The 63604-nt window shown below is 39.5% G+C and overlaps 1 protein-coding gene and 1 long non-coding RNA gene across 3 annotated transcripts; one reads left to right on the top strand and one right to left on the bottom strand.

Annotated features, from left to right (window-relative positions):
• Positions 1 to 5419: 5419 nt before the first annotated feature.
• LOC310914320 lies at positions 5420 to 11167 on the bottom strand. The gene is made up of 3 exons (XR_014591001.1): positions 10954 to 11167; positions 7022 to 7194; positions 5420 to 5732 (listed from the first exon to the last, which is right to left on the bottom strand). It is a non-coding gene; the product is annotated as an uncharacterized lncRNA (long non-coding RNA).
• A 2375-nt stretch (positions 11168 to 13542) lies between these two features.
• SLC7A9 (solute carrier family 7 member 9) lies at positions 13543 to 28506 on the top strand. 2 transcript variants are annotated; one of them, XM_083870379.1, is made up of 12 exons: positions 13543 to 13669; positions 14999 to 15070; positions 16021 to 16263; positions 16809 to 16934; positions 17275 to 17374; positions 18747 to 18791; positions 19142 to 19265; positions 20993 to 21096; positions 21889 to 21985; positions 26496 to 26645; positions 27183 to 27357; positions 28285 to 28506. In XM_083870379.1, the coding sequence occupies exons 3-12, from the start codon at positions 16050 to 16052 to the stop codon at positions 28347 to 28349; spliced, it is 1200 nt and encodes a 399-aa protein (XP_083726505.1). In that variant the 5' UTR covers positions 13543 to 13669; positions 14999 to 15070; positions 16021 to 16049; the 3' UTR covers positions 28350 to 28506. The 2 variants fall into 2 exon arrangements, with proteins under 2 accessions (XP_083726505.1, XP_083726504.1); XM_083870378.1 differs by having other exon boundaries at positions 14923 to 15070.
• The last annotated feature ends 35098 nt before the right edge of the window (positions 28507 to 63604 follow it).

The following is a 63604-nucleotide window of genomic DNA, read 5'->3' as shown; positions in this document are numbered from 1 at the left end:
GTCCTATTTTTGGGTCACAAAGCCATGCAGTGCTACAGCCTGGGGGAAGAGTGGCTGGATGCTGTGACTGAACCTGAGCCCAGGAGTGCCCAGGCTGCCAATGGCACCTGGCTTGTATCCAAAATAGTGTAGTTGGGACAGGGCAATGATTGCCCCTCTGTGCTGGGCACTGGTGAGGCCACACCTCGAGTGCTGTGTCCAGTTCTGGCCCTTTCACAGCAAGAGAGACATTTTGGTGCTGGAAGGGAAGGGCAGCAGAACAGGGGAAGGGTCTAGAGAGTAAGTTCTGTGAGAGGCAGCTGAGGGAGCTGGAAAGAGGCTGAGCCTGGAGAAAAGGAGGCTCAGGGGGGACCTTGTGGCTCTGCACAAGCCCCTGAGGTGGGGGGACAGCCGGGGGGGTCGGGCTCTGCTCCCAGGGAACAGGGACAGGAGCAGAGGGAACGGCCTCAGGCTGGGCCAGGGGAGGTTCAGGGGGGAGATCAAGAGGAATTTCTTCACTGAAAGGACTGTCAGATATTGGAAAGGGCTGCCCAGGTAGATGGTGGAGTTCCCATCCCTGGAGGTGCTGAAGGAACTGGACATGGCACTCAGTGCTCTGGGCTGGTTGACAACATAGTGCTTGGTCAGAGGTTGGATCTTGGAGACTTTTCCAACCTTAATGATTCTGGGATTCTATACCCTCTGTTCACATGCATCACAGCCTGCATGAGGTTGACTCCTCTAGAAAAGAAAACTTTATATATGCAGTTTGAGGAAGAACTGAATTCCTACTACTGAAAATGTTTGTGGTTTCAATTAATGTATCTTAAAGCAAGGTGACAGCAGTCCCTAAGAGTAGAGTTCTGTTGTTTATGCACTGTACAGCTACACTGAAGACATCAAATACAGTTTTCTCCTCATTTGATACCTTATCATACAAAGAGCTCAATACCATAAAAATACTTGCTTCCACATGCAGGTTTAGTTTGAATGGAGTTTCTGTAGAGTTTCAATGGCTGTTTTTCATGGATTTTCTATCAAAAAAAGAGTATTTGCCATAATGGTAAAAATGCTGCATCTTTTTTCCTAGAAAATATGTGGTATAATTTTTTTTTTTCTGAAGCTTTCTCTGGCAAATGTGCTTTTTAACTTGGTCTTTTGAAATGTTCTGTAACCAGAACATTTGGATGTGCTAACACAGAATTGTTTATGCTGGCAAATGACAAGGAAGCTCTGGTTTGTGCCTCTGTACTATCTTTAGTACATTGCTAAAATGCAGGGTTCAAGAATTAATTTTCAATTACTCTTTGTACTGTTATGATTCCACATCTTTTTGCATGCATTATGTTAGATTTTGTAGCTTAAGATTATTTTCCTCCCAAAATCTGACAAGTGTTTGGGTTTCTGCTTGAAATTGCAGGGTGATTAAAATCATATGAGCATTGGGGAGGAGAACTAATGGGTATTGAATCGTGTCCAGAACTCTTGAACATGTGTGTATGCAAAATGCTTATCACAGTGAATGGTGAAAGGGAAAACTTCACAGATCCATCTTTGTATCGAAAGGGCTTTTTTTTTTCACTTTTGGTCTTTAGATCACAATTAATCCTTAATTAAACATTAGATCGGCTTAGATTAGACAAGTCCTATCCTAATGCATCCACTTTGCTTCTAACTTCTGTAAGTATCTCTTTCCTGCCTTCCTGCTGAGTCCTGTACCACAGCAAGAGTATGACAGTGGAGAGGAATCACAAGGCAGCAGCGTGTTTGCATTGGGATTTTAATACAGTACAAAAGGAGAAGGAAAAGAAAGCAGTTGTGTCTAGCAGCTTGTTGTGGTTTGACACTGGCCAAATGCCAGGCACTCATGGCAGCCACTCAGTCATGTTCCCCTGCTACAGCTGGGCAGAGGAAAGAAAAAAATTCAAATTAAAGGGTCATGTGTTAAGGACCAGGAGAAAACACTTTGAGAGCAAAACAGGCTCAACTTAGAGGTACAAAGTGAATTTATCACTAACTGAGTCAGAGGATGATAATGAGAAGTAAAATAAGCCCTTAAAAAAACCTTTTTCCCCCAACCCCTCCCTCCTTCCCACCAACAGCTCAGGGAGCCAGGGCAGGGGTTTGGTCAGTTCATCACCAGAGATCATCTTCCACTGCTCTGGGAGAGGAGTCCTTCCCCTGTGAGACTGTGGGGTCCCTCCCACGGGAGACAGCTCTGAGAACTTCTCCAGCTTGGCTCCATCTCAGGAGCAGCAGCTGCACTGCCCCTCCCAGGGGCACACAGCCCTCCCAAAGTGATGCTCTGTGGGTCACTGTGCCTTGGAGTGCAGCCCTGCAAGGGGCCCCCTCTCTCCACTGGGTCTCCCACTGGATCACAGACCCCTCCAGGGATCACCTGCTCCAGCCTGGGCACCTGCCCAGGGGCTGTGGGTGGATCTCTGTATCCCTGTGGATCCCCATGGGCTGTGGGTGGATCTCTGCATTGTCTGTGGGTCCCCAGGGGCTGCAGGGGCACAGCTGCCTCACCATGATCATCACCACAGTCTGCAGAGGAATTGGCTCTGGTGCCTGAAGCATCTCCTGCCCCTCCTTCTCCACTGACCTTGGTGTCTCCATGTTGTTTCCCTCAAATGTTTTCACCTCCTGCTCTTCTCTAGAAGGAATTCAAACTGTGCGCCCACTTTGTTGTGATTTTCTTCTTAACTCTGTTATCACAGAGGGGTTACCAGCCTCTCTCATTGGCCCTACCTTGGCCATGTCCATCCCCAGAGTCATCAGGGTTTGGCTCTGCTGGGCATGGTGGAAGCTTCCAGCAGCTTCTCACAGAAGTCACTTCTGTGGCCCTCCCACCACCAAAACTCAGGCCATGCAAAACCAAGTGTAATACTGTCTTGCCTCATCACTTCTCACAAATCCTTGGTGGCTGTACCCAAGAACTGCTGATCACTCTATTCTTTAGTGTTTCACACTATGATGAAGTGCATCTTGTCTTCAGACCTGTCTGCCTGATACCCCTTTATTTAAGCTATTTTTCCTGTTGCTCTGATAAAATAAAATGAGTTTCAGAAATACTGTTCCTTGTGACATTTGGTTATAGTAATAATAATAATGCTGTTAAACTCTCCTTAACTGCACCTCCTGGAATTATCCTCAGTTTCTGATATTCTGAAGCCAAAAAGATTAGCTGCCAAAACATACAAAATGTCTTTAACTGGATTGGTTTCTAGTGGCTCTTCTTGCTCTTTTAATGCCAAAAATTATTTTCTTCTTATTTTAAACTATTTCTTAAGTTCAGAAGTGATGGAGATACAATCCTACCCTGTGCCTGAGAGCATTGTCCAAATGGTCCTTGAGCTCTGCCAGCCTTGGGGCCATGAGCCCTGCCCTGGGAAGCCTGTTCCAGTGCCTGACCACCTTCTGGGGAAGAGAACATTTTTCCTAATACATCCCTAAACATCCCTTGCTACAATGTCATGCTGTTCTCTTGGGTCCTATCACTGGTCACAGAGAGCAGAGATTGCTGTCTGCCCCTCGACTGCCCTTTGTGAGGATGTTGAGGTTTTCAGTGAAGTTCCCTCTTGATCTCCTCCAGGCTGAACAAACCATACAACTTCCCCTCCAGACCCTTCACCACCTCCGCAGCCTCCTTTGCACAGTCTTTCATAGCTTTATATCTTATATTGGGGTGTAGCACCCCAAAGTGCCCCCAGCACCCCAAGTGAGGCTTCCCCAATGCAGAGCAGAGCAGGACAATCCCTCCCTGGCCTGGCTGGCAGTGCTGGGCTGGTGCCCCAGGGCAGGGATGCCCCTCCTGGCTGCCAGGGCACTGCTGGCTCAAACTCCACTTGCCACTGAAAGGGACCCCCAGGACCCATTTTGTGGTTCTGCTTTCCAGCCTAATTCCCTAGTCAATTCATACATGCAGGTTTGCCCCATCCCGCATGGAGAACACAGCACTTACTCATGTTAAACTTCATTCAGCTGGTGATTGCTCAGCTCTCTAATTTGTCCAGGGTCTTCCTTCAAGGGATTCAACAGCTCTTCCCAATTTAGTGTCAATCACAAACTTGCTTAATATCCCTTTGAGTCCTGCATCCAAATTGTCTATGAAGATGTTGAAGAGTCCCTGCTGAACTCCCACTAGTGACTGGACTTCCTCTGCTACTACTGTTTTTTAGATCCCTGTCCTAGGTTGCAGTGTAGGATGTACACAAAGTATTTATTCTATCACCATCTTCATGAACTGTTAAACCAGCTGGGACAGTGTTCTTCCCAGGCCCCTTCCTTTGGGCTCTTCTGCTAATGGCCCATCAACACCTTGCCCGTGACTCACAGGTAACTCCCTCCAGGAGTTATCTCTGTTTAATGGGCCATAAAGGACCCACTGCACGACTCATCATCCCATTGGGAGATGCTCCACACAGGGGGAGGAGCCAAGCATTCCCACCTGGATATAAGCTGGGATTTGGGACAGGACAAGCAGCCCTTTCCCACTGGATTCCCAGAGGAGCAGACCTTTCTACAGGATCACTGCTTCAGGAAGAGCACCTCATCTGGACTGCTTCCACCACCCTGCTCAGGTTGTATTCTGACTCTGTCAGTGGTCCTTTGTGCTATTGCATTTATTTTATTTTATTTTTACCTTTCTTCTTATTAAATTGTATTTCTGACTTGGAGCCTCTCACTTGTTTTGCTTTCAAACCACGACAATCCCCTAGCTCTAGTACTGCCCAGTACTAGCCATTGACCAGCTTAATTTTCTCCACTCCTTGCTACTACACACAAAACTGACATATTGCTAACAGATAAGCAGGCTAATAATTTGATAACATTGACTGTAGTGTCATCTTTGGAGGCAACCTCTGGGAAACACAAAGTTATAGATTTCAAACTAGTGTGGTGTCTTGCTTCAAAAGACAGGTCTTTGCCAAGGAAGGTAGGAACCTTCCTGGAATGGGGAATATGACCCCCTTCTCTCCAAATTATTATAAATTTGAAAATACGGGGTTTCAGACAAAGATATGGGGAAAAGGAATAATAGTTCTTTATTAATATATGTATACACATACATATACACATATATACATATATACATAGATACATATATACACAAATGTACACATATATACATATATATAGGTATAAACAACAAGACAAATGAACAACACCACCAGCAGCCACAAGCAAAGATCAGACAACCCACTGCAGTCTGTCCCTGCTCTCTCAGCACTCTCCTGCAGTGCAGTTCCAGGCACGGCCAGCAGTGGCGCTGGTGGCTCCCGGCCGGTGGGTGGGTGCGGTGACTGCCGCGGGCTGCAGGGGGCGCCGTGGGCGGCCTGGCGGGGACGGGCGGTCGTGGGACGTCACGGTAGGTCACGGGGGCAGCTGGTGGCCATTGCCGGGCTACCAGCAATGGGACCCCCCAAACACCCGGGAAATAAAACCATTAAGCAGACTGGCAGTGCAGGAGAAGCGCAGCAGGCCGGGGGCGCAGCACACAGGAGTGGCCGCGGGCTGTGCCGTGGGCAGAGGGCCCGGCAGGAGCCGGTCCTGGCGTTTGGGCACCTCACGCTCAGTCCTGAGCTCTGAGCGGCCGGGAGACAGGGAAAGAGCTCCTTCCTCCCCTGAACCAGCACACACAGCCAAGCAATGTGGGAATACAGTGGGAAGCAGCACCCCAAGTACTGCTGAGCTCATGGCAGAAGTGGATGTGCTGGAGGGCACCAGCCCTGGCTGGTCGAGGCAGGACCCTGCAGGAGGAAGAGATCAGGGTATATTTGTATTTGTGGGCAAGACACTACAGGCCTGTGCAGATCTGTGCTGGCCCAGAGTCAAGCAGTGTTGCTAAGAGACACAGATATGGTTGTTATGGCTGTTATCACTTAAGCAAGTAGTTATTTTTAGCTCCTGCTTGAAAGGTAACCAGCAGTGTGTGTTCAATAAAATCGGCTTCCTTGATGCAAACCATGGAGACACCCCGTCTCTTCAGTCACCCCAAAAAGCAAAACCCAGCCAAACCTACAGGGTAGTCCGTCCACATTTTTTCTCTCAGTCTCACTCTTAATCCAGCCTGTTTCAGTGGAATGTCAGGACACCCAGCTGCAGCTTTTGTTTCCTGACTGCCCCATTTGCCTCTCAGGCAATGCCCTCCCCAAGCATAGTCCTTCCTTCCTTTCTAGTAGATGGGAGAAAACTGCACTGAAAAAACCAAATCCGGAATATGTGGGAAAAGTAAGGAAGAAAAAAAAAAACACCAACAAACTTGTAATCATTCTTCATTTTACTTTCAACATCCAGAATGGAAATAAATTACTTTTGGTAACCTTTGAACCACACTAAGTAATGAGATCAAGTTCATGGAAGACAATAACATCAAAAGCACAATCTGAACTGTATAACTGCATTAAGGAACTCAAAAATGCTGAAATAGGCAGAGGGTGCAGAACTTCTGTCACGCACGTTCAGATCTCATTACCTGACCTCCCGTGTACTCTGTGGACATTTATATGGATATTGTAAACCTTTAAAGCTTGTACCTGCTGCAGCAATCAGCCAAACACAAAGGTCTGCTATCTTCTCTCCAGCTGGCATGGTTTGTATAGAAATCACTCCACACACACCAAGGCACATATTGGAATCCTACTTGGTGTTTACAAGCCTGAATTCAGAGTTTTCAGCATGTCTTCTATACACGATAACTGAAGAGCCACAAAAGCTTTTTGTTATTCCAACTATTGTGTCTCATGAAGGTGGCACACTTGTTCTCATTTCTTTCCCATGCTTGGCATAGTTTTAAGCACACTGCAGAAAATTGAGGGTGACTAAAAATGCCTTTATAGGAGGATTTACTGGGCTGCTGCTGCCAGCTGACGTTTCATCAAAGGTGTGTAACTTATGAGAATTTTAAAATCATAGATTTGCCTTGTTTCATAGATACTATGCTAAATTTAGATGATGCAACACTGAGGAAATGATTTGACTGTTTTGTTCTAGTACAATTTCTCTACCCATGCCAATTTATCCTGTTTCTGTTACCCACCTGACAACAGCAGCTTGCTGTTTTCCTTTGACCACGGCTGACAGAGCATCCTGACTCTGTTATAGTGCACCTGCCTTCCAGTTACAGTATCCTCCACATCTTCCAGTCGGTAAATTGAAACCACGTAGTTTCAGCTTCCTTTCACAAGACAACATAAAAACATTCTTCCATTCCTACCAAGAAAAAGAGAAAACAATTCAGGATTTGTGGAACTGTAGTCACATGCAAGTTTCATTGATGAATTTACAGAGCATATTCTGTCCATAATAACTGAACATAATTTTGCTGTAATTTGTAGTAAATAATGTGATTACATATTCAAAAAGCGAACATTGCTATCAGCTTTTCAAAACAAAAACCACAGGAGAATTTGGAGTGAAAGGAATGAGGGACTTGTCTTTACAAACAAACTGTGGGTCTGCTGGTAAATAAAGCTAGATACTGAGAGATAAAAGAAACAATGGGAAGGATTCCACTGATTGTTAAATGGAATGAGAAATTTACAAACAAACTATAGGTCTGCTGATAAATAAAAGTGGATACTGAGAGATGAAAGAAACAATGGGAAGAACCATAAATTCCGTAAAGAATTCCACTAATTGACACAAGGAAAAGAAAAAGGTGTGAGGGGGTGTTATACATTAGAAGGGAGTCAGGCGTTTTGGGAAGTCTGTACCTCTCAAATACCTCAGCCAACTGGTAGAGAGAGGGAAATGCAGCCAGGAAATTAGGATAAAAAGGAGGCTGCTTCCTCCAAAAATTTGAGAGACCAGAGGGGAAATGCCCCATGGCCTCTTCCTTTATTCAAATAAAGTTACAGGACTCCTCTGTCTCCTTCTTGGACATTAACCTCTGGTGTTTGTGAATTAATTTTCCCAACAGGAGTAAATCTCAGTAGTTCCAATGCATTTGCCAACTACAGCTAAAATAGTAGCATTACTTCTTACCCCATTGTCAGAACAGAGCACTTCATCCTCTGTGTTTTGGTTGTGTCAGTAGCAGGGGGAGTCTGACACTCAGCAGTCACATTCAGGTCAGTATGTACCAATGTTATGTGAACTGACAGAGCATTGACGTATTCTTACCTTGTCTTTTTTTCCAGTTTCTAGAAAATTTCTCCTGACCATTAAGAAGTCATTTAAAGTTGCTGTATTTCAGGCCAGGAGATTGCCTTTCACCAGCTCAGAAGAGAGAACCTCCCAAGACATTTTTCACCATAAAAAACTCATGCAACTATCCTGGCACATTGCATCAACAGTTCAAAGAGCTTTTCCCCTGGGACTGCAAATCCTTCCTTGGGCAGGCATGGCTCTTCCATTTAGGAGAGTTCTAAGCACTGATCCTACTCTGCAAATCTAGTGTAAATAAGTATGGTAAAAACTCTATGGTGTCAATCAGCTTGAATCTAGAAAAGCAGATGCACTTTGAAGGCTTCTTTATGTTTAAAAATGTGATTTCTCAGGGCATGAGCTCTCTAGACTTTTTTAGTCCTGAACTATTTTCTTTTGTACTAAATTTATTTCAACATACCTATATAAACACATATTCAAATATGAAATACAGAAAGAAACATATTTTTCTATTAGAATTGTTTTATACCTGAAGCATTTGGTTTTGGTAAAATTAAAATGAGACTTCAAAAGTGGCACAGAACATCATAACCTCAGTGGAGTTCTTCAACTTTCAGTGCTTCCTTCCTCAGCTGGAGATGGGCACAAGACAGATAATGTCTTTCAAAACCAATGTTAACTGGTAACCCTTCCTTGGTGGAAGGCCAGTGGAATGCAACCTGAGTTTTGGACTCAAAAAGGAGATCAAAGTCAGGCTTTGTTTTTAAAAGAGAAATACATGAGGGGTTGGTTGTTTATTTGTAAAACCATTGATTCTGATCAGACTTTGAAGCACTGTTAAAAACTTGGCAATCTTTGAAAAAAACCCAAAACCTAGTGTGACATACTAAAGCTAATTTTCTCTAGAGGCCATCAAAATTCCTTTAGAACATCCTGAGGAAGAGACTTCTTGATTTTTTGGTGGCCTTTTGGATAGAATGACATACCCAGCATTTACAGGTTTATTAAGAGTCTCTGAACAGCTCTGCTTAAAAAATACATGATACAAAATGAAATCTCTCATTGGACTAAACACTCTGCACTATTCAGGCAGGTCTAGTACAAAACTTTAGCAGACCTGAATATCCTTTCAGAAGCCTTACTTGTCACAGAAGAAGAACCAATTGCACTGTCACCAAGAACTAAGTAGGGAACATTGCAGGTATTTAAACCCCATATATTCTGTTAAGAGCTATAGTCTACTAAGTACTATTACGAACTACAGTCACCTAATATTTCTTATTGCCTTCCACAAGATCTTGCAAACCCGTAGAACGTCCCAGAATCACCACAGCTATTAAATAATACCATTTCTTTTTATTCCACTTGCAGCATTCCAACCTCAAATTACTTAGCAAAAAAAAAATTTAAAGGATGACAGTACTGAGATCAAATCTTAGAAAATATCTATTAATGGTCGAATTCAAAGAAGACCAAATGTAAGGAAACACACTGGCCCTCTCATTAAAATGAAATAACCTGTGAGCAGGAAGGTTAGAATGGAAAGTATCCACTCTGAGATACTGCTAAGCTGTCCTTATCATAAGATCCTTATCATTTGCTTTAGTATTGGTAAAAGCAGAACATGCATTACTGCAAGCAATAAATACCAACCCTAACAAACATAAACATTTATTATTAGTAACTAAGGAAAATAAAAGTTGTATTTATATACTGTGCCCTTGCTACTGTGCCCTTTCCTGAATTAAAGTTGAAAATTACTTTTTACAATTTAATTGGTAAATAGCCTTTGAAAAGGATCAAACTACAGTGTTTAAAGAGGGCCAGCCCTCAAAGTGTTTGCCTCTTAGTCCCTTGGAATTTGAACTCATTCATGTCTTCAGCTGTGTACGTATTTCAGAGGGAAGGATTCTTCTCCCATGGCTGTAAAATGTCATTTCTCTAGTCTATTAAGAAAATAATATTAGAATTCTTGAAATCAATGTTTATTTTTTACTTCAGTGGCTGAGGAAAAAAAGGATTGCTGGTAAAATTAAACATCTTTATTAGGTTTATAGCATCTCTACAGGAGTAACCCCTAAAACAAAACTAGACAAAGATACTTTTCTATTTTTATAAAGAAACACAGACTAGTTAAGGCCAAATCACTGCAGAGATTAAGACACCTGTTGAACAGGTGGGAACTGTCCAGATAGACATTCCAGGCTGACCAAAGAAACCAGCTGCTTAGGCAAAAACTCAAACAACATATTTGCAATGTTGCTTTTATGGGATCTGAAGAAACAAAGTGGAGTGCAGATCTGAAGGAGAAAGAAAAGACAACTGACACAAAAAAATCAAAGATTACCTATACTAAATCTAAGAAAAATTCCTCAGCAAAACTTTGCTTAACAGAACATTAAAGATTACACACCGCATTATCTTTTCATCAAAATTACTTTTTAAATTTTTTTTGTTGGTCTGTAAGTTCTACGGTAGAGATGATTTTTTTTTCTTTTCACATGAGCTTGAAATAATCTCTGTGGCATTTCAGGCACAACACAGGTATGATAAGATTATAAACCTTCATTTCAAAATTATCAGAATAAGGAACACAGAAGTACATTACATAATATCTGACCCCAAATTAGGCGTGTGAAATTGAAATTTATGAAAACATTAGTTAATTCAGTCATACATCACAATTACATCACAATGAAAAATATTTTAAAAGTCCTTGTAAAACTTGCTGAAAAAAGAATAAATTGTTCCTACCTGCCTTTTTATGTGGTTTTAGCAAGACTGTAATTTCAACGTTTTATTTTCTTTATCTGTAGGCAAAAAAAAACCCCAAAAAGCCCCCTTTTGTCTGGCCATACTTACTGCAGAAATTTTTCAATAGGAAGTTATTTAAGATGGAAGAGCTTCTCTTGTATCTTAATCCTATTTCTGTGAGAATGAAACAAGAATAACAAAGAGAGGAAAAAGACAGTGACTAAAAAAGTTCAGTTTTAATTTTGTTTTCTGTACCAACATTACTTTGCAAGCTCAGTCTTGGAGAAAAACATTCCCAGCACAGTCTGGCTAAGTCATCAGAAAACATAAACTAACAAGTGTTTCACATGTACTTAAGAGCCCGTTTTTAGTCACAGATTTACATCATCATTGCAGAGGGAATTCCTGTTGATCAATCCTGCATGCTTAAAAAGTGGTGGTTTTTTTTTTTTTTTTTAAGTGAGGAAAACAACTGTCAAATCGTGCTTAGGATAGTTTTGTTGATACTCAGGCCCAACAATTTGGTCTTATTTCCAGCCCTGTACTCCCTGTTTATGAACGATTTTCTCAACAAGGCAACAACTATTAAATGCTAATATCAGGAACCAGTACCTGAACATCTTTTAGCTTTTAACAGTAGATATTTATTGAAAAACTCAGCTGCATTTAGAGGGGTTTGCTCAGGACTTACTGATTTGAAAGCCATACAGCAAAGGAGTTGTACAACTGCATTGCTAAAAATAATTAAGTGATTAACATGATTAAGGGTCTTTTTGCAAGTGTTTTAGGGATGCTTAGCTCAAATGAAAGCAGTTACCTTATTACAGAATCCAGGATAATACTTTTTTTCCTGGATATACAACTGCATAGAAACAGAGAATGGCATTTTTCAGTGAAGCAATATCTTTAAGTATTTACAAAAATGGGAAATATTTGTAACTGCAAGCAAAGGGAACACAAGCTGTGCACTCAGCTGCCTCAGGTTAATGAAAAACAAAGGAAATATTTTTGCTCATGGTTCTCTACAGTCTCAAGATAAAAAAGACAACTATTTTTAATAGGATTCAAATAACATGTGGACACGTGTTTTCAATGCACTCATAATATGACAATCACTTCAATGTTATCTTCCCAAAGAATTTCTAAATTAGCAATGCTTGCTATAAAGATCATCCAAATAGAGTCTCCAAATTATGGTTCACTCTCACTATGTAATACACTACTTAGGCACTGGACAAACATTCTCACAAATGGAACAAAGATGGATTTGCTTGTTTTTAAAGATAAACTAACTGGACTATGGATTTCCCAGTGGTTCCTAACTCAAAACTTCTTGGCAGAGAATGGGTTTAATGATTACCTTTTATAACCTCTGTACTTAAGCCGCTGCTTCTGCATATTCTGTTTTTAGACGTGGACATGCCTTGCTTGTAACTGGCTGGGACATCTAAGAGGAGAAATACACTTGACAAGGATTCCTGGACCCGATTAACACCGAGCAAATATAAATAAATAAGGTAAGTGAAAGCAAGAATTGCTGACGATAACGATGGAAACAGTCGAAATACAGGACTTTAAAAGAGAGACACAGAGTTGGGCACAAAGCTACAATGAAGTTCAGTCACTCAAGCCCTGCATTCTTCATGAGTGCAGTTTTCTATCATAGGTTTAATCTTAAAAGTTGGATTCATTATGATTCTTTAAAAAAATCTTTAATTCAAAAGATAAGGTTGATGTCTTTGTAGCCTAAATGTTTCTGAAGACCAACAGTACTGAGATAGGTGTTCTGTCAATGTAAAATGCTGCAGTCTCTGCAGCCAGTTACTACTTAATTTACGAAAGAACCCAAACTTATCTTGCGGCTTCCAGAGTTGCCATCTGTATAAAAGCATAAAGATCTTCAGCATTCAAATTCAAGTACTTATATTTGTAGAATCTTAGGAGAGAAGAGACTTTTCACTAAATCTGCTTTAGAGACGCAGGACCTAACCCGATCAATTTCCTTCACTGTCTCAGGTTGAATTTTAGACCAATACTAGGGGAAACAAGCAAAATCCTCACCGAAAAAAAAAAATCTTAAATCTTAGTTTAAATTTGAAAACAAACTCTTTACATTCCAGTTCGAAAAAGGACAAAACATTGAGTGGAAGACACTCACGCTGAATCAACACAGAGAAGATTGGTGACTCTTTCTGAGGCAAAGAGCTGCTAAATAGATAATTACAGCAGCCCACACTCTGTTCAGCACGTCTCCAAGGAACTAAGGCAAGGCCTAATTTAATGAAGAATGGAAAGAAAGTCTCCTAGATAAGAAGAAAACAGACTAGCTTTTGGGAAGAAGATAAAATCTGTCTGGACTCCTGGAGGAATTCAAAGGAAGGACTGGCTGTAAAAGCTTGATTGTTCCAGTAAGGATCCTCGAAACTGAACACACAAGACAGACATTCACTGGCCAGGTGGGTGTAATCAAAATCCACAGCGAGGCAGACGGATGAGTTGAGGTTGACACAACTTCTCTTTATTTTCTTCTCTGAGTAAGTAATTCGATGGAAGTCCTTTGCCTATGAGCGAGTGTGTCCGTGTGTCTGTTTTGTGGTAATATTTACCTATACTGTTGTGTACCCGCATATTAATGTTGCCGAATTCAAGCAACATTAATATACTAGAGTAAGATTTTGGTTTTATTTCCTTAGAAACTTCAACAAGAAAAACAAATGGCTGAAGAAAGCTTGAGGAGAAGAAAAGGAGAGGACAAAGGAGAGGACAGACAATCCATTCAGAGTCATGAACCCCAAACGATGAAACGATGAACCTACAAAAGCAGGCAAACCTTTTTTTTTTTTTTTTTTTTTTTTTTTTTTTTTTTTTTTTTTTTTTTTTTTTTTTTCTTCCCCTCTTTGGTCCGTGTGTGAGGGGTTGGCAGAGGGAGGCAGAAGGGGATATTTGTGCATATGCATCAGCGTACAAAACCCACTCCTGTGTCCCCGTTTAGCAAAAATATGCTAATATCTCAACAATGAGGTTGGTTTATATTTTCAGAAACTGCTAATTGCTAAAGTTAATTAGCTTTGATAGAAAGAGATTAAAACCCCAAGAATATGTCGTTGGAGTTATCAGATACAAAAAAATTCAAATACTTAATCTAAGTTGATCAGCTGAGGCATTTCATAAACGTTTGTTCCACATGTACTTTTCAAAAGGTGTAGTGGGTTGTCCAGCTCATTTTTTCTGAAAGTTTGTTAGTGTTTGTAGCCAGGAAACAGGCACTGGTACTTGAAGACAAGTGAAAATCTGTCTCTAGAAAATTGCAGACGTTTAGAAAACAGTTGTGTCACTTCCTCTCAGGAGGGGGTGGCATTTCTCTTAAAATTAATTTAAATAGCTTGGAAAAAAGATTGTCTATGTGGTTTTAGTTTGGTGCCAAGACTGCAAAAATACTGATGTTATTAGAGGAGCCATAGCTATCAGAAAATAGTAGCCCATTCCACTTGTTTTAGTAATACATGCCTCAATTTCCATTGTCTCAGGTAATATTGTAGGTCACTACGAATTTAGGAGAACATGATCTTATCACCACCCAGTGGTATCAACACAATTCCCAGGCACAACTATTTAAAGGAAGGAAAAGAAAGCAGCTGCTCAAAAACAACAACAAAACCCCATAAAGCAACCCTCATCCATGAAAGACAATTTCTGAATCTTGGAAAATTCAGAATTCATCAAGTGCTTGTAAAAGCATGTCCTTGCTTAATCAGAGAGGAAAGGGCAAATTCACCTATTCAAGGTTATATGTGAGACTCATATATTCCAAGGGACAGTTTAAAAAAGGAAATAGGCAGGCAAAACACAAATAGATGCACTTTTGGAAACAGCAGGAGTACACCACAGAGTACATACAGATCTTGGAAAGAAGAGTGAAACTTTGCAAAATTGTTTAATATATTTCTTTATGGAACTTGTATATTGAAAGCCAATAAAAATAAGTTAGTAATGACAATTACTGTAGTCCTATGATTTTGAGAAGTAATTGGTGAATTACTAGAAATTGCTTACAAAAGCATCTCATTTTATTTCAAGGTGGGCCTCATTAGTGGAATCTGTATGATTGTTGGTACAATTATTGGCTCAGGTATCTTCATTTCTCCAAAATCAGTGCTTGGCAATGTTGGAGCTGTGGGTCCTTGTTTAACCATCTGGGCAGCCTGTGGAGTTCTGGCAACTTTAGGTAAAGGACTCAACAAAGAATCTGAATCTTCGCATTAAGTCTTTGTATCTGCTGTTTCTGCATACTACTCTTGTTTCACAAATTAGCTAATAGCTAATTTTTAACCTAAACCAAAATCAACTAAATCCTGCTGTTTCTATGCATACCAGTATTAAATCATAAATTTAAAATTGGGTGTTTATGGAAGGCAAATTAAGTTTTAAAATTGTAAATCACACTCAGTTTATTTTGGAAGAAAGTTTTAGTTTTTCCTGCTTCATCCATTGACTCTTATAAAGAGAACACTCTTCTACTTAAATAGCTGGCAATATGTGAAATTTACTGGTAGTGAGTTAGGTACTTTCTGCCAGCTTTCTATTTCAGTAATTCTAATTCTATTATCTGAAATTTTAGCACTAAGCACCTCAAAATATTTCAAGAAGTAAAACAAATTTTTGAGCATGGTGTCAAGTGGGGCAACATACAAGCAAAACCTTAGTTTGAGATGCCACATACAGAAATAGAAAAGGAAGTATCACTGTACTTTAATGTTGAGCTTAGCAGCCATTTTATTTCAAAATTGTGCAAAAAGTCTGTTTTTTCAAGGTTCCAAAAGGTATATCAGCCAGTGCAGTTCTCACTTAAATGCTTCTTATAGTGTTCATTTCTTAATCAGAAATGGAATGAAATCAAATTGTGTGTTTATATTGGTTTTGGTGAAGTCTTAGATATCAATGGTAGTAATTTTTAGACTGCATCTGAATAATTTCAAGGCATTTTTTCAATTGATCACAAGTAGCTAAAATTTTTATTTTGCATATACAGTAAAATATACAGAAACATGAAGAGGGTAATGATGCACTGTATTGATCAATTTACTTAACCTTTCTACCTATTAAAAGGTGATCATCTGTTCAAGCAGTCCCAGGTTCAAAAGTGTATGAACTAAACCTGCTTTTCTTGTTATTCAGGTGCGCTTTGTTTTGCTGAGCTTGGTACAATGATCACAAAGTCTGGGGGAGAATATCCTTACCTTATGGAGGCATTTGGCCCAATTCCAGCATTTTTGTTTTCTTGGACAAGCTTATTGGTCACAAAACCCAGCTCATTTGCAATCATCTGTCTCAGCTTTGCAAAATACGCATCAGCCCCTTTTTATCCAGGTTGTGATCCCCCCCCAGCTGTCATCAAGTGTCTTGCAGCAGCTGCTATTGGTAAGAGTCACACTTTTTAAGGCAGAAAAGATCCAAAATTGCATGCTGACTTGTGTCTGGCCTCATCAATAAGTGCGCTTCAGTACCTTGAAACTTCCTTAAGTTCATATTCACAGAAGCAGAATCTTTAAGACACAGTCCAGTGAGTCCTTCCCACAATAACTAATTAAACAGCATAAAAAGGATGGGTTTAAAAATGGGTTTTGTCTGATTTTTTTTTTTATTCTTCATTAAGATAGATACGGCTGTACAATGAATGCTTATCTCTAGCAGAAAAGGGAGAAAAAAAGTGGGGAAATACTATTTCTTTATTATCAGAATGCTGTGCAACTTCAAAATAGTTTTTGCTCAAGGTACTATCAAAATCTAATTCATAAATCTGTTTTTCATCACTATTTTATAAGTTATCCAAACACAGGAAGTAAAACCTGTATATAATATAAACAAAAAGTGTGACAGAAAAGCAGTACAGTGCTAAGTGGAGGGACAACTTTTCTTTAAATTCTGACAAACGATGCAAACATTTATAATTTGATTTCTTTTAGTGGTAATTACACTTGTGAATTCATTGAGTGTGAAGCTGGGACGTTACCTCCAGAATTTTCTTACGGCTGCTAAAATGATTATTGTCACAATCATTATTGTAAGTGGAATTGTTCTCCTTGCACAAGGTAATAAAATATATGTTATTTGAAAATTTTGTTTTAGCTTTTGCTATGATCTTTAAAAAATTGCCCACTGACAGAAGTGACACAGTAATAAGGCACAGTCCTGAATCTCTTCACTCAGGGTTTTAGTTCTGCATCTCTTGGGAATTATGGTATTTTCTTTTAGGGCAGGGGGATAGTTGGAAAATGCAACACTACAGATCAATGAATACAAAAGGGTATTAATTAATTTTATCAGTGAAAAGTTTCAAAACATGAGACATATGTTGGAATGTTTTTTCATCTGGTGGGGATTACAAGAATTCATTTTGACACTAATCAGTAATCTTCCTCATATTTGCAGGAAAAACTGACAACTTCAAAGATTCTTTCAAGGACAGTAAAATTTCTGTTGGCTCTATCAGTTTGGCATTTTATAATGGACTCTGGGCATATGATGGATGGTAAGGAATCTTTATTAGCCTTAACAGTTACAGTTTAACAGCCTTTAACTGGTTTACTCTCTCTCTGTAGAATGCTCTGAAGAAGTTAACAACTGATTCGTTATTAAGAATGTCTTGATGAATTCTGGAAAAATAACACTAGTTTGGTTAAAAAAACCCCAGAACTTCATCCTCTTTTAGTTGCTGTTTATTAAGGAAAGAAAATATTTTAGATCCCAAAAGGACTACTACTACTGCTTTGCTGCTGAAGGAGCTTAGATATTGTAATAATGAAGAGAACATAATAGAGTTTAATTCCATTGTGTTAGACAAAATAGCTTTCCCTGCAGGTTACACCATCAAATTCCACTTCTTGTGAAATATGTAGTGATGTTTGATTAGTACAGGAGAACATAAAAAGGAACACTGTGTCAGAAATTATAAGGTTCAACTTGCAGATTTTTTCATAGGGTATGTCAGTTGGCATAGAGTTCTGTTGGCACAAATCCATTGTTATTCTTAAATGTACAAACTGCACAAGTCTACATATCGGTCAGTACTTTGGAAGTAAATAAGAATACAATCTTGGTCTACCACACAGCAATTCCCATTTAAAAGCTTTTGAAATGAAATTTATTTTAAATAGATTATTTTTTAAAGTTCTGTTTGCGAGCTTGAGTATCTCAGCTCAGGCATGTAAATCTGCTAATTCAGGCATTTATATGGACTTTTTAAGTGGGCATAGAAGCTGATCCCTAAATAATTATTTCTTTATGTAACCACCAGGTGCTAACATTTGAAAATTTGCCTTTGAACTGTAAATACTAACTCTTCAGATTTTCAGAGTGGATGAATATTAAAAACCTCGTTTCGATTGGTCTACATGCTCTAGCAAAAAATGAGTATTTGGAAATTGTAATTCAGATAGGTACAATCCTTAAAAAGGTTTTCCTGCCTGTTTTCTAAAGACAGTATGATTTACAGAACACCAGCAGACTTGCTTTGCTCTTTGTCCTCAGCACACTTGTGCTTTTATATGAAAAGACTCAGATTCTGCAAAGCTTGAAGTTGAAAGGCAATCTTGTAAAGATCAAACAAATTTCTGTTTGAGTATTCTGGGATATTTTATCCAAGATTTAGAGTCTCAGAGATACTAGAGATAATGAGTACTGAGAAAGAGATAATGAATCAAGAGGCTGACTTTTGAATAAGAAGCTCACATAGGTTTTGTCCTGTAGTTTTCCCACATAAAAGATTGGTTTTACTTTTTTTTTTCTTTTTTTAAACTGAAAAGATTAAAAAAAATAACAGAAGAAATAGCATCTCACCTCATAGTATAGTCATATTTAAACACCTGACTTCTAAAACACTCTCTGACTGTTTTTCCTTCCAGGAATCAACTCAATTACATCACAGAAGAACTTAAAAATCCTTACAGGTAAAACTATGAAGAAAAGCAGTGTTTTTAGTGGCAAAAAATCAAACACTATGTACTTTTCTATAAGCAAGCATATATTTTGGGTTGTTTTTAAAAGCACTAATATTCTATTATTCAAGGTTTGAGCACTAACAGACAAAGCTAATTACCCTGCATTACAGGGTTTGTATCTCTGCATAATTTGTATTTTTCCTTTTTTATAATCCTGATTTCCATAGCTCTGTAGTAAAAAAAACCCCAGTAAATACACCTAAAGATCATGTCATGAAAAGTAACAATCCACAGTTTACTATGACAACTGTTCCAGTGATACAGCAATTCTGATGGGGTCTTACTTCTCCATTCTTTAGAAATCTACCACTGTCTATAATTATTGGAATCCCCCTGGTTACGGTTTGTTACGTTCTGATAAACGTTGCCTATTTCACCGTAATGTCTTCAACAGAACTCCTGCAGTCCCCAGCAGTTGCTGTGGTAAGCTTCTTAATTTTGTATTTAGAATATCTTAAGAAGGCTGTGTGCATTAAACTAATGTAAGTCCTTGTGTTCCATTAGTTTTTTGTAAGATAAAATTAATTCTAGTCTAAGCTGTTAATGCCACCTTTCCCCCCATTATCTACTATCATTTCTTAATCTAAAATTTCAGTAATGCCTGTTAAAGAGGACTTCTGTAATATCTAAATGGGAATAAAAGAAAGAAGAAAAAGTAATGCAGTCTTCAGTGAATATTTTGTAAACATTGCTGGTCAGAGGGTGAGTGCTTTCCATAGGCATAAAAAAGATGGAAAGAGAAATAACAACTGACAGTTGCTCTGCCATTTTCAGTGTTTCCAGTATTTTTGAGAAAGAAGCTTGTGCCAAATGACAGTAGATCAAAGTTTGTTGTTATGGAGATAACAGCAAATAGTCCATCATTCACTTCCACCTTATTCTTTTTAGGCCTTTTTCCTTAACAAATTTGGAAGACATTATTTTTACATTTTTGCAGAACATACTCTTAGAGGTAAAATTAGAAATTATGCAAGTGTCTGAAACCATAAAAAATACATCTGCCCCTTCAGTTCCACTCAGCAAATTTTCCGTGTCTCCGAAACAACTGTTGAGTTCCTGCAACAATTTTCCTAATGCTAATTTTTGGGGAAAAGAAACGGTATGTGACAAACATTTAAATTTGTAGTCTAGCACAGTGAAGAAGTACAATAATGTCAAAATGCTTACATTTTTTTTTTTAAATAAAAGCTTTTAAAATTTAGATTTTCTGTGCATTTCAGCAGCTTGTCTGCACCAGAAGGTACAGCATGGAATGTATGAAGTTAAATCTCGTATAAGAACTAGTCCTCTTCAATGCACCCTTAAACTTTCAATCTGAACAACACATATCAACTAGCACTGAACTGATCAGACTAAATTAACAAAATCTCAGAACTGGCACTGAGCAGAGGCAGCACAACAGAAGGAGTGCACTGTGCAGAGAGGTCCATACAGCTGTAAGGACCCTTTGAGCATCCTACTTCTGGGCAAAGAAACATCACTGATGTCAGACTTGTGCAAAACCAAAGATCTTTATGCCTGACTTACTAAAAAAACCCAACCAAACAACTAAAACCCTAAACCTACCTGTCAAAAACATTTAAATTCAAATTAATTTGCTCTTGGTCAATGTACCTACATGAGATCTACAGCAACAAGTAACATGCCATGCCACAGGTGAAAACTCAAATGTAGTGAAGGACCAGAGGGAGTTTGTCTTGTACTCTTTTGCCCCAAGGCTCAGGCTGTCATGCTGTCACTACTAATGTTACTCCTTCTAGAGAGGCTGAAGACAGCTTGTTGTATGGACAGTGCTCTGCAGCAATGCCATCTCCTTTCCTTCCTTCTGTCTTTGCAGATTCATCCCAAACCAGATGTCTTTAACAGAATTTAAATTCTGTGTAGTTTTTACATCTGTCTTCCAATGTTTCCTACAATGTTGCATCTTAAACATCATGACAATAAATACTCCATTTTATAGTAGTCAATGAAGTAATCCAGGTCTTTATTTGGCATAGCATTCTTTAATAACTACAAAATATACAACATGATTTTGTTTTTAACATAGCTTACATCCTTTTATTTTACCTACAAAGAGGCTCTAACATGACTGAAAATATTAAATGGTAGTTCAAATGACAGAAGTGATTAATTTTAATCCCATATCCCAGACATTTGGAGATAGAGTCCTTTATCCAGCCGCTTGGATAGTTCCTCTCTTCGTGGCATTTTCAACACTTGGATCTGCCAATGGCACCTGTTTTACTGCAGGCAGGTAAGTCCCTATTCTAAATATTTTCAAATAAAATGTTTTGAAGGATGGAAAAATTTATATACATGTATCTACAGACATAAGGACATTCTTCTGATCCACATTATACAAAATGTAATTTAAGATTGCCTGTAAATCTAGCTGTATTGTTTAACTTTCAAAAATAAGCAGTGGCTATTCAGGTTTGAAAAAATTAGAAAACATGGTCTCTGCCTAATTCAATGAAGGTATACCACTATAGCACAAAAGGTTTTTTTCATGTCTCATCAATTTTAAAGCTGAGAATTAAACAGTTAAAAGTTACCAGTAAAAACATGACTACACAAGTAAAGGTAACTGAGAAACTATTCCTTTCTATTAGTTGTTCTGTGCTTCCATTTACTATTTAAAATATTTTAAAATTTCAAAAGCATCTGAATACAATGTGACTGTAAAGACCATTTTTTTGACAAAAGCTTCATAGCTTTTTGCTATGAAACGCATGAAAAAGGAAATATTTAATTAAAAGGGACACTAGTTAACATTTCCCAAAATAATTTTCAATTACATGTACAAAATAATGATTCTGAAATGAGTTTCACGTGTATTATTTTAGTAGCGATTCAGAATTTGTTTTAGCTCACTGCTTTAATACTGGTTATTTAATTTCTCTTATTTTAAACTGCTAAAACACTCTTTAAATCCCAATGCATATCAAAGAAAATTCTGATGAAATTAGTTGGATGTCTGTTTTTAGTTACAGCATTTAAAATCTAGGCCCAAACTAACTACATTGCCTTGTTTTTGTTTTGTCAGGCTTGTTTATGTTGCAGGTCGTGAAGGGCACATGCTAAAAGTTCTCTCTTACATTAATGTTAAGCGCTTAACACCAGCACCTGCTCTCATGTTTTACGTAAGTATAAATTCTACGTACAAAATAATTATCACCAAAAATTCTGCAGTAATACATACTTTCACAGCTTCTTACAAGCAGTTTTGACATAAATCTTTAACTATCTAGATAAGAAAATTGCTAAATACATTTTGGAAAAAAGACTACATAAAAGCCCCAACTCCTCTAATTTGAACATATTCATTCCAGAACTGGATTTTAAAAATCAAAATGGTTAAGAATCAATGGCATGAAAACAAAAACTTAAATGACTGGTTAGTATTAGGGAATCCTTTCACAGGATGCTTGCAAGCAAGCTATCAGTACCCTCTTTCCTCCATGTAGGAATATTTCCTCCATGTAGATAAATTACATCTCACTAAAAAAAAAATCCAGTCAGTAAACACGTTTAAGAATAAATCTAGAACATCTTGTTATTTTTATTTTACTCATTTATCTTCAAGGCAAAAAAAAATATATATAATCCTGCCAGGAAAAATAATCCGCAAACACCAGCGATTTATGTCCAAAAAGGAGACAGAGGACTCCTGTAACTTTATTCAAATAAAGGGAGAAGCCATGAGGTATTTCCCATGGGGTCTCTCAAATTATTAGAGTATGCAGCTTCCTTTTTATCCTAATTTCCTGGCTGCTTGTCCCACTCTTTCCCAATTGCCTGAGGTACTTGAGAGGTACAGACTTCCCGCATCACCTAATACAGACTTCCTTTCTAATGTGTACTTCCCCATCTTTTTTCTTTTTCCTTGTGTGTCTTTTCTTTTCTGTAAATCCAGGGATTTAGCACAGTCTTGAGTGAGTAACAGTCTCTGTCATTTAGTGGAATTCCTATGGAATTTATAGTTCCCCCATTGCTTCTTTCACCTCTCCCTCTCTGGCCTTATCTACCATCAGCCCCACAGTTTGTTTGTAAAGACACCTCCTTCTCATTCTTTCAATCCCTCCTGATTTTCTCAATAGTTACCTTTACAAACTTTAGTTATCATTGACTTAACTTCCTGTTCCTGGGTCCTTTTTGGTTTTGCAATTATTTGCAGCGACATAATTTTCTGTCCTTTGTAGCCATTTCTGGATCTGTAGGCATGGCTACCACATGCATCCCCTTGATTACACGTTGAATAAGTTGCACTAAGCAAGGGATCATACATGATAAAAAGATTAGAACTGGTATAGCACACAAGAGGAAAAAAAGCATTCATTTAACCTGTAGTCCACTAGGTGACCACAAAAACATGCACCATTCCCATCCTTTTCACATTTGGAGTGGTACATGAACTAACTTTCTTATACTTTTTGTTATTTGTTTCACCATTTTCCATTGTCATCTATTTGCAAACAGCAGTTAGAGTAATTTAATTTTCCACATGCTGCCCCTTCTGCTAACAGATAATCTAATACCATCTGATGTCGAGATATTTAATTCCTCATCTGAGTGGATTGGTCAGCAAGGAGGTCAAGAGCTGTAGCTGTCTTGGTTATTATTTCAAAGACAGCTTGTAACTTAATTATCCAGTTTAAATTATAAATAGGTTCTCTGGCACCTGATAAAAATTCATTAGGATCCCACGTGTCTGGTCCATAGTGTTTGTATGATTCCCTTAGGTGGCCATTCATCTTTTCTCCACTTTTGGGTGCTCCCTCCAGCCAGGGATGCATCAACTGACTGCTTCTCTTTAAGCCTGTACCTTGATTCTTGAATGATTTCTCTGAAGCTGTGGTAGCAAAGAGAACAATGGCTTAATATATCTTACATAACATTTTAACCGGTTTGGAGGTAACCTACAACAAGCATGTTGGCCGCAAATCCAATAATGCCCTTTCAAAGCCCAGGTCCCGTTGGCAAAGGGGTCCTCTCAGTTTTCATCATCAGTTGGTGGGTCAAAATACAGCTTGTTTCCTGGGCCTAAAGGTCCTTCAACAATAATTGCCCCACCACAAGAATCACAATATTTGCATTTTCAATCTCCCAATGAGATTTCCACCTACAGTTACATACCAGATCTGTTTTGTTGGATCTGGACCAAAACTTATTAAAAGGGTTTGAATTCTGATGTTGCCACTTCTACTGATAGTCATGGACAACATGTGTCCTTGTGGAATTGTCTCGGGGGCAGTTTAAAAATAAGTGGTAAAAACCCCCTGTCCTTCCCCACTGCTTTACAGCCTTCAAAATCCCTCTGGTAAGGTAGGAACACCTTACCCAACTACCATTACTGAGCTTGGCTCGTGTGTTTGTTGACTCAAACACATTGAGTCATGTCTTTGACTCCACCTGCCTCAATATGTAGAACAATCATAAGGAGGGCAGTTGGGGGTCCAACAATCTAAACCCAAAGATAAAGTCCAGTCACAAACACTTTTTTCCCCCATGTATATGCCTGCTGTATACACAACAATAAATACTTCTTTCAGAAAACTGAAGCCACCATGGACTTCCTTCCTCACCCCCAAATCCTGTTCTATTATGGCCCTCACTTAGGGTGTTGACCCACCATTTAGGTTCAACTGGGCTGGCCACCCATGGCCACTCTTCAGATCCTCCTGCCCCTCTGCAGACCCAACAATTGCTAAGGTTAAAGGGTTTTGCTACTTCTCCTAGAACTAAAAAACAATTCTCTCACCACTGGCCCAAACCTAACTGACAATTTAAAGGTAAGATTATTAAGAGAAACATTCTAGTGGTGTAATCTGATTTCCTAATCTTATTCTTATGTTGTCTTCTGCACCACCTGTGGCAAGTGAAGGTACAGAAACAGCTTAACATAAAGAACACAGTGACAGTGAGTATTAGCCCCCCAGTGAGGGGAGATCCTAAAGGAGGGATGCCCATACAGAATATTTCAGTAGGCAGGCTGTGGGTGGGCACATGAGGCTTCCCTCAGTGTCGATGCACCAGGTGCTGCTCTAGTCCACTCCTGAAGAGTGTCATTCATGGCCTCCTGTCCTTCCCCTTCAGTTGAGATGTCCAAATCTCTGGGGCCTCAGAGACCTTGACCCAAGTGTGGTGGGTCCACCTGTGTTCAGCTGTCCTGGAGGCTGTTTATGTGGTCAATAACACTTGGAAAGATCCATGCCACTTAGCCACCAGTGGTGCGTCTTTCCACTCCTTAACCAGGAATAAATCCCCTGGCTGGATGTTATGAAAAGCTAAGTTCAAAGGGAGGGTCTGTGCCAGCTGAGCTTCTTGTTGAAGAGATTTCACAAAAGGCAGTATCCATGCCACATATTGTTTTAAATATTCATCACTTATTTCCAGCCCCCCACTAGGTTGAGAATTAGAAGGGTAAGGAATTCCAAACATCAGTTTAAAGGAAGATAACTGGAAATCTCTTCTGGGTTCCAGACGCTTATTTTTCCACTCTTCATCTTTCTGTACCTCTTTCCTTATATCAGGCCAGGCCTCAGTAACTAATTGTACCTTCAGCAACGTGTCAAAGGCTGGTCCCTCAGGATCCATCCCCCCGTGCTTCTGCAAGGCCTCTCTAATCCTCTCCAGCCAATGAGAGGGGCTTTCACACTTTTCCTCTTCTAATGACATAGCCTTAGCTGTGCTGTTAGTTCTGGGAGATGCTGATTTGGTTTCCCTAATCAAATATGCACAGTAACCATGGAGGTGAGCCAGATTGGCCTGATTATTTGGGTCCCACTGGGGGTCCACTTGGGGGATGGCATCATCCACTGCAGGTGCATTGGGTCCAGCCCTCGCAGCTGCTCGTGGATGCTCATCCTCCCACAGCTGCCAAGCTTTCTGCAAAATCATTCATTTCTCTTATGACCCAAACAAAATCCCCAAAAGAAAACCCCAGTCCTTCCATGTATGTCCCAAATATACCTCTATCTTTTCTCCCACCCCTTTGGGATCATCCAAATATGGGAGTAATTTCTTTTTCAACCCTTTTGTATCCTGGGTAGTAAGTGGTGCAACTACAAACCCAAACCTTGCCCCTTGACCCTCCCCCTTTTTTCTTTTTCGCTTTTCCTTTCCCTAATCCTTATCCTTTTTTTTTTTTTTTCTTTGTGTCTCTATTCCTTTTCTCTAAATCCAGAGATTTAGCACAGTCTCAAGTGAGTAACAGTCAGTGTCCATTATTGGAATTCCTATGGAATTTATGGTTTCCCCCATTGCTTCTTTCACCTCTCCCTATCTGGCCTTATCTACCATCAGCCCCACAGTTTGTTTGTAAAGACACCTCCGTCTCATTCCTTTCAATCCCAGTAACATTAAAACCCTAAAAATATGTTTTTATCTTCAAGATATTCAGTCAACAATAAAAGAGATTAATGCATAAAAATTATAAGCATTTTGACTTTAAATGGAATTAAGATTGCACACAAAAATAACCACGTTGGCAGGACATAGTCACAACCTTTAAAGGTGCTGCAATATACACCCAAATGTTTAAGCAAAGCATTCACAGTTCATACGCTGGAACACTACACATTCAACTGTATTGAAACAAAAGTATAATTCAGTGTTCTTCTATAACAGACTAATTTTTGTTTTTGTTTTTAGGGGGTCATTACTATTATTTATATTATTCCTGGTGACATTGATACGCTCATCAACTATTTTAGTTTTGCAGTCTGGATATTTTATGGTTTAACTGTATTTGCACTAATTGCTATGAGGTTTACAAGGAAGGAAGTCAGGAGACCTATCACGGTAAGTTCTGTATGGCTTTTCCTCTATTCCATAGATGCTGTAGCATGAATTCACATTAAGTGTCTGGGCAGTATCCTTGTTTTTTACTCCTCTTACCTGAAATCTCACCATTTAATAGCAGATCTGCACTAGGACTAAGCTCATAAAGACTGGGAAAAGATTTCAGAATGTAAATTTTCACTTGCACAAACCACAGGGCACAAGCCAAATTTTCAGAGATGGGTAATTGCAGTCAGCAGACTAGCATTGAAAGAATATCCAAAATAAGACCCCAGGTCATTGCATATAAGTCAGTTCCCACATTTATTAAAATGCAAGCTTATACACTGCAAATTGAAATATTCACTAAGAGATCTTAGTGAATAATTTGGAAGAAGAGTTTTCCCTATCCATATTTCTCCTACTCCTTCAATTCTGATTCCAGAACATTTTAAAGTAAAAAAATGCATAAGGCAATCAAAATATTCTTTCATACAGGCAACTCCTGTAAGAACAGCTAAAGAATGAAGAAGTTATTTTATTCTTTGTATTTTGCAGGTACCCATCATCATTCCTGTCATAGTGACACTGATTGCAATTATACTGGTATTGGCACCAATCATCACTACACCTGAACTGGCCTATTTGTACTGTGCTTTATTTATACTTAGTGGACTTATTGCTTATCTGCTTTTTGTTCATTTAAAATTCAGCTGGGCACAAAAAATATCAAGTAAGTATACCTCGGGTAGCCAGCTCCAAACTCAACAGAACATTTGCTAAACTTGAGATTAATTAGTATAATAAAGCTCACTATCTGGTCAATCCCTTTTAAAGCCTGTGAGCACAATGTGGAGGGAAGCAATTTTCCTAGGGAACTCTACTGAACACTGTATTTTACTCCTTCCAGTTGAAAAAAATGATGTTTGACTTGAGGAAAAATTAAACTAAATTCACAAAAAACAACACGTCACTGCAGTAGCACAAAGAAACAGAACTAGTTAATCTGTAAAGTTAATTTTTTGAATTATTTGTATTTCAAAACATTAACGATTAACTAAAGATTAGCAGACACAAATTCTTATTCCACCAAACACTGGGCTTTTTTGCCTTTTTATTAATTTTATTATTTTTAAAATTAATTTTACTGTCCTTACTAAAGAAAATGTTAACAGCATTGAGATAAAAAAAATAATCCCAGGGCTGAGTACAGTGAAAGCTTCAAGAACCCAGCATGATCATTTATGAACTGATTGCATAGTCCTTAAAGAAACTCTGATATTATCTCAGGTAAAACAGGATACACAGGTATTTCTAAGAGGCTGATTGGAATTAGCTGAATACGACAGCATTAGTAGCTATGCAGACATTAAAAAAAATCCATCATCTGTCTCTCTTGTCCCCAGGACTATTAATTATAATGTAATAATTATAATTATAATTATGTAATTGGAAGCATTGTACTCTAATGTAAGTTTGGAAATTTGGAATGCTGTAGCTTGGATCTTAAGACTGTTTATTCCTCACCCTTTATTTTTCATTTTGAAATAGGAATACAAATAAACAACTATGCAGCAGGATAGTTTTCTCCCTTAGAAAAATATTTTGGATTGAAATATTGTTCTCTTATAAAGCCTCTAACAGTAAATCTTTTCCTCAGAGCCTATCACGATGCACCTCCAGATGCTTTTGGAAGTTGTTCCAGAAGAGGAAGTTCCAGAATGAAGTTTTTTATACCCACCAGGTTGTTTTTAAGTGGTGTACTAGTTTGGCACACATATATACTTTCCTAAATTGTTATGTTTGTACTGGTGTACTAGTTTTGCAACACTTTAGTACTTCAATGCATCAAATATATATAATAAAAGATTCCTAAGCCAGACTATAGTGTCCAGCAAAGCTGGTTTCATTGTTTGTTAATAAGCTATGGTGTCTTGTTTCTTGAATTAAAATTTTTAGCAAAGATGTGTTTTAATATCTTTACAAACAATCTCCATGAGTGAAGGTGTGGGTGTTAACCTCTTTGAAATGTCTCTGCCAACTTCAAGCCACAGGTTTGTTACAGAACCCAGACAGTTTGACTCCTGAAACAGACAAAGGGGCTGCACAAGCCTGAGTTTCTGAACTTTCAGGGAAAATGCCAGGTTCAAGGGGGAATATGGAGTATGTGGTTTGGGAAGGCTGTACCTTCTGAGCACCTCAATAAAAGGAGATATGAAACCTCGAGACAGAAAACCCCATGGGCTGTGCCCTGGTGGCCTCTCTCCTGTTATTCAAATAAAGTTACAGGACTCCTCTGTCTCCTTTATGGACACTGGCTTTTCATAGCGTGATTTTTCCATAAAAAATCACTCAAAAAACCGTTTCAGATGACACAACTTAGCAGCAGCTCTGTCAAGATGCTTCTGATGAAAGAACAGCACAGCTCTTACAGCATCACAGAAAGGACAAAAATCATGTTACTGCCAGACTAGTTCTGTCCTTAGGTTCTTGGACCAAATACTAGCTATCAAAACATCAGTCTTTGAAGATGGACATTGCATCCTATAACTTTGGCCTCACGGAGAGACACTCAAGGTCTGCTGCCTTCAAAAAAGGTCATAGAACAAAAAAAGGCAGTGCTGAGCATCACTTTTCCTGTGCAGCTTTAAGCTGGACAACACATATTAGTGTTATGTTTTTTGATTTCAGCTGCATAGACCTTTACATTTTTGCTCTCTCACTGAGCCCAGATCCATAATCTTAATCTGGAAACAAAAGAGGAGTAAACATCTGCAGAGTTTCATATTCACTTTGAAGGACATCAGCAACACCATGCAAACCAGGGCTATGAGCTTCTTTCCCATTATGTACTCTCACATTCTTTAAATCATGCAGAGCTCCTGAGCCTAAACTAACCGTACCAAGCATAAATATTGGTCAGAAAAGGTGCTCACTCAGCAAACTGTTGCTGTCTCCACATTCAAATCTTATCATGAGAAGCAACACACCCCATGGAGTGATGCACTTTACCATCTGCTGCAGGTATCATCACAATCTTGCCAAGCCCAGCTTCAAAAATTGCTATGTCCAGCAATTGTGCCGTGTCCAAAGGTCCTGGAACTAAAAGTAAGGGCTGGCCTTCACTTTCCCCTTGCAGCTTGTGAAGTGCAGCACACACAGGTCTGTGCACTCTTCTCTCTGGACCCTCACACACTTTCATAGTCTAGTTACAAAACTCAGAACATTCAGCAGCTGGTCCCACAGAAGAAGTTCTAGGAGAGAGAGGCTGCACTACAATTCACTTTGGTTTTGCAGCCCGTAAACTGCACAGCCAGCAATGAGACGATTATTCCTTTCCCTTCCCCGCTGCGTGCAGGAGCACACACAGTCGGTCTCCACGGGCCGGGGTGCACAGGGGGCTCCTCCCCGCACTGCTCCCACACGAACGGGGCCAGAAAAGCGCTCGGCTTTTTCCAGGGCACTGTCAGAACTCACTAAAACAACCACACGATGCCGCTGCCGACCCGCAAAAGAAGGAAACGCTCCGAGGGCGGCTCGAAAACCACCCCGAGCGCAGAGCCAGGCTGGAAAAGTGCCTGCTCTCATATCTACTGTGCCAGCACAAAAAGATTTCGCTGATCTTCCCCTTTCAAGTGCATACTCTTCATTGCACCACACTCAAAGGGCAACACGAGCTCCTTTACCCTAACAAAGCTTTTCACTCGCAGAGTCTGCTAACAAGCCTGAAAACATCTGGCAAAAGAGGTGCCAGCTGAGAAAGCTCTCGCTGCCTACAATTTAAACTGAAGCCATGAAACTCCCAGAACACACCCTGCCATGGCACTTTCCTTCTCAGCTCTAGGTACCATCCTGAGCCTCAGTCTCACAGTCAGGATCTAAAGGGAACAGCACCAGGCACTGCTCACACACTAAATGTACAAAGCTCAAGAGCTTGGTGTCTGCATTCCCACTGACAGTTCCACAGCTCTAACCCAGAAAACTGCCTATTGTCAAAAGCCTTTAAACTCACTAAGTGAATTCACTATTGTGGGGGTCCAAACTTGCTCTCTTTGCCAAAGAAAGGAACTTGAAGCCCATCTCAAAAGAAATGGCAAGCCCTCCTCCAAATTACAAAAATACAGGGACTGATCTGGCACAAAGGTGCCAGAACACTGTTACTGGGCATTACCTGTCCAGGGCCTAGATCAGCTGCGCACCAAGACTGAGCATAGATGCTAACCTTATCCAAAAGAAGTGTGCTGCCAGGATTTTAGAAGGCCACCTCTGAAAAGTGGAAGCACTTGCTAAATTGAATCTTTCAGGAGACTGCCTTCCAAAGATGGATACTGCCTCCATAACTGTTCATATTGAAGCACTGCTTCCAAACCAAATATGCCAGGACAGAAAGTTGCTGCCTTCCTTGACCTCCACGAGGCAGCTTCTTATCTGCACCTCCAACACTGGGGCTACTTGCTTTCCTTCCCATGAAAATGCATTGCCACTCTCCTGCAGGATCTTACCCAGCCAAAGTTGCACACCACCTCCAGTATTGCATATGTCCAACAGCTGCTCCTACACAGAAGGCACCAGGACAAAAATTCTGGACTCTACCTCCCCATGGTACCTTAACATCTGCTCCAGCAACGCTGGCACTGTGTCCTTTGCTTCCCAAGGAAAGGCACTCCGAGTCACTCAACCTTGCCTTGTCTTCAGTACCATTCCTAGTTTTTCCTACCCTGCCCTTGTTGCTTCCCTTGATGGGCCAAAGTTTTAGTTTACAGTATATATTCTAGAGAGGACCTTGAATTCTCAAGACAGTGTAGGGTTTTTCTACCTCCAGCTGCGAGGCCTCTAGGTCGTTTGGTCTTCTGGCCTAACAGAATACCAGGACTACGCTAAGTCATCAGACTTAAGGAATTACAAGTATTAGTACTGAGGATACTCTTACAATTATGAGTACTGAGGATACATAAAAGATATATAAAGGAAAGGCAAAAAATCATCTTGGCATCAGCACCTGGTGAATCACATACTCTGGAAACATGTAGCCTCTCTCAAGCTCTAGGTACCAGCAGAGTCTTTCACTCTCACAGATACCAAAAAGCTTAAAACATCCAGCAGCTGCTTCCCTGCAAAAAGTCCCACAGCCAAAAGCCAGGCCTGGCCTTCACCTTCCCCTTGCAGCCTACAAACTCTTCCAGACATACAGGTGATTCTCAATTTCCTTCTCAGCCACATGGAAAAGCACATCCTCTCAGTGTCACTGAGTCCTTAGTGAAACCAAACAGTGGTTCCACTTCAAACAGTTCAGTGTGCCAGGACAGAAAGCTTTCACTGACCTGCCTCCTTGTCCCATGTGTCCATCTCCTTCTAGCACAGACAAACTGCTCCTGTTGAAACATGCTGATGCTACATGCTTTCCTCCTCAGCTATTTGCACCATCACATTCTGTGTCCTGTTTGCAGCCCGAATCTAAATTGAGAAGTTTCTGGCTACACCTTTTATGCACAGATGTGCTGGAGGAAGAGGTTTCTTGGACCTTGTCACTTCCATTCGGAAACATCCATTCACTCTGCAATCAAATGACAGCTTTCTTTGCTTTACATCCTGCAAACTTCACTCACACAATCTGGAGCTGTGTACTTCCTTCCTTTCTCAGTTGAAATCACCCATCCCCAGTCCTGAGACTTGCCTGAGGTGTCTATGGAAAATGCTCTATGGCCTCAGCCACTCTCAGGGGAGAATTGCATGGGTGCCCCTGGTGCTGGCCTGGCTGCATGTCCCTGGCTGCATGTCCCTGGCTGCATGGCCTTGGCTGCATGGCCTTGGCTGCATGGCTACTCGTGGTGATGGGATGGCTCATGGTGCCATGGCCTGGCAGGTCCCCTGCCACCCCTCCAAGGAGAGGAAGCAAAAGAGATTGTGCAGCTTCCTCTGCCCCCCTAAAAGCCAGGTTGTGTTAACTTAACACAATCATATTCAGAGCTTCCTGGATTTCTAGATTACTGTTGTTGTTTTCTTCCTGTCCTGTGTGTTTTTCATCATTCCTGTTCATGGATGCTGGTCCATCTGAGTGTGGGTGTGGGTGATACTGTGGGAATCACTTTACATCTCTCTGATTAAAAAAGAAAATGGTGCAAGAGCACCAAAAGGGTGGAAATCTCCCTAGGCTGACTGGAAGTGGGTTTGAAACTCTGTGGATGTTCAACATGGTACCAGATAAAATAACTCTCCTGGCAATCCAAATCTTCTAAATTATTCAGATGGTGGAACAGTAGATAATTTCAAAATCTAAAGTCATATCAATGAATCATGAGATGGTTTGGTTAAAAGAGACCTTAAAGCCCCTCCAGTGCCACCCCTGCCATGGACAGGGACACCTCCCACTGTCCCAGGCTGCTCCAAGCCCCAATGTCCAACCTGGCCTTGGGCACTGCCAGGGATCCAGGGGCAGCCACAGCTTCTCTGGGCACCCTGTGCCAGGGCCTACCCACCCTGCCAGGGAGGAATTAAAAAAAAAAAAAAGAGATTTCATGCTTGGTTTTTACAGGAACAAACTAGCAGTCCATGCTCAAGGCCAAATTAAATATTTATTAATGAATTCTAATAAAGTAATTAGTATCAAGTTAGAATATAAAATACTTGATTAATACTTGTTTTTACTCACCTGGGAGTCTGTTATTTCTATATTTTCTGCCAAATTAAAATACAAGAGGAAAAAAAAATTGTTCATTGTATTGAGTGATATTTAATTTTTGAAGGTTTCCATCAAGTAAAGAAGACATCAGAGTGAATAGATACTTACATAAAAAATTTAAAAATCTGCAGTTTTTACTAGCAATCCTGAAAGTTGCCTCCCAATTTAAAGACTCAGCTCTTCTATAGTATAATGTATATTATTAGTTCTTCTAGTGAATGTGATAGCAGGATCACACCCAGGATTCACCTCAACTATCTTCTAGATTGCTAAAATTATATCTGGTTTAATGAGAACAGGAGTTTAAGTAGCCAATTTAGACCAGGTTGCAGAACAGACATTAGGTTAAAGAAAAACCTAAACCCCAAAAGTCATTCTTGTCAACAACCAATGGGCAAAGGTAACATGGATTTAAAAGGTAAGAGCAAGATAACCTTAATTTAGAAAATGAGAAATCCTTGCACAGCCCTGGTAAATTGAGCCATAAATTGTACAACTCTGCAAGGATTACAATGAAAATGTGAGTCTGGCTTTAGCAACCATCTCTAATCAAAAGGTCTATTTCTCTGGGAATGCCCTAGACTTGGACTGAATTCTTGATTATGGAAAACTCAGAATGGAGATTTGTCTGATAAAATCAGATTTCAAACCCTGCTCACACTGCTTCGATTGCATCGAATGAAAGTCAAGAGAAAGAATGCAATTCATGAGAGTTTATGAGCTACAGACACCCAATAACAAGAAAATAAACAAAACAGGCTGATCACTGTCACCTCACACTTTTTTCAGGCAAAGTGATGGGTCATTTTTGTCCTCCTGGTGCAGGAGAAATGGATGTCTGTATGACCAACCAATATGATTGAGCAGAAGGCAGTTTATTGTTTTCATTAAACTACATTTATAGACTCTAAGCCGCTGGTTCACTTGTTCACTCATCCTTTGATTTGTTCCCTCACTTTGTCCAGGCGGCGAGTGCGGATCCTCCAGGACACCCAACTGGTCAGAGTCCATCATCACACTGTGCCTCCCTTATCTGGGTTTTGCATTCTTGGTAGTCAGTGTCTCAGGCTCTTCTTCTCTTATTTTAGCTCTGCTTTTCTCAGTAACCTTGACAAATTCCTGAGGGTCCTGATAACAAAGCTGCAGGTGGTTTGATAAGATTACTTTCAGACAGTTTGGCTGGTACACAGAATGGCCTGTTATGCAGATACATTGCTACACTCCTGGGGTCTTGAAAGGGGTGAGAGATTCTAAATATCTGCATAGTCCATGGATGTCATTCTCCTGCTCTGGAGCCAGAGTAATAATAATAAAAAATTACAATATTTAAGTAGTGCCTATATTTCCATGTTGTTTTAATAAGCTTTTGGCAATTCTCATTAAAGATAAGACCCGTGCCTCTTAGGATTTCATCATCTTCTTCTGTACCTTTAATATTGCTGGATTTACCAAAATATATGCAATAGATAATTTGCCAAGGCTGACACTGTAACTTAATAAATACTTTTACCCAATGCTTGTGCATAGAGGAAGGAATTGTTGGATATATTGCTGGAAATTCAGTTGGGCAGTCCCTGTTTAGATGATTAGTGAAAAAGTCAAGAACAAGAACAAAAGAATGAACATTTATTTTTAGTCAGTTGTGTTACCATTCACATGTAACTGTCCCTATCATACATTTGCTCCCTCAAAAAGAGGTGGAAATTCAAATGACAGTTTGTGTTTATAAAAGTCACTTAAATAAATGTTCAGATAACATATTAACTTCTGTTTCCAAATCAGTGAGCTTTATCTCTATGCAAATACCTATTAAGTTCACTACAGCACTATTGACCTTCACCTTCCTTGTATGTAGAAAAGTCAACTCTATGGAACATCAACAATGGGTTTTGAGAGATATAGACTTTTCTGCCTTTAGTTTATTGATACAGAGTGAAGGAGATTAAGATTTTGTTGGACATTTACAAATAAGTGATATACACTGACACATCCAGAAAAGAAGCAAAAATGCCTCCAGAGCCAAACTGTATTGCAGGAAAGCCCTCAGACACAGGATTGCAGTCTTATGCAGTGAAATATCTACACCTCATGGAGATTCCCTTGGCTGAAGACCTCTGCCCAATGTACCTGGTCACTGGAGGCTTCCTGTGAGGACAGCAGGGAAAGGCAACTTCCAGGGATGGCACAGCTTATTAACACCACAAAGTGATTATTGACTTGACTATGGGAGCTGCTATTTTCAAGCATTTTCATTTCTTTCCTCCATCTAATTGTGCTAAGTGGAGACAGACCAGAGACTGATGAGGGCTCAGATGCTGAAATCCTGTGTTTGGACAGATGGATTGAGCTCCTCATCAGGTGTGATGAGCATCTAAACCTCAAGAACATCAATCTACCAGCACTATCCATGTCCAAAATCACGAATCATAAACTCATGGAATGGTTTGGGTTGAAAAGGATCTTAAAACTCACCCAACCCCACCCCTGCCATGGGCAGGGACACCTCCCACTGTCCCAGGCTGCTCCAAGCCCCAATGTCCAACCTGGCCTTGGGCACTGCCAGGGATCCAGGGGCAGCCACAGCTTCTCTGGGCACCCTGTGCCAGGGCCTGCCCACCCTGCCAGGGAACAATTTCTTCCTAAAACTTAATCCAAACCTATTCTCTCTCAGTGTGAATCCATTTCCCCTAGTCCTGTCTCTTCATCCCTTGTAAATAGTCTCTCTCCCTCTTTCCTGTCAGCTCCTTCAGGCATTGGAAGTAAAAAAGGACTACCAGCTCTATTCTTTCACTCAGTTACTAAATTTGATAAAGAATTTTGATTAGGAACCATTTCTTAAAAAAAAAAAAAAAAGAAAAAAATATCTGAATATAGATCCCCACTTTTTTAAAATTTAATGTGTGTTTGGGTGGATTTAAAAAAAATGTTTTCCTTTTGAGGCAGTTGAAAAGCTTCAAAATGTAGCAGCATACACAAATTAGCTCTCAAAAATATATCTTTAATTGTGAGAGGTATTAAATACATAGTACAAATTCTTTGGAGAAACACCTATTTGCCATCTGTTTGCCATACTGGGACATGTTTAGCATCACTGAATATTAGGAGTGTTATTCAAGTGCTTAACTTCAAGCAAACATTCATACAGATCTGTGAGAAATATGAATTTTCAAAATATTTCAGCTTGGACCCTTCATGGACTTATAGAATTGGATAGAGGGAAAGAAGAGAAATGTCATCGACAGCATTTCATGTAAGAGAAATTCTCCTGTATCGATGACCAGCTAAAAAATTTAAATGTTTTAAATAAGGTCAGCAAGGTTTGAATGCAAATTTATGCTTTATATTTTATAATCCTATTATATTTCTGTGACCAAGAGGATGGCAAAGCAACCAACTTCTGTCCCAGCTTTGCTCTGATTCAAATTAAATTTCTGAATAAGCATCAGATGCAAAGAGCAGTTTCTCAAAGGTCTGAACCTCCAGGAACTCATTCTGCTATTGCCATCTTGTGGATGACCTGCAGCATGATGCTGCTCATTTGGCATCTCTTTCATCCTGCTTTTGTGAGAAATGTTTCCTGATATTCCACATTGCCATGGTAATCCATTACCTGAAAGTTACAAAGTTCTTCATGTCAAAACAATTGAATTTATTAATTTTAATTAACCCATTAAAGAAAATTAAACTTTTCTCAAAAAATTGTGAGTTACTTTGTCCAATAAGATATTCAACAGTGCTAGTATGTGAACTGAACTTTAAAAATTATCAGCTGTGCCATAAAAGTGGTTTTAATTACCTTTGTATAGTTCCCTTTTTGTTAGAGGATTGCATTGTGCTGAAAAAGAATGAACCATTGTTTAAGGCACAAGGCTTAAACAATTCTTATGTGAATCACAAGACTATTCAAAGTCACAAAGACTTGAAGATAAAAGTTTTAAATAAGAATGTATAACATTGTGCAAAACTCGGAGATCCTGAGGAGGAGCTATATTATATATAAGAAAGCTTTCCAGCAATATTGTGGACCTGTTATTTTTGTCTTCACATTTTACATATGAGAATTCTTGCAGAAACCAACCTCGCAAATAACAACATCAACCACTTTACAAGACAAATCATTATCTTAATATTAACAACATCATAATATTTAATATCGATTCATATAATATCCTGGGAAAGGCAATTCCCATTAACTTGTTTCCCACCCTCTGTGTCTCTGGAAGCAGGGCCCTCTCTCTATTGGGGTCTCCCACTGGATCACAGCTGGCTCTGGCATCCACCTGCTCTGGCCCACTTTTCCCACGGGCTGTGAGTGGATCTCTGCATCCCCTGTGGACTCCATGAATTACAAATTGTTTGTCTCACCAAGGTCCTCACCGTGGCTCACAGAGGGAGCACCTCTGGCCCCTCTTTCTTTCCCACTGTCCCGGTGCCGCCGTGTTGTTTTCCCTCACAGCCCTCACGTCTCCCTCTTCTCTGACTAGAAGAAAAACAGCTGCTCGTAGGTACCATTGCCAATTCAAATTCCACTAATTCAAAGATTCTTGCAGGATCCAGCAGCACTGAGAAGTTAATTTAGTTTAGGTTCCACCTCGAGGAATCACTTATCATGTTTCCTTTGCTGGCCGGGCATCCCTGCCACCATGGTGTGGGTGGTGGTGACCATGGAGGTGCTGGCGTGGTTTAACACCTCTCCTCACACAGTGTGCTGGGATGGGTGTTGCTTCGTGTATCTGTCTCTCAGGCCAGCCCAGCATTTGGCTGGACCACCCTGCTAGCTCTGATACGCCTCAACAGGACTTTGCGTGGGTCTTGGCTCCGCAGTACCTTTGCCTTGGCTGTCATGGCCGTGGTTCGAAAGAGGGGACACTCTCGAGGCTCAAGGAACAAAGGTTTTATTCGGGGATCACAGGGTCAGTCCCTGGTCCCAGGCCTGTGCCTCAGGAGAGTGACCCAGGACCTAGTCTGAAAGGGGTTTTTGTTTAACAGAAGTCTCAGGGGTGGGTACAAGTTGCAAACCAATGAAACAAAGCAAGGTGGCTAATGCCAACTGCAATACACAAACATCAACAAATCAGGTAAATTGGGGTGGGGTCTCTGGGGGATCCACCAACCACTGGCCGACACCTCTGAGAAGGTCTTGGGCCTGGGAGATTTATGGACAGGAGGGGGAAGAAGATACATTGGGATGGGGGAAAAGACAATGGGAAGACCATGTCTCCAGGCAGAGACTTAGGTTGTCTTGGAAACTCTTATCAACTTCTGATAAGAACATTCCAGGACAGGGGCTCTTATCTAGCTAGGGTTAAAGTCCAAGCCATACCAAACTTATAACTAAAAACCTATAAAACAATTCCAGCATCCCCACAGATGGGGAAGCTGCTGCCTCCCCCTGCCTTTTTGTGGTTTCTGGGGGCAGCCAGGTGAGCAGGGTTTGTCACAGGCTGTGCTGGGATGGGGCAGCCTCGGCACATTGGCACGGGGTGTGTTGGCACAGCAGCGATGGCTGCAGCACCTCCCCACCCCGGGGAAAAACTGTTTTGATTTTCTTCTTAAATATGTCATCATAGAGGCATTACCAGCCTCTCTGAGCCAGCAGCATGTCCATCTTCAGAGCCATCAGAGGCTGGCTCTGTCAGACACGATGGAAGCTTCCAGCAGCTTCTCTCTACCCCTGTGGTCTCCACCCCTACCAAAAACCAATACAAAGCCTGTGAGTTTTTGCACCACAGCAGAATTTTGAATCATAGAAGGACACGTGCTTTGTAAGGTAGACCTCATTGGTACAAAATGAAAGGGGATATTAAAATTGAGAAGCTTATATAAATGTTAAAGTTGTGACCTGGGCAGAAATATGCCAATAAAAAGATTCAAAAGGCAAAAAAATTGACTTTAGAAAAAACTCAAAGAGTAAAGTAGAAAATACATAAAGACAAGACCTAAAATAGAAAAGATAACCCCTTTTCAGGCACCATACTATATATTTTGTCAGCCATTTTCTGATTAGAAGAAAAAACTGTCATTAAAAATAAATTACAAAAGTAACTTTTTCCATATGGTTTTCCCTACACAGTAATTTCTGAATTTCCCACTATGAGTACATGATTAGTCAGTGCCTATTTACACAAACTCTGTGAGCTTGCAGAACACTGTTCAGGGAAAGGAGGGCTGAGAGAAAATCCTTTTAAATCAACACATTGTGGAGTACCTCGACACTGCTGTCAGAATTAGAGTACTCAGAATTTTGCCAAGTGGAAGGAGTCTCCCAAAAGTTCTGCACTTGGACAGAGGGGCAAACTATGTGGTACCCGAGAGCATCACTTCTATAACAAGGGTTATATAAAGCTCCATGTTACTTAGAATATCCTGAACCTCTGTCCCCATTTAGTTTTATAGATTATATATAGTTTTATACCTTGCACCCAAGGATTTGAAAGGTTTCTGATGGAGAGGGCCCCTGGAGAGGAGCAACAGATATGCAGGTGGACACTGAGAGTTCTAAGCTTTGCACAGTGAAGATCCTGGAGCTCAAGGTTTAGGAATTCAGGTGTGAACCACACTGGAACCTGCCAGCTTCAGTGGTCAATTCATGTGGCCCTCTCCAGAGTCATGACATTTTGTCACCTGGCACCATATAACCTCCCCCTTGGGGCCTGGGGCTCTTGCCAGCCCACTGACATTATAATTAATGCTCATAAAATTCACTTGCCCTTCAGACTCGCTGCTACCTCTCCCTGACTCAGTGCAACATGCCTAGACACAAGTTAGTGAATGTAAAACAGCTTTGGGAGAGAAGATTTTTTTTTCTAAACAGATGCCATGGCTTAAAAAAAATTAAATTTTGTCTCAAAATATTAATTTGGTGTTCTTCACATAAAGATATTTAGAGGCTTCTGAGGTAGCACAGGCAAGCTGTTTGGTGCTTAAAACTGACGTGAATGTTCATGTTCACAATATTTGGCATGACGTATTTTATTCATGTCAAAAATTATCTTCTGAAAGGAAATTATTAAAGAGGGCAGTGGTAGACACTTTAAAAGTTGTTTTGCACCTCCCTCTGCAAAAAGTTGTTACAGTTCATTAGGATTATGGTTTACTGGGAGAAAAGAACAAAGATTCTTCCCTGGCAATGTCCACAGCCAAGCTGGATGGAGCTTGGGATAGTGGAAGGTGTCCCAGGGGCTGGGACTGGATGAGCTTTAAGATCCATTCCAACCCAAACCATTCTGTGATTCTGGGATCTCTCTTTGCAGTAGATCGTGAAATATGGCAAGCAACATTTTGGTGCTTTTTTTTGTTATATATATTTTTAATTACACTCTGGTTAAGCTGAGCTCTGTGCTGTTTGCTTCCCTCCCTTTGGGGTGATGGCTTTTCTGCCTGAGGCCCCATTGTCCAGCTAAACCTGTGCAGGGAGGTGGGCAGAGGACAGACCTTCTGGACTTACTATAACTAGTTAATGCCAAGGGAGGGAAACAGAAAAAAAGCAAAGATATGTAAAGTTTATATTGTCCAGCCCAATTCCATAATGAAGATGCAAAAAATATAAATGCATATTTATTATCTTTAATGTATTTCTCTGGCTGTATGATTTATTGCCCAGACATTAATTACATGATTGAATCCTATTTTCCACTCCCTGTTTTCTCACCCCCAGGATCTCTAGCACACTATTTTTGTATTTCTTTAGGGATTTAGAACCTATCAATTGATAGCCTCGTGCATTTAACATAAACACCAATGATTTCAGCTGCAGGACTCTTTGCATGAATGAACTACAAATTGAGTTTTAGAACCATGAACAAGTAATTTTAAATAGCTCCCACTTACATTGCCTAAAAGATCTGAGGAGCTGTTTATTTTCTGAGGTCATTTTGAAGTTCTGATATTTCAGAAATTTAGAATACAGTTTTCATATAAACCCTGAATTTCATTAGAGATTATTAGAACAATTGAAAGGCCTTGCAAAAGAGAAGTAATTGATCTGTTCTATTCAAACAAAGAACACTTCTGTACAGTTTAATAAAAAGCATCTGTCATAAAGATTATGTCGTACACATTGTGGGAATTCTGTCACCACAGACAACGTTGATTAATTGTAATAAACAGAAATTGTCACTAAAACTCTCAGCTTATGTCATCTAATATTGTGTGAATAAATTTCATTTTCTGATATTATGAAACAGTAAGAGTATAATAAATCAACTACCTAAGTCCTTTGAGAATTTTTGCATAATTTACCAAAACAAATTGATTTTAGCAGTAAAGCTACTAATTTACATGGGGAAGAATTGTTTTCCTAGTGTGATGAATTTAATTTTTATTTCCCTGTTTGCATGAATTTACTCAAGCAATTCATCACTGCTAGAATTAAACTACAACCGCGTTTTAGCTGAGCAGGCACATAACCTACACCTGGATGACAGTAAAGTGTATTTCAAAGATAGGATGTGAAATTTAATGAAATTGGAAAGGCCACGCTACCTGTCAAAAATACAAACAATAAGATGCTGCACAGAAATGTAAAATATTTGGAGAATTTTACCCATAGATTGGTTGTCAACTTTTCATTTCTTAGGTCTAATCTTTCTGATAATTTGTAGGGTTTTGTTCTAAACTTGGATATTTTCTCGTAAGGAATAAAGGTGTAAAAGAGAGTTTGTAAAATGAGTAGGTTTAAATTAGGACGGAACGAACTTTCTCTTCAGATTTTTAAAATGAGTCATCCATCCAAACACTTAAGACATGCACAATATGGGAATAAATTATATTTTGCTGTTGGCTCAACTTGGGACTGAAAAGTGGAATAATATTACTGGCAAACTAAGTGTGAAAGGAATGAATTTGCAGCTTTATGTCCATGGTCCAGCATAAAATAATCCAGTGGCTGCTGGAAAACCAGAGTGAGTGAGTTTATAGATCTGGAAAGCAGTGCAAGGATGTGTTTTCCATGCCTGCTCTCTTTGGTGAGTGCAGCTCTCAGGCAGGAGGCTCCTTCCCTGAGGTCCCCTTAGTCGGGGACTAAGTCAGCATTGTGCAAAGATTCCATCCTTCCAACAGGGCAGGGCAGGAGAAAAACTATCCAGAGTTGTTCCTCACTCAGCCAAGAAAGCCTTAAAATACTCACATGTCTTTTTTTTCAGATATCAAACCAAATTGAAAGCTGCAGGAATCCAGGACAGAAAGTAGCTAAAAATGGATTCCTTTTTTTCTTCATCATGGACACCATCAGATCCAGTGTTCACTAACAAACACAGCCACAGGAAACTAAACAATAAAGGAAGTTTTCCTTTTTGCCTACTGAGCTGAAGGCAGTTGGTTATATTTTAAGGCATGGTAGAGATTGAATTGTGCCTGTATATATTCCAGGAATAACACAATACAAAGGAAAAAGCTCCAGATTCTTAAAGGAATGGACACAGTGATCAGACTGGCTACTTTTCAGCTTCTCACCTCCCTCCATCCTTAGAATAAGAAGCAGAAGCAGAACACTCCATTGTCTTGATCCAGAAGTAGTTTATCAGGCCACTGACCTCTCTATTTATAAATTGAGGTCCATGTTAAATTATATTGATGGAAAACTCGTTTGCTAGGTAATGATGCAACGTGTTTGAAAAGAGAGCTGTCACTTACTCTGTTTAGCACACACAATATGGAAATTAATTTCACAGAAAGTAACTTGCTCCTCCAGGGGAAAAGGACACTGCAGATATTTATAGACTATTTGATTAGTTCCTTTCAGCAGCATCAAATAGGATGACGCTGGAGCAGTTTGTATTTACTTAATGATGAACCTATAAAGAATCCATCATTTACATATTCTCCTTGAAAGCACCAGCTGTACCTTCTTAAATAAAGTCATAAATGGCACTGACAAGACTTCATTCTTTTAATAAAGAAAAGACACTCTCTGGTACAGACTGTGCCTGTACTTCACTCTCCAGACTTTATATGCTCAAAACTATAAATGCTCTCAATTGGAATAAGAAAAAGGCAAGTGGAAACTTCACTTGAAAATTAATTTGGTTGCTTGTGGTGTCTGTGTACATTCAACAACACTTGATTTACATATGATTTACATATGTTATGGATAATTATTCCAAATATAAGAGTTAATATGTAAAATAAAACATTAAAGACAGCAGAGTAATTTTTACCTCCAATCATCAGTTCTACTTCACCCTTGCAAGATTCACATCTGTGCACTGCAGGCATACGACTACTACTGTTTTTCTACTGTTTAATGGAAAATGTTCCTTTGTGTAAGTTTTAGTAGTGCCAACAGCAAGCTGAGAGTGTGTGCCTGTTTCCTATGTAACTGGACGTGAATTCTTTCTGGGGTCAGCATTTTGTTCTTTGTTTATTGCAACAGAGTCCTGGAACTCCAGGGTGCTTTTATAGCACACCAAAAGTAATTCTTATTTAGACACATTGTTAAGTCTTCTGAGAATATTTGTCATATTTCTAACAACACATTCCAACTACTTTTCTTCTTACATTTTTATTTCTTTGGTTTTGCTCATAACCAGTTAGAGATGTTACTGTGCGACTCAGATTACCTTTACCTCTTTTTTTTTTTTTTTTTTCTTTTTCATTCTGACTTTTAAGATTACATCTTGCTTCCTCTCTGGAAGCTCCCAACATACAGAATGTTTCTGCTACACTTTCATGGCTATTTCAAATATCCCAAGCCCTTCTACAAAAGGAGGCATTAATGTCCTGAACACAGTGTAATGCTTCCATTGTTAATTAGACTATTTCCTGTATTTAAAAAAAATAATTAAAAAAGAGAGGCAGAGGGAAGAGACAGGAGCAAAGATGGAGAAATTATTTTGTTAAGGAAGCTCAACAAAACCTCAAGGGCCTCCTAGAACTAATTCTTTTAAACCCAGCCTTTTATGTCCTTGATAATGCAGGCTGCGTCTTCCCTTTAATAATTTCCTCTCATGGAGCGATTTGGAATTACATGATCTGTGGCATGGAGCTGTATAGCAAGACACCTAAAAGTAGAAGCTCTTTATCAAGAAATTGAGCTTTCCTCTGATTAGAGAAGCAATTCTGCAGCCATTAGTCTAACACATCAAGTCTTGGAAAGTAGATACAAAACTCAGCAAAACAGGGCCAAATGGCCACAAAACTCTAAATTTTTTGTACAATGTCCCTTTTTGACAGCTCCACAAACTTATAAAAAAGTCAGAGCAATACAACGACAGAGGCGTTGGGGATGTGGTTTGTATTTTTTTAAATTTAATTTTAGTTCACTGCAGAAGAAAGTTGGACCTGTGAAAATAAATAATTTCCTGCCCTCTGCACAGTAGTTCCCACCCCACCATAGTATATTAAGCACACATTACCAATAAAGACTGCTTGAATCATATACAAAAACATTGGAAAATGCTCAAGACTGAAGTAAAATTTTTCTAAATCATGAACTGTTAACACTCATGTTCTTTGCTACAAGTTGAATGCCTGCTAAATGGACGCATTATTGCCACAGCTTTCATCACCAGCTCCTGCAGTAATCCTTCTGTTTAATGATCCTGATTTAAAAATCGTTACAGTTAACAACTCCTGATATTTTACTTTCAGCATTTTGGCATTCAGAACTGCTTAAATGAAACAGTTCAATCTTCTAAGTGACAATAATAGTTCTCATTATACCAACCTGCAGGATTTCCATTCTGCTACATTTTGATATATTATGGCCCTGCTCGTCTATGATCATTAGCATTGTATTAAAAATACACTTAATCTTTGTCAGAAAGCTCATCAAATATTGATTTTTTTGTTTGAAAATATAACTTTCTTCCTGGGAATTACTCTTCCCACATTGGACATTGGCTAGAGTTTAGATTCTAAATATCTGACTGGATCATGGTGCTCTTGCAAGTGTGTAAAACAATGCATTAAAGCTGCCAATTGTTAGACTAACTCATTGATATTACTCATTAATCTCTGTATTATTTGATAATAAATAATTAAAATAGAAAGGGCTTGGATAAAGTAGTGTCCTTAAAGCCTGTCAAAGCACCTACACTTTCCTGTTTTCATGATTTTATAGTGAAAAGGAGAGGAGAGGAGAAAGCCAAAACGATTTGGTACTCAGTCACCAGGAAAGGAGACAATATTCTGTTTTCTGTGTAATTGCAGCATCTATTTGTCTATGCAGCAGTTCATTTGAATTTGACAAATGGGCAATGGTCTCACAGAAAATAAACTACCAGGAACGATGTGAGCTACACAGTTCCAAACAGACACAGTTCCATTTGTTGATTTCCACCACTTGCTGATTAATAGATAGGGAACAGAAATGAATGAGAGTACTAAGAAACAGTTGTGTGTGATGGAGAGGAAAATAAAGAGCATAATTCAGAAGATGAAAATTAAAAGGGGGATGGAAGAAGAAGAGAGAAAGAATCAGAAGCTTTGACTTTTAATTGGGGACTATTTCAATCACAGACTCTCTAGGTTGGAAGAGACCTTCAAGATCATAGAGTCTATCAAACTGTGGTAAGGAAATTTTCCAAGCACAGGAATAGGACAAGTGATAACAGAAGTACAGAATGTCCTTAATACAAAAATTTCCTTTTTGTAGAAAACCCAGAAAGAGTGGTCAGGCCTTGGCAGGGGCTGCCCAGGGAGCTTTGGAGTGTCCATGCTCAGAGGTGTCCCAGGAAGGGCTGGAGGTGGCACTCAATGCTCTGGGCTGGGGACAAGGCATAGCTGGGACTCCATGATCTAGAAGGGCTTTTCCAACCTCAGTGACTCTGGGGTTCTGTGATAGTGAAGACTTCAGTGACCACATGAAGCTGATAAGGCCTTGGGAGTTCCATGTAGTGAACTCCATGCACAGCTGCTGTAGATGTGGGAAGGGCTCTGGAGGTGTGTGTGTTACAGGTTTCCAACCCGTGGTCCTCTGCACTGAGGCTGTCCCACACCCCTGTGGTCTATCCCAGTTCTCATTTATGTGCTTAAAAGATTCTTGGAAAAGGACCATCAGCTTTTTTGTTGGCAGTTAAGCTCCAGTGGCCCTGAAGAGAGGAATATCTTGAAATCTTTCTAGCTTCAAGTTTCTGGAGAGCTCTGTACCCGCTCCCTGTAACTCAGTGTAGCCAACACCACATTTAGAAGCTGTCTGTGTAGTCCTGTTACACATTAGTATTTTATGTGATAGAATATGGGAATTAGAGACAAGTTACTTTTGCTGGTACCTTGTTCCTGGACATACTCCAAGGAATAGAGCTCATGCATAGCAAGGCTATACAAAGTGCCAACTGTTTCATAACCACCTGCTATAAGCAATTTCATCTTCATCCAAAAAAATGTAACTTAGGCTGGTTAAAAAAAAAATCACAGTTGTCAATCCTAATTATTCATCTCAAAGGGAAACTTGGCTTCATATAATTTTCTTTTCATCAATGAATCAGTCCAGTTAAATCTTCTAATTATCATTTACTTCAAAAAATGAAATATTATTTAGGTAACAATTCTTTCAATTCTAATGTAACAGTGTATGTAGACTTCAATATAATTTGAGTATATGATCCAATATGTATATAACTATTTAATTAGGGTTTGGTTTAGGGCATACCTTACATTTTTATGCTAAGGAAATTGAAATAAAGAAATTGAATAAAGAAATTAACTCATTATAGAGACTGTGTCATTGGAGAGTGACTGCAAGATTAAAATTCCTGCTGAAAGCCTATGGAAGACCAAATAGTATTTCTTTGGATTCTACTTTTGATTATTCATAATACATGTCATATACCTATAACCCACCTTGGGAACAACTTTAGCTGACTCCAGCTGCTGTGGATAAATAATCAAACCAAATCACCAGTGTGTTCTTCATTTATAGCTAGAGCAAAGCCAGAATTTGAATGACACAGGATTTTAACCTGACTCCATTAACTGATGCAGTGGTAAAAAACATTTTCATGTGAGCAAGGAGAACATGGTACTTCTAGAACAGAACAGTGAAGGTAGCCACAACTAATTGGCTGCAAACAATACTTCAATAGGCAGGCAGGAGAAAAATAAAAGACTGAGATTGATTTGGGTTGGTTTTGTTCAATCTGCCACACAAAGATGTGTCACAATACAACAGATTAAATTTGTATCTCGTTTTCCTACTTAGATAAAGTGAATAATCAGGTTTATGTGTTCCTGCTCTCTGGCCCTGAAGTGGATGTCCTTCTGTGGTCTGGAAAAAGTTCTGAGGCAGCACTGGTCAGAATGACCTGGGGAAACTCAGAACATAAAGTCACATATTAGTGACATTTATTTTAAATTCTTAAATCACATTTAATTTTTTTTGCAAGCCAAAATAGAGCAACAGCACTGTGTACTCAAATGACTAACCTTGTCATCTCCTCCTAAATACAGAATATAATTTTGATTCAGTGCATAAAGAACCAGAACCTATTTGCAATTCTGAAGACTTTACTTTTCAGCAAAAAGTTCATTAACCATGAAGCTGATTTTTTCTTTTCTCCTGTAGCTACAAAGGGCTCTCCCTACAGTAATGGCAGCTTTGCTGCTTCATCTTTGTCTGTCTCCAAAACCCTTACCTGGCCAGCAGAGCATGAGAAGATTATCCATAGGATTGAGCTGTCAGGAGATCAATAACTGTCTGTTTAGAGACACAGAGTGGAGGAGGGTGAAACATCAACAGAGCACCACCGGAGAAATCTCACCTAACCACAGATTTTGTCAGATTTCAGCACTTGTTGCACTTCTTGATGCATAACTCAGCTGGGACAGCATTGGACTCAACTCCAGGGACAGGATTGTCCCACAAAGGTTTATTCAGCAAAGGTTTTTCAAAATAAAAGCTGCTGTTATCTTTGAGTGAATCAAGAAAAACAACCCCACAGAATCCACAAGTCCCAAGTTCTGCATTATGTACAATATTTGCATATCAGAGAATGAATTGCCCAAGGCAAAATTAAGAGATTGTGCATAGAAGTTTACTCAGTAGGAGAAAAATGCAACATTACAGAGAAGAGTACAACAAGAAATCCAGATGTGTGTTTCACTTGGAAAGATTGACAGAATGCCTTGAGAAAGCTGGTCTTCTGAAGAAATGGTGGTTTGGTAAAGCTAAAAGCTGCAGCTGGGGATGAATTTCTCTACCTGTATTTGCCAGATCTTGAAGTAGGTTACTGCTTCTTCCTATTTTCTGCTGGGTGTTGAGAACCTGCATGAGAAAATAAGCCCTGACTAGACTTGTTACCAGGTTTTTCATCCTCCAGATCTAGAAGAAGGAGGAATACAGTTTCTTCCAAAAAGATCTCCAAATGCCTTCTGTTTGTGCAGGCATTATTTCCTCCAATCTCTGTGCTAAGAGAAGAAGTGAAGAGGTGGGTTGCCTTTATTTTTTATGATTTTATTCTAATTACTACCATCTGGAAACATCTAAGCCACCACTGACAGAATCAATAGGGTACACAAAAAGTGATAAACAATCTTTTTCACAGGTTAATCCTGATGTTTGACAAAACAGCCCAATTTATAAAAAGATGTATTTTAATAGAGCTGAGCATCCATGGGCAGGAAATACAAGACATACAAACAGAAAGAGAACAGGCTGGGAAAGACAGACACAGACTTGCCTGGTTTTAATGTTAATGTCACACTGATGGAGCAATTCACAGTTCAAACCTAAAGGAAACAAATATTTTCACTCCTCTGCCAAGGAATATGTCTCATGGATTGGGTGTTCACATGTTTAAAATCATGTTCAGAGACAGGAGCAGGCTCAGAGAAAGATGTTATGTAAGTGTTGCAGAAAAATCCTTGGAGTGAAAGAGTTCAATCTATTCAGCTTTTCAAAAGGAAGATTGAAAGCAATTAAAAATTGTTGTATAAGCACATTTATGGGGAGAAAATATCAGTTACAAAAGAGCTCTACAACTAAGCAAAGTACAACATGAAAAGTGAAGGCTGGCAAATAAAAACTGTTAAAAAAATTTGCTTTAACAGTGACTGTGATAGAATAACAGCAGCAAACTGTTGAGGGAAAGAGAGAATTTTCCATGTCTTCAAGAACACAGATTGCATGCTAAGAGAAATTCAGCCACACAGAAATTCATATGATCAAGGCAGAGTCATTAGGGGTAAGGATATGATAAACAAAACGGTAATTTCAGGCAAGAGAGGTCTGCTAAACTATAAAATATACATCTGAACAGTCTGAATGTGAGAAGCTGCTTTAGTGAATCCATGGATGCAAAATATGAATCAGTTACCAGATAATTCAGACTTATGTGAGGGGCAAAGGGCAGAAATAATAATCCAGAACCAAATCGGGATGTTTCATAGAATCACAGAATGGTTTGGGTTGGAAGGGGTGTCAAAGTTCTCAACACCTCCTGGAAATTTGCCTTTAAAAGAACTGAAAAATTCTCATTAATTTGGCATGAACATGCTATTATTTTATCTTTTGGGGAACCCGTTTGTTTTTTTTTTGTTTTTTTTTTTTTTTTTTAATCAATAAGTATGAACTTTTAAACACCTGGTTCCTGTTTTCACATTGATTTACAGATATAATCTCTTCACAAGTTCACAAGGCAGGTGCTGGTTTGGGATGTCATTCAAAAACCAAGAATTCACTTAACATTTCCTATCTATAGTCTTATTTAGTTGTTGTTCTCATGAAACTTTTCAGGACCAAAAAGAAATTCATATGGAAAAAGCTATCTATTAAAGTGGACAAAAGCTGCATATTTGACACAAATTGAGTGTTATTAGCCCATCATAAGTATTCTGGTATATCATTATATACCAACAGCACAAGAAACAAGATTCTGTTATGTCCTACACTGATTTTTTACCCAAATTATGCTCCTAATTAAGACATAAAGCAGGCCAATGCTAATTGCATAAGCAAGCATTGTAAGGCTTTCCACACAACCCCAAAGTTTTGTGAAAACCCCAAAGAGTATTGATTGCCTCAGTGAATAAAAGAAATATTTATTTTTCTGCCATTAGGATTTCTGTGAAGCAGCACTCCTGTTTCACTGCTTCACCGGCTCAGTGACTGCAGTGACATTTGGCACATCAGACAATCAGAGCGCTGGTGATGTTCCCCTGGTCTGCCCTCCCTGGGCCGAGCTGGGCCGAGCTGTGCCCGCCCGGGCAGGGAGGGGACATTATAACAGGGTGTCCCCTGCTGAGGGACCCCCAGGGCTGGGCCCGGCTCGGGGCCTCACAAACAGGGACATGGAGGGGCTGGGAGGGTCCAGGACAGGGAACGGAGCTGGGGAAGGGGCTGGAGCCCCAGCAGGGGTTGAGGGAGGTGGAAAGGGGCTGAGCCTGGAGAAAAGGAGGCTCAGGGGGGACCTTGTGGCTCTGCACAAGCCCCTGACAGGAGGGGACAGCCGGGGGGGTCGGGCTCTGCTCCCAGGGAACAGGGACAGGAGCAGAGGGAACGGCCTCAGGCTGGGCCAGGGGAGGCTCAGCTGGGACAGCAGCAGGAATTTGTGCATGGAAAGGGTGCTCAGGCCTTGGCAGGGGCTGCCCAGGGAGCTTTGGAGTGCCCATCCCTGGAGGTGTCCCAGGAAGGGCTGGAGGTGGCCCTGAGTGCTCTGGGCTGGGGACAAGGTGGGCACAGCTGGGACTCCATGGCCTGGGAGGGATTCTCCAGCCTCAGTGACTCCGGGATTCTGTGATCTACAACTTGGACAGAAAGGTTTCCCAGCTCTGACTGGTTTCATAATGAGAAAGAAAATTTCTCAGAGTACCTTGACCTTCACAGTCATGAAAAATGATCCTTGTGCTTAAATTTTGCTCTGCCTTTAGCAAATAGAAGAAAGCTTATCATGTATCTGCTTTCCCTAAAAATAGGGTAGGAAAAAATTAACATCTGAAAACAGTTAAATATGCACATTTGTCCTTCATTGAGGAGCAAATAACAGACTGCTTAGCTTTAAACATATGGCCTTGAGTTCTCCTGACTTTGTGGGAATGAAAGCCTTAAATCAGATTCACAGGGATGGAAGTATCTGAGTATAGAAATGAATACAAGATCAATGTTATGCATTGAAGTCACACTTCCTGGAGTGTCTCTTTTGCATTTGTTGACCAAAGAAGAGATTAATTGTTTCACTTGTAGAAATTTCACTGGTGCCTGAATTTCAAAAAGGTAAATATTTAAGCAAGAAAAAGAAATCACTCGCAATAAAAACTGGATACTTCCAAAGCTACTGGTACAAGTCTCATCAAATTTCTCATGAAAATAGAATACTTTTTTTAAAAAGAAAAAAACCCCACATACATCAGTCATAGTTCGACAAGAAAAGCTGTTCTTCAGAAAATTTCCCAATCTTAAATGAAAATGTTTCAGAAAAATAAAGAAAACTAGAAAACGGAGCAAGAAATCCCTGCAGATTGGTCATATCAGGAAAATGCTGATAAGCAATAAATTATGTTTGACCCTGATAACCTCTGATCAAAATTTAAATGGTTCTCTGTAGAAATCATTATATTGTAATTATTTTCTCAAAAGACTCATGATTATTTAAATGGCATAGGATTCATCACTAAGTGATATTCCCAGAATGAAAATAGTATTATCATAATAATAATAATCTTCCTAGAAATATCAGTACAATAGAGAGTTTGCACCAAATCAAAATAATTTAAAAATTAATACATCTAGTGCTTACATTTTTTACCTGCACAGCATGGAAGAACACTGAGGTATGAAAGTGGCTACATATGAGAATTTTAATAAGAAAAGTATCTGATTGGTACTTTTCACTTGAATATTATCAAGACCATCTTGATAACTTTTTTTTTTTTGGACTCTGCTGGTTTTATCTACAATCCAAAGAACAGAAATTTAGCAAATCTATTTCCAGGGGCCTGGAGTGCCAGGACAAGGGGGAATGCCTTCAATTTGACAGAAAGCAGGTTTAGATCAGATATTAGGAAGGCATTTTTGCCTGGCAGGGTGGGCAGGCCCTGGCACAGGGTGCCCAGAGAAGCTGTGGCTGCCCCTGGATCCCTGGCAGTGCCCAAGGCCAGGTTGGACACTGGGGCTTGGAGCAGCCTGGGACAGTGGGAGGTGTCCCTGCCATGGCAGGGGTGGGGCTAGATGGGCTTTAAGTCTTTTCCCTTTTCCCTTTTCCCTTTTCCTTCCCTTCCCTTCCCCCTACGCAATATCCGTCTGAGAAAAAGATGTGTTGCTTCAAGGCTGTGCAAAACTCCAAGTATAACATATTTACAGCATGGTTTAACCATTCCAAACAAGAGCTGCATATTATGCTTTGGACTCTGAACACTTTTTTCACCCACAAACCCTTGCACAGACATGAGAACACTTCCCACAGAAGGATGCTTTCCTTTTTAGATGTCACTCTACTCACATATAGTTATAATTTTCCAGGTTTGAAAATATACAGCAATTATGGATTTTTATTAATGGGCATGTTTCTTCTGCTTGGAAATCTGTGCAATGGAATTCCTCAGAATCTAGATGTGAATATCAGCATAAATCATAGTGAGTGTTGATGTGTCCTAATACTTACAAGCAAGTTGAATTCTCCAGCAAATCCACTCACTCCCTCACCTCTGCAAGGTGCCCCTAAAGCAGCTGCCACCATCACAACACCTGGAAGGGCAGATAAGCAGCTCTATTTGTGGCACTGCAGTCAGCAGTTTTCTCCAGGAAACAGAACCTGTCACTTCAGCCAAACATCCATCTTCTCACCACTTCTTGACTTCATATCCCCAGGCAATGCTGCAAACAGGGTAGCCTGGACTGGGACCTGCTGGTGTCCCACAGCCTGGCCTGGCTGGAAATGGAGCAGCTCAAGGAAAAGAGCAGAACTGATTCCAAGAATGCAGTAGGGTAAACACATACAAACATAAATCTACTCTATATGCACTGTACAGCATTATAGAGGATTTTTTAAAAATGTGACAAATTCTATGTGATGCAGCCAGTGGAAGATGCATCAATCAGCCTTTGAAGTCAAAGGGAAACACTCCCTGAGGTCAAGGCATGCTGCTGAGGACACTTAGCACCATTTGAAGAGCATCTGATACTATTATCAAAACCTGCTCTACACAGATTATAACACTTCATACCTTCATGTTTTTCACTCCTTTGAGTAGAACTTCTGGTACAGTCCCTTCTGGTTCCAAAATACAAGGAATTTTCCTCATTTAAGGTCTTGTTAGAGAAAAGACTCAAAACCACTATATATTTCCTATGCCTTTGAAGACATGGAGAAATATGTTGAGAACTGGATAGAGAAGGACTTTACTTCCTAGTTGACGCTGTGCCTAATCAATATTTGAGAAGTTTCTTTCCACATAAGTTTTAATGTTTTCTGTGTAAGATGTGTCAATTTCTTTCAAGGCCAAGTTGGATGGGGCTTGGAGCAACCTGGTCTAGAGGAAAGTGTCCCTGCCTGTGGCAGGGGGTTAAATGGGATGATGTTTAAGGTCCCTTCCAGCCCAGACCAGTATGTGGTTCTATAATGCAAGATTAAGGAATGTAAACTTTTCTGGGGGGAGATTATTTTAATTACAGGTCAAATTTAAAATAATACTTGAAAAATATAGAATTAAAACTTTCAACGTGCAAAATTAAAGACTCATGCCAACTTGCATGAATCCCATAGTTCATTTGCAGACTTATATTTTTAATCTTTTCAAATATTTTTTAAAGAAGGACCTTTTGGATAACCCACAGCTGCAGAAATGGCAAGACCATTTGGAAATGGATATGTGACAGTCAAAAGAATAATAAATGAGGTTCAATTGGGCCAAGTACTGGTCCTGTTATTAGAACAAAGAATTTCTGATGTTAGGACAACCTTGGATGTGTGTATGTATCTTTATATCTAACAAACAAAGTGACTTGGAAGCACCCAAAATATTAAAATGAGATCTCTGAGAAAATTTCCAGAAATAGAAGCAACCAAGATTTATTCACTCAGCTATTTATTTTCCACAAAGCAAACTAAGCAAACCGAGCAAACTAATAGCTCAGTTTAAGTAAAAGGCCCATGAAGAGTTGCCTGACAAACTGTTGTCAAGAGAGGGAATTCCTGACCTGGAGATGGGAGGAGTGCTCTCTGCTGGCATTAAAGGCACAACATTTTTCATGGAAAGGTAATGACCCTGGTACACAGGTAAAATTACACCACACAGAGCCTAGGTTAGCTTGCCCCTTCTTCCCCTGGATGTCTCAAAGATTCTTTATAAAGGCATTTTTCTCACAGGAAATCTGAAAACTGAAGCCTGCTCACTGAGTTTCTTGCCTTCGGATTGCTTGGCTCTCATTGCAATTGAGGTAACTAGCATTTCACACCTACTGTTTTTTAATGGTACTCTTAAAATCCCTATCAACAATCATTTTGTGGCTTGGCTAATCAGTGTTCAACTTAAGCATTTCACCTTAGAGGTGGCTGGATTTCTGTAATGCTGGAACCAGTCTTCCATTGGTGCGCTCACAAAGCAAAAGCCCCTCAAAATTGTTGAAACAAAAGACACATAAGACTGGAGGCAGTTTTTAATCTCTATAAAATAAATTCTTTAAGTATGTTAATTCTTGTCATTCTACAAAGCACAAGACCAGCACAGTTACAACAGTTTAATGTACAGCAGACCTGGAATAAAGTCTGCTTCAGGAATTTCTTGTGATTCACCTAATTGGGATTTGGAGTGTTTAATCCCATTTCTACTACCCTGATATTCCTATCAGCTGTGTTCTCTATTTTATTTGCTTCCCAGGAATGCAAAGCATTCTTAGTAGTTGTTTTGTAGAAACTCTTGCTGCTCCACTGCCTCACAACAAAAGTATTTTTGACAAAACCCTGTTGAGTAGAAGAAAAGCATTTACCTCCAGATGATCAAACCCATGGGAAGATGATGTATTCTCTTCAGTATATTTGCCTTCCTCTGTTCAGTCTTTCTGTGAGGTGTTATTTTTGATAACATTCTCATTTTAAGGCCACAGGAATTTGTACTTTGGTTCATTTCTGAAAAGAGAAGTTGCATGAGGGCTTGAGGGAGCCTGAGCCATGCTAAGGTGAATAACCATTTGACCTCTGATTTATGCTGTGAATAACAGGAACATTAATGTCCTTTCCAGGTAATCCATTAGTCTTATTTTCATATTATGCTTCCATAAATCTTTGCAATAGCTTTTCTAAAGATGAAACACTGTGCAGCCTCTGTTGGGAAAATAATAGGAGGTTTGTAAACCATGGCCACTGGTAACACCATCAACCCACGTATCAGCTCAGCAATGTTTTTACTGAAATTGTCTGCAGCTGGGTGATTGGAGTGCAATTTATTTTCACAAGCCATCATTTCAGGCAGTTTCAGATGGCTTTTTATGGACATTAGTGACACTGCCCTGCATTAATTGCAGGTACTACATTTATTTATTTCTGTGCTGCTATTCACAGGTAGGGACCTGTTGGAGGGGTCACCACAAGATCACACCCTGGATAAGGCTGGGAGGGACCTCTGGAGATTTTTCTAATCCACCCTCCAGCCCAGATCAGGGTCAGACAGAGCAGGTTGCTCTCAGCTGCCTTCAAGTCAGGTTTTTGGTATCTCCAAGGATGGAGAACCCAAAATCCCTTTGGACAACCTGGTCCAGGTTTGGCTGTCTTCACAGTTAAAATGGTTTTTCTTATATTTAAATAGAATTTCCTGCATTTCAGATTGCTGAGATTATTTCCTCTCCTTTTACTCTACACCACTGAGAAGGGTTTGGCTCCATCTTCCTTCCTACCCCTGTCAGGTATTTAGAGATTTCTGCAATGTTCACAATTGCCATCAGCAAAAGATAAGCTGGAAGGAAAAAAATAACTGGAATTTCAGTTGCTTTAGCCTCTTCCTGCTTCACTGATTTGTTCTACTTCTTATGGAACAATTTTACATGTCTGGAGACCTGAAACAGACTGGAGGCTCCTCTGGGCTTGAGGAGAGCAATTCCTCCTCTTCTATTCTGTGGAATAAACAGAATTGTAGCACACACTGAATTAAGCTCTGAGAATAAAGGCAGAGTTCCACTCTTTGTGCCTTTCTGGCAATGAGAAGTTCCTATGCTCCTTCTCACCAAGTTGACAGAATACATAAATAAGAGGACCCTCAATTTCCCCTCTGCACAAAGAAGATTTTGGCAGCAAAATAACACCTTTGCCCATGAATTTTCAAATTTTCTATCTGAGTAATATATTTAAATTCAATTTATAAATGAGTTAAAATAGCAAAAAGGCAAAGAAAGTTTTGGTACCAGAAAATAAGGAATAGAGAGGGAACTTCAGGTATTTTAGCAGCTTGCACACTGTCCTCTACCACCCACAGTGTGATGAAGGAGAAAATAGGAAGAACTAGAGTGGGAAAACTTGTGGGTCAAAATAAAGACAAGGAAATCACTTATCAAGGACCTCTGAGAGGAAACCAAACCCTCACCCCAAAGCTTTTCTTTTTCAGGCTGAATAATCACAACTCTCTCAGCCTTTCCTCCCAGCAGAGCTGCTCCATCCCTCTGCTCATCCTGCAGCCTCCTCTGGGCTCTCTCCAGCAGCCCCAAATCTTATGCAAGAACTGGAACGATCTTGGTGGATAAAACCAGGAATATTCACCTGTTGTTACAAAGGCAGCCTGGCCAAGTTGTGTGATTTACAGAATCCTGACCTACTTAACAAAATTATTTTCCTTTACTCTTCTGACTTATATTATCTACTTAAGTTGTTTTGCCAAAGTGCAGCAGCTCAGTAGAAGAAGCAGGGGAAGACCAATAATGGCCTCACAGCTGTATTGTACAGGCTGCAAGGAAAGCAGAGAGTTTGTATCTGAAACCCTGAAAATTTCACATAATGAATAAAGTTCTAGTACAAGTCTGCATTTGAAAAGACAGAAAAGAATCCCTGCTTTGGCACATGACACTAAAACTTTGAATTTCAGCATTTCTTCAAAGGCATTCTCACACATAACAGGAAATAATTCTGTGCATATTTAGTGAGCATTTATAGCAAGAGTCAGCACTTCTGTTCTCTATCATCACAATATTCATCACAATGAATTTTAGTCTAGACAGTTTTTTCTCCTCATGATTAAAAATGTTTATTCATAAAATAATTAAGTTTCACATTTGGGAACTTTGTATAATTCATTTGCATTAAATAACAGTTTTAGTGGCTTTAAAAAGGAAACTACTTATTTTCTGCATACACATCTCTTATAAAAGGACTTGAATATTTAGGTAGCTATCATTTATAGCTGCTACCACCTTGGATTTCAGTGTAACTTATCAGGCTTTGTAAAAGCATTTCTGTAATACCTTGATTAAACAAACATTCCATTGCTAGATTAATCAGAGCTTTCATAATATTTCCACAAAATATTTATCTGAATTAGGACTGGTTTTCACTAAGATACCTTCATGATCAAGGACTGCAATAGGCATTTAATAAAACAACCAAACACTTTTTTCTCTGTGCTTAGACATTATTGCAGCTCCTGCTGACTAAATTAGAAGTGGTGTTAAGGAAGATTTAGATTAATGAAACAACATGTAAAGTTGGGAGAATATATTAATGGAAAACCACACACTTATCACACAATCTGTTCTTGTGCTTGCCCATTAACACAGATTTATTGTGTCTTTACACAAATGAGTGCAAGTGTGCTTGACTCTAAAGGTTTGGACTAAAGATTCTTGACATCAACAGAAAACTCTTGTGACTTCAAAGAGCTTTGCAGCAGAGTTTATATCATCTGTGAGACAAACCTCCCATACAAAAAGATATTCAGCATCACATCTTCCAATTTAGACTCCAACTATTATCCTTCAAACCAGACTTTATGCTAAAAGCAGATCTGATAATAAACAAAATTGGATACCTGACTCTTTCCAGAATACCAATGGTCTTTGCCTGTTCAGAGCAAGACTTGAGTCCAGGACACCCAGAGACAACCCTGTCACAGTGGTGGCAGGTAGGGACACCAGGAATGAAGTCACAGCCTGTTCCCATGGGGAAGAAACACACACCATTGAAGAAATAAACATCCCCCAGAATAAGGGTGCTTTGGAAAAAATTAAATAAACTGACAATGAAAAACTCCTGGTTTGAATCAGTCAATACCTTAATTCTTTGTGCTAGTTTCCCTCTAAGAAGGCTTCACACCCCAATTAAGGTCCTTTTTTAGACCAAAGACAATGCTGTTGTTAATCTGTAGTAACAGGACATGTTTATAGCCCTGCTTTAACCAGAATACCACTCAGAGTTGTGATGTGTCCTCTGCTGTCTCAGTGATCCAGGGCAATATGAAATGTTGCTGGTAAATAAATTCTGACAGCCAGGCTGTACAGAGACTGTGACCATCAGCCCCAGATCTCCCCCAAGCTCTGAAGTACAGCCAGCACCAGGCACACATTTGTACTAACCCAAAGCAAAGGACAGCCTTTTCTTACTCCTTTTAATACTTACACAGGTTCAGGTCACAGAACTCTGCAGTTCTATATTCTAGTGCTTCTCTTTTTAGGAAAAATTGCCCTGCATGCCATGTAATTGCACTGCTCAGTGTGGCTGAGGAATTGGATTTGGACTATGAATAGAATACAGTCATCCTGAATATTTTCCCAGTTAATGATCTGTATTAAAATAAACCTGCAACTTCATCCATTAGCTCTCCTCTCTACAGAAGAAGGGAAATGCAATCAAAACAGAACAGGAAAAAATTAGTTTTGGCTTCAGGGCATCATTGTTTTAGCTTAGCTATGGCATCATCTAAAATCAGGAAACTATCAGCATTCTAGGATTGTAAATCACCTTAAATGGTGAATAACATCGTGGACTGGGGTGTCAATCTTGCTTCATATTTTTGTTTCAAAGGCCTTATTTGCAGCCATTGCAATTCACCTTTGAGGGCCTTAGGTGAACTGTTCTCAATGTGAAAGAATTTACCTTTGACCAGATGGAAATACTCACCCATTGCTGTCAGATTTCTCTCATCTTAAACACCACTGTGAAAAGATGGAGACTGTTCTCCTTTCAGACTCTCCTATCCACTTCCCTTTGGCTTCCTTAGTTAACTTTGAGGAAATCAATTGCTTAGCTTACTTTTTAGTATTTCATTATATATAAGCATTACAGTGGCCTTTTTCTCCTCCTCCCCCCTTCTCCAAAGAAAAAATAGTGCTGGAAATGACTGTGAGCTTTATTTTTTCCAATGTACTCATTGTAAATCTTAAATTCATTGATCCTTTCTCCAAGCAGTGGCAAATTGTGACATATTTCTCAATTACTTTCTGTCACATTTAGTTACAGATAAATACCTGAAGAGCTTGAAACTGATGGTCCTAAAAACCAGGTGGGGATCTTTCTGCTAATGGCAGGGGTGTTTGCTCTCAGACAGGCATGAGACACCTGGATTTTGGCAAGAAGCTGCCATGTACCCACGGGCTGGCTTAAGTAAACTTCTCATTCCAGCCAAGCAGGACCCACTCTGAAGGTGCCAGAGCCCAAACACAGAGCTCAGGGACCAAAGAGAAGCAGAATCTTCCCTCAGCAGAGGTCTGGCACCTGCAGACTTTTAAGAAGCTCCAAGTCTGCTTGCATGGAGTTGTTTCAGAGCCCAGGAGTTTCAGGTGTGCAGGAGAAATGAATCAGGATTTCAGGAAACTGCTCTGCAGTGGACAGTGGGAAGGGCTGGAAATTCTTTTACAAAGGCATTTCATATTGACACTACAGTTTCTCTCTGACATATTAATCCACACACCAGCAACTGAGAAATGAGACCTCAATTCCAGCTTGGATCATCTGGCCTGAGCTTCCACATGGATAAGAAGTGCTGTGATAGTTCTCTATAGCAGCTTAATTTCAAAATCACTGAAGCCTGAAAGCCTCAAATGAGTTTTCCCTTTCTGAAACAGAAAATAAAACTTCAAGATCCAACTGTTGAAAAGCTTCCCTAAATCTCCTGGGAATCACAGTGCAGTTTTGTACAGCAATAACAGCCACCATACCCATAATTCGTAATTAGAATAAAGCTGTAGCCATATAAGATCAAATATGTTTTATGTACAATCTTTCTTATTGTTAATCTTAAAAAAAATTATGTTTAAAAATTACTGTATTCCATACAGAGTAATAAATGTCCTAAAGCACACAGCACATTGATAGTAAATATTGAATTTGAAGGGTAGAGGACAAAAATTTGAAGCAATCCTCCCCTTGACCATTTCCAAGACAAGTCAGAAGTAGAAATTGGAAGGTTTCCAGTTGGTGTTCCAACACTATCCAACAGCAAAAAAAGGTGATTGGCAAGGTCAGACTATTTCTAGAAGCTGCATTTAAACAGTGGTTTTACTGAAACTTGAAAAATTTGCTAAGACAAGGGACAACAGAGTATTAAGAAATTAAAAAAATCCTTTAAGTAGAAAAAAGCTTTCCTCAAAGGGAGCATGAAAACAAAATTGATTCTGCAATTGACCCAAGATATTTGAATTGACAGAATTAAACCTAGTGTGTCCTCAGGAAAATCATGTACTGTAGTTTTCCAATATTAGTGTATTGTCCAATTATCCTTCTAAAGATGCATAAATCACCATTTTACCCAAATGCTTTCCAAAAATCTGGTTATCAGCAACACTCCCACATGGTTCTGGCTAAGGTCAAAGCCCCATTTATTTTAATTGCTCAACTATCTTAATTCCAACTGGTAGTTTAGGAAAGAGTATAATAAAAAAAGAATAAGTAGTTGAAAAGTTCTCTCTCAACAATTTACATTGAGGGGTTTTTATTTTCACAGCTCTTGATGGATTTCTTTTCCACATTTCAGAGTCATGTCAAAATCCAAATAAATTATTAGCTGCTGTACATCCTGCAGCGAGGGATTTCAGTGCTTAACAAGGTAAACGTTAAATTTTATCATATTTTAAATTAATATATGAGTGCTAATGAGGAACGTTCAGCTCTGTCTCCTCAGTCTGTCTGCATTCAGTATGTACTTGAAAAAAAAGAAAATTAATCCCCATTTTTTTTAAAATTAGGTTTATCCCACTTTGCATGTGTTTAAAAATCTATTACTGGTGTGTAAGAGTAGGGAAAACACAACATTTTTGACTTTAACAAAGGATAACACCTGAACATAACTGATTTTCAGATGGATTTATGCTTTGGCCTTTAGTTTTGAGAAATTCCTCTGTTATGCCCTGACTTGCCTGAAGATGGTACTGGCATCACACAGGCCTTCCTGCCATCTCCAAAGCACCACAGCACAACTCAAACACCTCATCTTGTCATCCTCAGTGTGGGGCTGAAACCATCTCAGGCAGCTGCTCTGAATATTTTAATCCTGGTTCTTCTCTAATTTACAGTAATTTAAATATAAAATAATAAGTTCTTCATGGTGCATTATTGTGCAAATAGCATTTAATGAACGTATTTTTCTGCAGCTCTAACTTAGCTTTCCAGAGTGAGCATTGCTACAGGTGGGAAAATAATGGATGTTTCAGTTCTGTATCTAAACCTTCAAAAATGAGGAGTGGCTTGGTGGATTTTTTTAACAGAACTTGAGGATGGAAAAGGAGAGAGAAAATGGTGAGGGGGAAACCATCCCTGCCTCGAGGCAACCTGAAATGCATCACTTGCAACAAAATAAACTATTTAATGCAGAAAAACTGCACAAAAACACTGAAAAATGCTGTGTCTAGGAAGAAATTAAGAAATACTTAAATTGAAAGAGTAATTATTTCATACAGTATTTCACTTTGAAACAGATGATGAAACACTAACCACTTGCTTGTTTCTGGAGAGGTTTATGATTTTTTTTTAATACAATAACTAAATCCTTCTTATTTAGGAGCAGGAAAACTGAGAGGAGTGATGAATATATGGAGATATATATATTTATATATGTATGATGTAGGTTATATACAAGTTATATGGATAAAATATGTAACTTAGAGTCAGTTGATGTCACTGAGCTTAAATGGCTTTGAATTTACATTTTTCAGCTTTCATCTTTTCAGTCTTTATATAAACTTGATAATTTTGACCTTTATTTTCTTATATAATTGATTGATATGCCAACAAAATATGAGCTTGTTTTAAAGCAAAAGAAAAACACACACAGAGAAAAATCCTGAATGTCCTAATCTTCCAATAATGAAATGTAAAGGATTTTCATTTAAACTGAAAAAAGAAAAAGATTTGTATGTGCCAGGCAGCATCCTGGAGTCTAATGGGAAATCTCTTTTTAGTGCTGCTGGAGACAAATGATGCAAGGCCTTGAGTGACAGGCTGTGTTCACCTTGTGCTGAAAACAGAGTGTGAGGCAATATTCTAATGTCTACTCAAATGAGTGAACAGATTTGTTTGGATCAAGATGCTTTTTGTGCTGTAAAATGAGTAATTTTTTGGTATCAAAGATGATTTTGTTCATACACACATGATACTGAACAGGAAAGCCAAACAAACTGACAATCCAACATATCAGGGCATGGGGCAGAGAAGGCAAAATTTATGCATATTTTATAAGTTTCTACTCTGGTGGTAATGAAAATTCACCTTGGAAACAACAACTGTGTTAGAACAGAGAGCAGACTCAACTAATCTAATCCAAAACACCTAGGGAAAAAACTCCAAAAAACTAAAGTTGATTCTATGGATTACTATCTGCACTGACTTCAGGGACTTCTGAAGTCTGTGAATAACTCATTTACATATAATGGCCAATTTTTTCTAATAAAAAGCTAAAAAAACTCCATAAATTTTCACAAAGATTCATAGATATATAACGACTTAGGAACATTTGCTTGCAAAGACAGGCCCCAGGGAATGGGTGCCAGTGGCAGAGGGCAGGGCTGGATGGGATCTTGGGCAGGAATTGTTCCCTGGCAGGGTGGGCAGGCCCTGGCACAGGGTGCCCAGAGAAGCTGTGGCTGCCCCTGGATCCCTGGCAGTGCCCAAGGCCAGGTTGGACATTGGGGCTTGGAGCAGCCTGGGACAGTGGGAGGTGTCCCTGCCCATGGCAGGGGGTGAGATGGAATGATCCTTCCAGCCCAAACTATCCTCTGATTCCATGCAAGGTGAGAGCTGGATGTATTTCCTAATCTCTCTTTGCTCGATCCTGGTTTAATTAACACAAACATCCCCAAAACGATGTATTTCCTCAAATACCCCATGCCAGGCTCTTTGCCCATGGCCTGTTATCATATATTAAGCACCCAGATGTCACTTAGTTCATGCTGTAATTAAGGAAGAATTTTAAATATTCCTAAATGTCTGGATTCTCTGATTTCAAAAGGTAAAATGCTGCT

This window comes from Zosterops lateralis (assembly GCF_965231275.1).
Source record: "Zosterops lateralis genome assembly, chromosome: 12".
Taxonomy (NCBI): Eukaryota; Metazoa; Chordata; class Aves; order Passeriformes; family Zosteropidae; genus Zosterops; species Zosterops lateralis.
This window is presented reverse-complemented; position numbering and strand designations above follow the sequence as displayed.

Bases quoted from the DNA above. Each gene is read 5' to 3' on its own strand.
- SLC7A9 (XM_083870378.1), top strand. The intron at 16,935-17,274 runs GTAATAAAATAT...TCATATTTGCAG, and splicing joins AATTGTTCTCCTTGCACAAG to GAAAAACTGACAACTTCAAA. The intron at 21,986-26,495 runs GTAAGTATAAAT...TTTTGTTTTTAG, and splicing joins CACCTGCTCTCATGTTTTAC to GGGGTCATTACTATTATTTA.